Consider the following 72,089-nt stretch of genomic DNA (forward strand, 5'->3'; position numbering starts at 1 on the left):
GCTTGTGTCACTACACACAGGGCAGAGTTATGATCAGAAAATGCTTTAAATGGCAATAATTCCCAGAAAAAAAGACTTCTTGTTTCTTCATAGCTTCCTCAAACAATAGCTCCTCTTATGCATTATGGCAATGAAACGCTTCAGGAACACTGCCAGCATATTATGAGCTCAGGCTGGGAACAGGAAGCAAAATAAATAGAATACCAGAGGTTTTCATAGTTCTTGCAAATGTTTTAGCCATGTTCTGTAATTACAGAAAAAAATAGCTCTAATAAAAAAAGACGATGGAGACAGAATTTCAGCTTTGCAAGTGCTCTCTTGTAGCAATGTGGGATAATGGGTTGTGTTGGGTGCACGAGGCTGCTGGGTTAGAGTTCGGTAGTACGACTCCTTCTTTTACTGTAGGTGTTTAAGGGGTTTGGCATGAGTTGAGTAGCGGCTGAGGCCAAAAAGAGGACCTGAACGTTTATATCCACACAGCAGACTTTGGGCCTCATCAGGGGTTGGGCAGAGCAGTAGAAATGTGCTGGTAACGCTATTAATGCCGCATTACCACTCCGCCCAATCCAGAGTTTGGGTGAACCTCATAGCATTCACCAAATGCACCAACTTTCTGCCCATTTTCGGCGCAATTACCTCAGCACAATTACTGGCACAGTAATTGCGCCAAAAATGCCCCATTGAGTCCCATGGACTCAAAATAAATGATGATTTACTGCGGTACTGCAACTTGTGATCCGGCGCCAATAGCGCTGGACCAAGTTGCGGTAACACTAATTGCATTGGGCGGCATCCTGGTGGATTTACCACCCACTTGTGTGGAGGCCCCTTATGAGAGATTGGAGCCTGATGAATTTCCATTTGAAACTGCAGAAACATAAACGTTTTTACTCTGGTGATAATTATCTGGGGTGCAGGCTGTATCATCTGATAATGGCCTTACATCCCAAGGTGACAGCCCACGCTTAGCTGATTTCCAAAACAAATCTACAAAACAAGATGGCCACCATGGAAAGAGAACAGGGAGATCTTAAAAAGAGCAATTTTCTCTCTCTATGGTGGCAGAAAAAAGGGTGGATAAATCATGCGCGACAGCAAGGAGCCCAACAACAGAGCCGACAAGTACATTTTCTTTAAGTAAATATTTTGGGAGGTGGGCAGAAACTCTCAGCAAGCTCAGAACAAGACTTCTACTGGCTGGCCATGTTCTGAACATTCTGATTGGTCCGCTACCTGCCTCTGGCACTAATAGCCTTAAGGTTGCTTGTGTATAATTTTATCAGATGTATTTTGCAAGGTTGGTGGTTTATTAACTTGTCACAGGTTTCTGTTTTTTCCTCCACAGGATTATGATGTGTTTGTGTAAGGTATTACTAATTCATGTGTAGCTTGGTAACTTTGTGGCGATGGGAGTACAAGAATTGGGTAACACATGCAATGTTTTTTTTCTCATAAAGGTGGCATACAGTTGTGTAAGAGAGTTATCTGCAAGTTTCTTTAATGGGTGATAGCTTTGTATGTGACAACAGTGGGTTTTGAAAGTATTAAGCCAATACAAACTTATTTAGCCAAATAATTAATCACCTGAATATTGGGTGTTTCGGTAGAATAACCCAATAGCCATCCCAAACTTTATCCGGGATTCGGACAAGGAGTTTCAGCAAGTTTGGACAAACATGCTGAAAGTAGGGCAGGCATGGTTTGATTTCGGAACATTCTTGTAGGCAGAGGCAGGAAGTTGCTAGAGCATTTGAGGGAATAGGCTTTAGTTGAGTTACTGTAAAAAATTAGAACGATTTAGTTCAGGGAGAGGTAGAAAATGTATCAATGATTTAGGTGATGGAGAGGTCGAACATTTTTTTAAGGTACACCACCTTTTTGTGAGTAGTTTACTTTTAGGGGAAGAAAAAGCCCTAGTGACCACCTAGCAATCTTACATTCATGAGACATTTCTTGTCAGTGAATGGAGAGTGAAGAGACATTCCCCTAATGGTTTGGAGGCAGGCAGTATATTTGGTTCATTGTGTCACCTTTATGTGATGAGACATAATGCTACTCACACAGAACTCTTTTATTTGGAGCCAAGAGAGTAATATAAGTGAGTGACTGTATTGGCTGTGACAACTATTTCTGATGGATGAGAGAAAATTCAGAAAGAAAAGAAATAGCCCTAGGATTCTCTGGATGCAGGAGGAGATGATATACAGAAGATTTTACTAGCTGTGCCATCTTTTTGTGGTTGACAAGAGAAAATACTAGCTCTGAAGAAGGAGTCTTAGAATTAATTACGAGAATGGGGAGATTATGTACATGGGCTATAACTGAGTGTGCCATCATTTACTGACTGAGAAAATACTAGTTGCACAGAAGAAGACTTAAAACTATTGGGAGGAAGGAGGTGGTTATATAAAGTGTCTGTAACTGATTGTGCAAAACAGGTCCCAGCTTTTTGTGGTTAGGGAGGGAAAGGGACATTATGAATTCAAAGATGTACAAAAAAACTAACCGTGCCAGGAGGAAGGAGATATGCATCAAGAGGGTGTTTTACATCAGTCAAGGCAGTTGGTGTGTGCATCGTGCATGCCCATATGTGTGCCTGGTAAAAGGAAGGCACCATTTGCATATTCAGCAGTAGCACCTTCGACCACACATCACTCTGGTGTGCCAAATAATCCGTTCATGCAGAAGAATTACAGATGAAGAAGGAGGAGGTTCAGCCCACTATCTCAAGGGCAGAAGCGGAAGAGGAGGTGCGGATTATATCTATTAACAAACTGGAAGAAACACCACACACTGGACATGAGCGGTGTATGGGGAGTGCCTTAGCTTCCTCTCCACCACCACCCTCATCCACTGATGAGTTTGAAAATAATAATGGTGATGGCAATTGATCTGAGTTTAAGCTGCAACACATGATTCTGGAAACCAATTTTTTTATTTATTTATTGAGCATTTGTTCGGTGCCTATGCAACGGAATAGTGTTTCCAGGCGCCACAAGACACAGTGGGGAAGGAACAGGGGATTAAATAACAGTGGCAAAACAGAAAATATACAGTCATAGTCCTATTAAGCCTTGTGACATTCGAACATGCAAGTGGAGTGAAGAGAAGTGTAGTAGGGAAGTGAGGGGAGAGCAAGCTATGAATAAGTGCAGGTGGGAGCCCGGAAAGGAAGTGCAGGGGGAGCAGGGAGGTGGCCACTGGCTAAGTGCAAGGGCGAAGGTATCCAACGGTGGGATGCACAGCCTCCTGGGAGGGGGCCTGCAAAAGGCAGTGCTGAGGGGGTGGTGGGAGGGTGCTGGTGTTGACTGGGTAGAGGGCGGGGTAACCTGTGAGATTCATGAAGGACCAGGCCACCAGTCTCGGCGGCAGTGGGGTCATACACAGGGAAGGGAAGGAGGGAAAGATGTAGAGAAAAGCAGGGTTCTGAGAAGTTTCCGGAACTTAAGGTGGTCCGGCTCAAGTCTGAGAGGGGCAGGGAAGCTGTTCCAAAGGGAGGCACCAGCTGAAGAGAGAGATCTGCCCCCCCCCCATTCTCTACTTGGAGAAGCGTTTGACAAGCAGAAAGTTGGAGTTAGAGGAGCGGAGGGTTCTAGCAGGGACGTATTTAGGGAGGGAAAGTTGGCGATAGCGTCGTTCCAGGCCCCAGAAAGCCTTGTGGATGATGAAGAGGGTTTTGAATTTCGCAGCCACTGGGGGTCAGTGGAGAGATACAGTCCCTAGGCTTGAGGCCAAGGATAAGTTGTGCAACCCGATTCTGAATTAGCTGAAGGGGGCGTAGGGAGGAAAAGGGGAGATTGAGGAAGAGGCTGTTGGAGTAGTCCAGCCTAGAGAGGACCAGCGCTCTGAAGATGTTGAGCTTCTGGGTAAATGTGAGGTAAGGGGAAAATGCCTCTATGGAGGCAAAGCTGGAAGTGGGCCTTCTTGGCATGGTCCAAGATGTTAAGGGTGAAGGAGAGGGCAGAGTCGAAGAAGACCCCAAGGTTTTTGGCCTCACAGGATGGTGAGGGTACGGGGCCCAATGAGGGTGGTCAGAAGGTAGGAGGGAAACAGTGCACAGGTGTCCCAATGAGAAGGATCTCTGTATTATTGGCATTAAGACCGAGATCATTAGCTGCGCACCATACCTGTATGGCGGTCAGACAATCAGGGATGAGAGAGGAGGAAGAGGAGGAAGTAGAGGGAAGGTTGAAGTAAAGCTGAGTGTCATCAACATAACACTGGAAATGAGGAGAGAAGGAAGAGATCAGGTGAGCAAGAGGAACAAGATGGATATTGAAGAGCCATGCTGAAAGGATAGAGCCCTGGGGGACACCACAGGTAGAGAGTAAGGTGGAGGAAGAGAAAGGGCCTAGTTGCAGCTAGGAAGGGCGGTTAGTGAGGAAAGAAGTCAGCCAATCCAATGCCCAGTCTGTGTTGCCGAGGGCATCACTGTGCCGTTTTATGAGGATAGAATGGTTGACCGTGTCAAAGGTGGAGGAGAGGTCAAGGAGAATGAGAACAGCAGGAGAGTTAAATGCACATCTAAAAACAACTTCCCAACAAAGCACTTAAAATGCAGCCAAAAACAGTGGGAGGAGCAGAGTGCATTCCATCTAGTGCGATTTCCCTACAGCATATTAGAATGTATGGCCAAGGTTGTAGTTAGAAGGCACGGATTATCAGACACCCATAGAAATTGCAGCAATCTTCAGGGCAGAAAGGTTACACAATGCCCAATATGGTGGTCCCAGACAGAAGTAGGGAGATGCAACAATTCAACATTGAACAGATGAATTAAAAACCACCTTGATTTGAAAATCAACACACATGGAAAAAGGCAGCATTCTACAGGGCAAAAGTTTAGAATGCCTAAGAGCAGGGTTTAAACAATGGCAGCAGATTGCAAAACACACCTAGATTTGAAATTCACAAATATCAACTTTTTAACAGAGCAGTAAATGTAAAACGCACCCAGATATGAGGTTCACAGGTGGGACGCAATCAGCAATTTAGGCGAGTGTGCGGCAAAGAGCCAGCAAGAGGGTTAGGGCAACACAATTTGAAAAAGGGATACTGTAGAGACCACAATTTGGGTTACACACGCAGATTTCCAGATGCCCAGCTTAGACTTTTGAGTGTAAAAGCAAAGCAACCCACAATTGAAAAAAGAGGCAGAAGTAGAACTTCCTAGGTTCATATTGCACAGAATAGACTATGTAGGCAGACCTGCTTGACTAACTGTGTGACTAACCAGTGAAGCATTTATACGCTTTGTAGATAACATGATTTAAGAAATTACTGGATCAAAGATTATGCAGAGGAATAGATGGAGGAGGAAGGAAATACACTGCTACCCTCACTTCATTTTATTTGGTCTTTCAAACCGATCCTGGCAGATCTGAAGTTCAAAACATTAAAATGTGGCAGCGATACCACCAACTACACCACCATTACCTTTGTGATGAGATAAAGTATGACATGTATTTCACTGGCCCCTTGCTTTGGAAGTTGATTTCTTGACGTCCACATGTCCATCCGCTGTACGGACAGAAATCTTTTCAGGGCCGCAGGTCTTCTGGTATTCCTGAATTATTTCTCAGGATTCGTGGCCAGCTGTTATGCCTCACATCTTCTCAGGAACTCAGCAGTTCAGAATTCAGGTAATCTTGCAACACTTCACAAGCAATGTCCCATGGCAGTATTCGTCCGGAGGACATTCCTCTATTTATCAATTGCATTAGAGCGCCTCTCGTAAGCTTGCGAAGGCTCCCAATCACAAGAAGCTGCTCAATGTTGGTGATGGTGTTGGTGATCTGTGCCTCAGAGAGAAGTCCTCTTGCTCATTCGATCGGCCTAAACAGCCATCTAACGTTTGCCCATTATGTACACCCCAAAATGCAAGGGCAGTATTGGCCCATCCCAAATTTGACAGGTTACTTCTCTTTTCTTTCTTACTCTGTGCAATTCCTCAAACTGCTGCTGCAGGTGAATAGCGGCACCCTCAGTACAGTTGGGAACGTTGTGGTGACCTGAAATGCAGTGAAAGGGAGGGTAAAAATCATGATTGCTAGACTGGCATAGCTCTCATTCTTTAAAACACTAGCCCATCATTTGTGTTCTTGCCATGCGATAGCAGGTGGTGTGACAGTTCCGCTTAATCATGGCTGCTCCCATGCACTTTAGTTCTCGTCCTCTCCAGGCTTGTAGCGTAGGCCTCCAGACATATGACGACTTCCGTCACTGATGGGAAGCCATTGAATCTGCCTTTCTGAGGCAGCACGATCTATTGGCTTTAGTTCAAAGTCATTATCTGCTAACCTTGGGTAGGCCATAAAGTACCCAGGTATCAGTTTAGTTGCACATGTGCAGTCCAGTTCATGGTAGATAAGCATTGACTCAGGCAAAATAGGGGGCAAAGGGGCGCCCTAACCAAAGTGAGCTAGGAGTTAAAAGAAAAATAAGGAACACTAGAGTGATGAGATGCTGTGATGTGGTGATGGCAGTGTACATATTTTCTTCTCTCAAAAAGGGAAACCTAGTTCCCATTCACTCCCATCATATTTTTCTGCATTTCAATTTTTATTAACTCAGGGTCTGCGTGTTTCTCTTTCTCCCATATCTTTACTGTGGCATGTGATGTAAGACAATGCACAGGATGAGATTTGACCCATAGCTAGTCACCAAAACACCCAAAGAGTTTCCTGTCACTATTGTTCCTGCTATGCCATAACTCTGCTAACTGACCTCATGGGCGATTGTTTTTAATTGTATGAGATGTCATTAGGGTGTATGTTACTATTGCTCTGTTCTTGAGTCCAGCTCCTGCTATTTTGCAAAAATAGTAACACTTATGCATCCACCTTCCAGCAGAGCCGGACAGTACCCGTAGCATTTTGTGGATTCTCCCTGTTGAACAAGACCTGCAAACATGAGCATTTATTGGGTTCTCCAGTCCACGTAAGCATGTGAGTTTGAGCACCACCCCATGAAGTGTGCATAGCGCTGTAGCATACCAGATTTTGAAGTGGAGTGTCTTTCATCCCTGTTATCACAACACGAGTCAGTCATATATTTTCAGGCAACATTACCTAATTTTAGCGAGTTTTAACTGCGTCAATGGTTGTGCATCTTCCTGTTCTACTCCATTAACTGCTTTCTTGTACACTACCCAACTGGTGAAAAGTTGCTCCAGAAAACACACCATCAGCCATAGGCCATCAATGGCAAAATGACAATTTCACAGAACTAACAAAATATAAGATTCAAGCAGTCATACAACTCTATCTGGTGTTGTATAAAATTACTTCAAAACCTCTTCAAAGCGTTACATTTCTGTCTTCTTTTTTATTTAGCCCACTTAATATCATCATTGGATTCAGTGCTGGCTTGATGTATTTTCCATAAGACTTCACCATTTGTGCTTTCTTCCATCCATGACAAGAATGATGCAAGCACCCCACTTCTAGTAGGCACTGTTTTACATGCTGCGGATGAAAACTGCAAATATGTATGATCAGATGTAAAATAATACATCGGATTTCTTCCTTCATAGGATACTATAAGTCATAGGTTTGCACCCATGTGCTATCAAGGGCAAACAATAGGGTCAGTGAAACTCGGTCCATTAAATTGATTCCCGTTTAGCTCTTTTATCTCAGATTAACTCCTTTCTTGAGGAGGGAGAACCAGTACACACAAAGTCTATGTTCCATTAATTTCAGAGCTTTATTATGATGCTAAATGTAGGGATGTTAAGAAATAGGATATGTACATCCAGCTTTGTCATAATGTATTTACAAGAAAATTATTTCTCACACACTGATTCTACTGCCAACAAAAGGGAATGGCTACTATCTGATACAATCTTTCTATGGATGAGGAAAAGGTTTGTCCTAATAACAAGAGTTCAGTCTCTATACTAGAATCCAATATTCCTAACTGCTGCCCAGAACAGTGGGCCTCATTCCGAGGTTGGAGGTAAGTACCGGTCGTTTCCGGCATGACGTAAAGTACGACTCCGCCAAGGTTACAGACCGCTAATTGCGTCCCATTCCGACCTCGCGGACACGCGCTTTTCGCCATGCCGGAAAAGTACCTAGCTGCATGCCGCAAAACCCCCCGAAAAACCCCTACCGGCCTGCTGCGACACGTACATTACAACACCACCATGGAAGCAGCAGCGACAGTAAATAACGGGGACCGTAATTTACGGATCCTGTAAATTACGGTCACCGCAAAACAATGGAACCGGAAATTACGTCATCGCACAGGAACGGGAAGGAGCGCGGCGGCCATCTATATAAACACAATCCATAGCCATCCTCATCAGGCAGCACCCTCGGGAGCAATCCGAAGTTGGGGAAAGCATCAGGAACCCAGGAACTATGCCTAAAGCACCTAAGAAGTCTGCGGACCGGCTCCGCAAGAAGCGATTCTGCCCTGATGAGCTCCAGGTCATGGTGGACCACCTGGCAGAACACGCTGACGTGGTGTTCAGCCCAGACATGCGGAGGGCCTCCACCATCCGCAAAAAGAACATCTGGGCAGAAACCGCCCAAAGGGTGAGCGCTGTAGGCTCCACCCCTCGCACCCCCAAGGACTGCCGCAAGCGGTGGGATGACTTGCGGGTGCGGGTGCGGGGACTCCTCACTGCCAACAGGAGTCAGGCCATGCAGACTGGAGGGGGCCCAAGTTCCCCTGTGCAACTTGAGGCATGGGAGGAGACATGCGCCGCAATGATTGGCACAGAATGCATAGAGGGCATCGGTGAAATGGACTGCGGGGCAACGTCGTCTACCGATGGAGGCGAGTGTCCAAAGTCAACACTGCCAATGGCAATTGCATGATGTAGACTCCCCCAAAGGCACCTTGTCATGTAGCCACCCCCCATCCAACTAATGCAGAGTCAACTGCAACGCAATCAAGGGCCAACTGCAAGTACATAACACACATCAGCCATAGTGCAGTAACTTGCACATTCCATCATGCACATTGTGCATCAGGTTCGGCAGTGTGTGTGCCAGACTGCACATTACTATGGCAGGATGAGTCACTCCGACACATGCGTACACATGCGTACATTCAATTCACATTCATATGTACTAGTACTGTTGCAACGCCCATAGGGCCACAAACCCCAAATTACAGAAATGTCAATGCAGCCATCTATGCAATTAGCGCATCTTACAATCACTCATGTTGTCCCTCTCCTCTACCCCCACAGGCACCGATCATGACAGCGGGGATACCCAGACGACCCGTCCATCCACCTCCACGTGCAGAGGCCGGTCCCGGAGCATTCCCGCACGGAATAAGAAAACCACCCAGGCACCACAAACGCCAGTGGAGGAGGCACCACCACAATCCCTCCCTGCCTCGGCACCTGCCACATTAGACACCCCAAGGTCGGCCGAATCAAGCATTGCTGGGGAGTTGGCAGCTACGGCCACCCAGGAGAATGTGGACAGCCCCTTATCGATCTGTGGTGCCACTGAGGAGGACTTTTACCCCACAGTCCACACCCAGGAGCCCACCAATGTCCCCCTGCCATCAAGCAGTGACTCTGTGGAGCAGGAAACACCTGGACGTAGTGCTCCGGCAGATCCTGGACCTATTCCACAAGTTGAGTCCATGCCAGGGCAGGTAGGCCCAAGACCCGCCAGGAATGTGCTACATACATTGATGAACCACGTGCACATCAGCTGACGGACCTCATCAATGCCTTCATGGAGGACACCCGCCAGGGCAGGGTGGAGTGGGTGGATGAGCTAAGGCAGATGCGTCAGGCGGTCACTGACAGCAGCAATAGGTTGTGTGCGGTCCTGGGACGCATCGCGAATGCCCTGGAGGCTGCACCTCCCACACGACAGCCCCAGCGGGAGGACACACCGTCACAGTGCTCCTCCACCCAGACCAGCCCGCTCCGACGCTCAATGCGTACATTGCGCCGGCCCAACATGGATCCCCCGGGCTCTGGGGGCACGCCTTGAACATGCTGGCACACACATGTGGCCTATGTTGGCCTTATGGCACTATTCTGGGGTTGTTGTGGGTGAGGGGGAGGGGAATGAGGGTGTGTTTGGGAGTTGGGGGGAGGGGAGGGGAGTGAGGGTGTGTTTGGGAGTTGGGGGGAGGGGGAGGGGAGTGACGGTGTGTTTGGGAGTTGGGGGGAGGGGGAGGGGAGTGAGGGTGTGTTTGGGAGTTGGGGGGAGGGGGAGGGGAGTGAGGGTGTGTTTGGGAGTTGGGGGGGAGGGTGGTGGAGGTTTTGTTGTACACGTTTCATGTCAATTATTCAATACACTGGTTGTTCATAATGTAAAACGGAGTGGACATTGATCATTGCGCAGGTGTCATTTGATGTCTCACAGTGCATGGAAGGCAACATTTGCTTCCTGGGGAGTCCGTGGTAGGTATATGTAGTCCCTTGTGTGCTTGAGGAGGGCATCCAGCTCTTGGTTCAGTATCCGGGTAAATAAGGGTTGAGATATACCATGCATGTGCCCCACTGTGTGCTGGTAGGTGCCTGTGGCAAAGAACTGGAGCACAGTCACTACCTTCAGTGGAGGGGGGATGGCAGAGCTTTATTCAATGAAACTCACTATGTCGTCATGTATCAGGTCCACTATGGTGGTGATGGTGTCATGGTCAAGCCGGTACAGGGTGTGGATCTGATGTGGTGTTAGGTTGTAGGAGGTGGCTCAGATGCGAGGGATTGGGGGCTGCCGGCGTGGTAACGGTGGATGCACTGGTGGTGCATGCTGGGCCTGTCTCACCCTCCGTCTCCTCCTGTGAGTCCTCTGTGGTTGGGGCTGTGGTTGTTGTTGTTACTGCCTTGCAAGCAAGGCCTCCTGCTCCAGTTGTGCCACTACTATTGGTATCATCTTGGTGTGGGAGAGGGTGTGGTGTGTGGGTATGCTCATTTTGTGCTTTTCCAGACTCCATTGGCTACACCTGTGCTGATTGTGTGCACCTGTGGCTGTGGAAACCACTGCTCTGTGTTCTTAACTCCTTCTCTGAGATGCCTGTATGTACTCCATGCCGGTAAGCTACTTTACGGCCTTAAGGAGACCGTTATTTACGTGTGCTCCTTACTTGCGATCAGCTCCGGTTTACGCCATGGCGTTAATTACGCCATGGTGGTGTGCGCGCGCGACCCAAGACCGTAAATTACGGCATTGTTGTTTACGGTGCAGTAATTTACGGTCTGAAGGGTCGGAATGGCATGGAGCGGAAATCCATGCCGGTAAATTATTACCGGCATGGTTTGTGCCTTACCTCCAACCTCGGAATGACCCCCAGTGTTTCCCAAGTCAGCCACAGTCACAGGGGGATTTGAGTATTCCAGGATACTTCTTCCATGATGTTCTCACCTTAGTCTTCGTCCAAGTTTATTTTACTTGACCTCTGTTTTGGCTTTAATCATGCATCAGCTGTGGTCAATGTCTTTCTCCTGGTTTGTAGGACCAGATTGAAACCTCACAACTGCTACTAGGGAATTCCCTCTATTGGACCCCTCTTGTCCTAGGAGGTTTTGCAAGGTTAATACTAAACAGTATACTCCCCAGCCCGCCCTTACTGGATACCTCCTGGTAGGATTTTCTCCTGCCCCTACATGAGATTGCAAGGGTTTGCAAGACTTCCTATTTGGACTGTGGATTCACAACTCCCCCCAGAGCCTAGGTTACGGCTACACGCTGGCTTCACTCTCAATGCCTCTTCTATTATTGTGACCTACCAGTCCATGGGCCCAGGTACATGTTGGGCCGCCTGGTCTGGACTGACCCTCTCACCTGGCCGCTCTCAATCCCTGGATGTAGTGGCCCAGCTGTCCAGTCTTAATTGACCCAGCCACCACTTTCTCAACGTTCCTCTTAATGCTTGGCCAATACAGGTTTTGCTCTTTCATCGCTTGTCTCAGATTCTTTGCTACTGTTTGGCCCCAAGGCTTGGCCAGCACAGGTTCTGCACTTCCGAATCGCCTTCTCTTTCTCTCTCTACTCACTTTAATACCACTCTTTCTCTGAAATGCTGTTCTAACACTCACCATGTCCAGAGACGTGTGCCTTATTTATATACTGCTTAGGAAGTGATGGGACAATGAGTAATCTGATTTATGAGTTTGTTTCCCCCATAAGCTTGTTTCTCCATGATTGCTTCTTACCTAATGGTCACACCTCCTCCCCAATTATGTGGCTGGTGAGTTTGTTTGTTTGTTTCCTAGTGTTGTGTTTCCTTTAATAACCTGAATTGACCTGTGCCCTGGTTCCTGCTGACCGAGGTTATAAAAGTCACATCTGCTATGTTAGGATCACGGGACGCCATCATTGGTGCCTGTTGATCCAGCTTTCTGGCCTACGGTGTGCAATATGGGCATATGTTGTCCCAATGCTGATGGTATTTGCTCTGTCTTTCTCCTGTTGAATGATTTCTCTTTCTTAACTCTACTACAAACAGAATGTAATTTGGGAGGTCCTGTTAGATCTGGCCGATTATAGAAGAAGACACACATTGACCTATACTATTATACTACACAGGGTCATATTCTTCAAGTGTCTAATACTCCCTGCTGAATAGATAATGAGAACAACTTGTTATAATAGTCACAAAAAGTAGTATAGATGTTATGATATATTCTAGAGGGTGATGTTATCTAGAATCTGGACTACTCTGGTAGAATGCATTTCATGAATTGTACCCCAGGTTCTAAGCACAGCAGTTTGAGTTGTTGAGCAGAAGGGAGAGAGCTGTGCTGGGTGTCATTGTATTTATTTGAATATAAAAGCCTGTTTGAAGCTTACCTGCGTTGCATCCTACTTCACATCAATAGCAAATGCTGTGTGAACCATACATTGCATCCAGTAATAATGACATATCAATAAAACACTCAATGATAATATAAATAGGATCCATGTGATCATTTCGAAAATAAAATACTGAATCCCAAAATATTGATTGTTTTTTTTTTTCTTTCGACCCATTGCATTGAATATATATGTGGGGGAGACCCCCGCAGCCCCTCACACCCTTCCACATTTTTTATTAACTTTACCACCCCCCACACATATACGCGATGAAATGGGGCATCCGAAATTCAGCATTTTGGGATTCCGCATTTTTTGCTGCAAAATGTTATGGGGCGATACCATATAAATGTATGGGGCCATTACGAGTTGGGCGGTATTGTGCCAGTAAATCCGCCGGAATACCACCCAACCCAATTACGATTACTGCCACTTGGTCCGGCAGTATCACTGCCCGATTACAAGTGATGGTGTAAATCCCCATTTCTTTTGAGTCCTTAGGACTCAATGGGGCATTTTCAGTGGAATTACTGCGCTGGTAATGCCACTGCTGTTATTCTGACGAAAAGGAGAAGAAAGTAGGCGGATTTACCTCCAGCTCAGAGCTGGAGGTGAATCTTCCAACTTTCTGCCCAGCTCATAGGAGGGTGGTGCAGTAATGCGGCCCATAATAGTACTGATACAAAGAGCTGACAGTGCAAAGAACACATTTCTGTGATAACATACATCGATAGAAAGGTTACATTGTGGAAAGTGTACAAAAAGATAGTATATACAAAACAGTCCTGGATTTCACCCCCTTGGGGTGTTGCTGAAGGCTTTCATCTCATTGTAACCTCCTAAGAAGCAGATTGCCTCCTGCCTCACATGTTGGGGTTTTACTTCATTTGTTCAGGATTGTACTTCAAGAGCATCCAAAGAAGAACTGGGGGAGCTCTGGGATACCCTGTCCTTGTACCATCTCTAGTTGGGGCATCACAGAGCAAGTGGCACCCAGACCCTCTGTATAATTGTCAAACAAGTGACTTTGTCACACTCCTTCAATGTTTATTCAACTTTTTCTGAACTCCCTTTCAACTCCACACACAGAAGTGCAACTTCAAATGTTGAATATAGTTGGATTATTTCCATAAACCAATAGGATGGGAAAGAGGCTTTGGCAACTGTTTCACATTATGACCCTGTTTCATAACATTTTCTTCCCTTGGCATCACAGACCGGGCACTGGACTGGTTGACCTCTTTCCTTTCAAACCGACCTTCCGAAGTACAATTGGGCCCTTTCCTCTCTGCCATCTCACTCTCTACCTGCGGTGTTCCTCTGGGCTGGATCCTATCGCTCTTCAATATCTACCTTGCCCCTCTGGCCCACCTGATCTCCCTGTCTCTCCTCATTTCCAGTGTTTTGCTGATGACACTCAGCTCTCCTTTAAGCTTCCCTCCTCTACCTCCTCTTCTCCCTCCCTCACACCAGACAGCCTGACTGCCATCCAGGCATGGTGTTCTGCTAATGTTCTCTGCCTTAATGCCAGTAAGACTGAGACCGTTTTCCTTGGGCGCCCTCCCCTCACACTCTTGTGAGGCAAAAACCCTTGGGGTCATCTTTGACTCCTCGCTCTCCTTCTCCCTTTAAAAAACACAGACCTTACCAAGAAGTCCAACTTTCAGGTCCACCTCCTCAGAGGCATTCTCCATTTCCTCACCATTCCCTAGAGGCTCAATGTCTCCAGAGCTTTGGTTCTCTCTAAGCTTGACTACTGTAACAGCCTCTTCCTCAATCTGCCTCTTTCCTCCCTATGCCCTCTTCAAGTAATCCAGAACAGAGCTGCAAGATTTAATCTTGGCCTCAAGCCTAGGGATCGCATACCTCCAGCCCTAAAATCTCTTCACTGGCTCCCGTTGACTGCAAGGATCAAATTCAAGACCCTCTGCATCATCCACAAGGCTTTCTGGGGCCTGGGACAATGCTAAATCCAACTTTCTCTCCCGAAATACCTCCCTGCTAGAGTCCTTTGGTCCTCTAGTTACAACTCTCTGCTGATCAGATGTTTCTCCAAGCAGAGAGTGGGGGTAGATCTCTTTCTTCGGCAGGAGCCTCACTCTGGAATGGCCGTCCAGCTGTTAGGCCCAAGGGCTAAACTCAGAAGTGGTGGCTTGACACGTCGTGAAGCAATTGAGTCTTTCTGACAATATACCCCTCAAGAGTACAAAAGGACAGATTGAGGTGAGTATTGCCTGAAAATATTTGGTACACCCTGGTACCTACACAGCTGGCTGCAAAAAGAAAAACCAAGTATTAATGTATTGTTCAGAGCACCAAGAAAACTAAACAGTAATTGAAATTGTAACTCATAATCAAGGAAGGAGTGGTTTGACTACTGTATTCCAAGCTAGTGTGATAAGTAAACCTGAGAAAATAGAAGCAGCAATTACTGAAGGAAAACAAAGTAAGAAAGAACTAACACTGATGCAGTAGTCTGCTTACCAATAGAAGAATGTTATGCGCCTTGGGGTGTTCTTGTAGGAAAATTGCAGCAGTATGAATGTTAGTTCCGGAAATTACAATATTGATCTATTTCCGCTGGCACTAGGATGCCTAAACACAAGTACTTGATCCTTGCGCCAATGTCCCCAGAGTTCTTTGAAGGAAATCCGTGACAATTCAATAAACGTTCCGAGTTGGCAACAGGTAGGAGGAGCGTGTCAGGGGTAAGTGTTCACAGTCCAGTAAGTGTTCCGAGTCGGCAACAGGTAAGGGCAGAGCAACAGGGAGAACCGTGAAAATCCAGTAGGCGTTCCGAGTCGGCAACAGGTAGGTGAAGCGTAATGGGGGTAAGCGTTTACAGTCCAATAAGCGTTCTGAGTCGGCAATAGGTAAGGGTAGTGCAAGAGGGAGAACCGTGGCAATCCAGTAAGCGTTCTGTGTCAACCAGGTAGACAATGCAGAGCAGAATCAGGAGACGAAGCAAGGGTAGCCGAAATACAGACCAAGAGTTCAAGACCAGGAATCAAGGTAATTAAAGATGTAACAAAGCTTTCAGAACAAATTCAGAAGCAGCGCCGTGCAAAGTGGGCGGAGTTCATATTAGGAACAACTGACTGCATGCACAACGTACTGCCGTAATCCAGGAGGCAAACATCTATGCAGTGAAAGCCAGCGTTTCCACAGCAACCCATAGCATTCTCTGAAGGAACGCAAAATTCTAGATGAACGTGTTTTCTGAGGGCTTAGGAATGGATGTTTGAGTCCCCAATTATCACGAATAGAGGCAGATGTACTGGAGGCATGGGGAGGTTTCTTTTTGTGTGTACCTAATCCAAGACGTGATGAGGAAGAGCGGAATGGAACCCTGATACCTGCCCCCTCAGACTTGAGCCCGATCTCCTTAAGTTCCGGACAACTTCTCAAGACCTTTCTTTTCTCCTCCTCCTTCCCTCTCCCCTCCCTTGCTAATGTCCCCCTGCCACTGCAACGGGTGCCTGGTCCCTCATGTGACTTACAGTGACCCCCCTTGTCCAGTCTTCCACAGCACCCTTAACCAGCACCTGCCCCAGTAACTCTCCCTGACTAGCCTAAATCTGGTCCCCCCATCCTCACACTATTTGACCCCTACACCTGGCTCCTCTGCACTTGCCCTTTGGGCTCCCCTCAGCACTTGCCCTGCCCCTGGGGCCCCATCCCACCTGCACTTCTCCCCTCCCCCTACCCTTATCCCAGCCCCTCTGACCCTGTCCTGCCCCCTCCCTCTGCACTTATTGCCACTGCACTTGTGTCTGAATGTCACAAGGCCTAGTAGGACCATTTATTGTTGTTTCTCCCCTGTAACCTCCCCACAATTTGGTCTTGTGGAGCCTTGAAATACTTGTGTATAGGTGCCATTCAAATGTCCAATAAATAAAACAGAAGGAGCACTTCCTCAATATTTGAGGTCAGACTCTTTGAGTCCAAGGGTAGTCACTCCACCACATCTGGCCCTTTCGTTTAGTGTGTTCCAGTCCCTTACAAGAGAGTAGGCTATGGCTTGAGAATGTGGCATTCTGAAGCATCATCAACTACCTTCGGGGGACCCCCCTGCTTGATGGTCATTTGGCGATACAGGCAGTACATGCCTACATGATGCAGCAGTCTTCATTCTGCTACTGCTCAAATAGCTCACCACACCAAGCCTTTCATGATCACCATCACTACTGGCAAGTTGCTGTGGTACTGCTTGTGACATTAAGATCCTACCAGTGGATAGTGCCATTGGCAGAGAATGCATAAGGTGCACAGGTGCTTGGGCAGTCTCCGCGGGCAAAGGAAATTATGGCTTTTGCAGTAAAACACGTGCAACATGTGTTACGTCTGTGCGCTGCGGTCTCCTGAAGTAGATCTCCATTTTACATTTGTGCAGGAGAAGACCTGTGTGTGAATAACACATTGTATGCTGTGCTGCTATTTAAGCAAGCGCAGGAGATACGGTGCTTCTGGCGGGGGGGCCAGGATCACCAGAATCGTAATTTTCCCCAGGCACGGACCCCACCCAGCACATGGCGCTCTCAATGTGCAGATGTATGCATGTACAAAAACGGCTCTGCTGTATCGCTGAAGCACATGAGACAAGCGAATGCCCAAGAAGAGTGGTGTCCACTCTCTTTGTGGTAAGTGTTCTCAAAATCGCTGGCAGCCACTTGATCAGGATCAGCTGAGACTAAGCTCAGCTTGTCTCCCCTGTCATGAGTGTCCTCTCCACAGCTGTGGCGAGTGCCAGTCGGGTTGGGTAGTCTAGGTCCTGGTCCTGTTCAGACCCTGAGTAGCCCCTGGTGCTGGTGACAGTGTACAAACATTGCCACCTTCCCTCACAACATGGGTAAGTATCCCGGCCTCATAGCAGGATTTTAAGTGAGCACAGTGCCAGTGAAACTTAAAAGAGCTTTTCTCTCAGCACTTCACCAGTCTCTACCGACTGGATGCACTTGGTCCCCTGGCCCTCCCTTGCTCTTCCCGCACTGCACGATCTGTATACAGCCCGTTCTGTCTGTTCTCCCTTGTCTTCACCCCTTAATGTGCACTTGAAAAAACTGCAGAGTCGCCATCAGGCCCATTTGCTATATCTAAGCTGTTAATTGTACCATATTCACTTAATCTGCCTGTGCAGACCGTTATCGTCTCAGAAATTCAAGGGCTCTGAGTGACTGTTGTTTTTTCCTTGTGTTCCCACCCCCCTTGAGCGCTTTGAAACACTTGCCTCTGTATAAGCGCTATATAAATAAACATTACCATACCATACCAAAGAAATATGCAGGCCTAGTAGCTGTTTGCCACTAGAGCAGTACACAACCAACTTGACTACCGAAGGTGCAAGCTGTGTAAATTAATTTACATGACCCTCTTTTTGCAGTCAGTTTACTATTACAGTGTTATTATTTTATCGTAAATGAGGAAGGCCAGTGTACTTTACATGTTTAGCAAGGTTGCAATGCAGACTTAAATCACTGTCAGGGATTTTCCATATTAAAAAATGATTGTTCGTTCTTATGTTCCCAAAATGCTCTTTATTTTTATGCAAAAGCAAGTAGCTTCCATTGTTCCTATTTCTCCTACTCTCTTTTCTCAAGGGTGATTTCAAGGCCAGCTGAAGATTGGTGGGGGCTCTACCCATTTCAAAATCATGTTTGGGTGCCTGCTAACTCCCGCCTTTTAAAGCTGCATTGTGGTGCATAGATTATAATGGAAATGTTTCCTAATGCAAACGATAATGGGTTATTTCCTTGAGTTTATCACAATGGGTGCATAACATGAGCCCCTCCTTGAATTTCATTGTTTCCCAAGCACATGCCTACCTTACACCTAAGAGTTAGTGATAAGTGAACAACTTTGCAAGAGGTCTGGCTTTGGCAAGCAAAATCACATTAAACGTGAAAAGGCCTTTACTTTAAAAGTTTATGAAGACTGGTCCCTTGTTAGTGAATATTTGCATTACTATCAGCCCTTTCTTGCCGCTATATGCTGTAGTGATGGTGGCTGCGGGGTAATAGATTCATATTATCATGTATTAGGCAGAGTGGAAACCCTGAATGAGCACTTATGAGAAGCTATTGATTACACTAGGCCAGAATCACTAATTTACAGAATGTACTCACTGAATGAATTGCTTATTAGTAACCCGGCGAGAGACAATCTGAATGCAACAAGCATTCTGATTGTCTCTCGCCAGGTCCCTACCCGGCCAGGAATCCCTCCTTTGGGATTCCACGGCCTTTGTCCGCGGCGGGGGCTGTGGCAACCCCTCAGCCAATGAGGAGGCTCGATGCAGGGCCATCTCCGCTCCGAGCCTCCCCGCGTCTGAGAGGCTGCCTTAGCCCCCCGCCTGGGCTTCGGGTAAGTCTGTTTTTTTTGTTGAAATTCCCTTCTCTCCCTCCCACCTGCCCCCCCCCCCCCCAACTTACCTTCTTGGTCCTGCGTCCCCGGCGGGGGACGAGGGAAGCCTCCAGCCGTGCGGAGACTCAGAGCGGGGCCATCCCCGCTCTGCGCCTCCACACAGCTTGGGGCTTCCCTCGTCCCCCACCGGGGACGCAGGTGCGTATTTTCTTTTTTCCCCTCTTCCCCCCATCCCACTCCCGCCCTCCCAACCCCACTTACCTTCTTTTTGATCCTTTTTCGGGAGCGGACGCGCTGGGAACACCTGCGTTCCCAGCACGTCCACTCCTGATGGCCACCATGAAAAGGGAAAATGGACTCACTTTTCCCTTTCCATGGCGGTGGCCATTTTCTTTTTTTTCTTTTTTTTCTCCCGAAACGCTGCAGCGCACGAAACGCTGCAGCGTTTTGGGACACAAAAAAAGCTTTTAGTGCCCCGGTCATGCAATTTTTGCGGGCCGGGGTACTAATAGCAATAGAGCCCTTGCGTCGGGGGCATTACCGACTCTGGTAATGCCCCGGGGCCCATAGGTAAGGACCCGAGCGAATGCCCCCCCCAACGCTTGGGTTCTATTGCTTAATTAATTTTCTTATTTCCAGAGAAATAGCAATAATGTGTTCTCTTTCTATGGGATTCTGGATACCAGATCTCCAGATTTAAAGTGCTGCAATCGTACTGCCTGATTAGTACTTTGGGGGATTTTAGGCAGGTCTGTAAATCTTCTCTTGTAAATGCTCCTAAGAATAAAATAACTGCCAGATACATGTGCTCTCTCTTCACTTGTTCACTGCTGAGTTTGGCAGCATTTTATTGGCAACCAGCCACAACGACAGACATGTATTATTTTGGTACCAGATGTGCCATGGATAAATTGTGGACGCAACTTAATGTAAGTGGTTTACACTGACCATTACTGGCATGGATAGATTACGGCTGCAGATTCATTAAAGGCATTTACACTGACTATTAATAGCATAGGTAGAATGCAGCAGCTTCGTGAAGTGATTTACAGTGACCATTACTGGCATAAATACAATATGGTTGCAACTTCCTGAAAGAGTTTTACATTGCTGGTATATGTTGTGGCCTTCTACAGTTTCAGTGTTGGCGTTTATTTAGGTTACAATACAGGAGTTTCATATTTCCCCAGCCTCACGCTTTAAATGTGGGAGGTGGGGGTGTAGCGAGCATTTTTGTATTTTGATGACTAGGCTTCAGGGCCAGCCCAAGCCTCATAAACAGACTGGAAGACAAAGTACCCTCAATTATTTTTCTGACAGCGATCTGAGGGAGTCAAGCCTCTTGTAAAAAGGTTATGTTGGCGATCCGAATCGAGATTCTCTGTGCGAAAAAACGCTCTATAGAGCTGAGAGAGAATGTGGAGCTTGCCTGCCTCTGACGTGTGCATCACCCCTTCTTCATCTCTGAGTGACCGAATTGTGTTACGAGTTTGTTCGGCCTTCAACATATAGACTAGGTGATGTGAAGCCCTATTGGAAGTACTAAAGTAATGATTTTTAGTTTGGGGCAGTTGATAGGAGATTGTAGAAGCCCAACGCACCTTCAGTTCCACTCTGGCTGCCTGTAGCAGAAAATTGGGATATCCGGGTCGAGACAGTGGCATGAAAGCTCAGATCTCAAAAAAGGGAGTTATTCGTCTGCCACCTGTATGGTTCATGCAGTTGTTTGGCATGCCAGGAGATGCGCACACAGACTGGAGAATGGTCTGAGACCGACGCTAACTCGATCGTTGACTCCAGGGCTTGTGACAAGAGGGAATGTGAGATTAAGAAATGATCTAATCTAGAATACGTAAGGTATACGTGCAAACAAAATGAATAATCCCTCTCTGTGGGGTGAATGTGTTGCCATGTATCTACTAGCTGAGAGGGGGAACAGCCAGATCCAACCGATTACCCTAGGGTCTTTCGAGATCATCATCAAGGGCAGCATTCTAGTCCCCTCCCATAACCAAATCGCCCATCTGAAAGTGGACCATTTTAGGGAACAAATCAGTAAACAACTGGTGTTGGTTCGGCCTATATATTGAAAACAGTGATAAGGTCCTCCCATCTATTTATAGAATAATGCCAATATAACAACCCCCAGGGTCACAGAGTATCCCCAACTTTGATAAGATAACTGACCTTGCTATCAAAATCGCAAGCCCCACTTTCTTGTCATGGAAGCAAATAATTGGTGGAAGAACCAAGCAGATCTCGACCTTGGACAATCCTGTCTAAGATGGTGCATTTCTTGTAATAAAGCAATATCTGCGCTGAGTTAAGTCAGTGTGGTCAATATAATACACCTTTTCATGGGGGTGTTGAGTCCCTGGATATTCAGGGAAATAAATATAAGTGCCATCATATTTAGTCATGGTTTCCCCAAGAGGCTCAAACTTGATTGGCATCCTTACCACAGCCCTGGGAGAGGTACCACATAAAGTGAATACAGGTGGGCTCCATTGAGCATGTAGAACTCCCCAGGAAATCTGATCAAGCAACCCAAACCTCCAGAATCTGAACCTCAAAGTATAGTGAACTTGATCTGCCCCGTGACTGTCGGGCCAAAATAGAGCCCTATTAATAGTCCAAAAAAAATACATAAAACCTCAAACAAGATAGCGTAGTCCCAAAAATGGGGACCATCAGGTACAGCACTTGTAAAGGGATGCATGCGCCTAGTGCACCCATGGACTAACAGGCTGAACATTGATAATAACATTCAATAAACTGTAAACCTGCCTAAACCAGATTGGCTGAACCCAGTGGACCCGTAGAATATTCAGAATGACAGGAGTGGAGACGGTTCTGCAGAGTCTATGCTCCTGCCACAGTGATCAAGCGAACCCCCCAGCAACTGCCTACATCTATTTCGTCTGCATTGAACTACAGTCCAGTCCTGGAGCCGATCTGGATCCTCTGCCGCTTCCCAGAGCAGAATCCTAGTGTCAGCGATTTTCACAGTGGTCACTGCTGCCCTTAATGGGGAAAATTGATGCCTCATGCTGCCAATTGAAAAAATATTTTGAAGGCGAACCCCTATCTGTATTGGATCCCTTTATCCTGCAACCAGCCTGTCAAAGGTTTCAGTTGTCGCCGTTTGAAGAAGATTGAAGGGGACAGATATTGAAATAACTGAACTGCAGATCCCAAGAAGCTGAAATGTTGCTGACCCCTTGTAATGAGCTCTTTTGACTTGATGTAATGGATCCTAGCCAAGACATCTGGAGCCAGCCCTTTACTCTGCTGGAAGTTGGAAAAGACTCTGTAGGTCCTGTCCAGCATAATGTCTACCTCCTCCGAGTCTCCCAGAAAAACACCAAACAGAGACTTGACATATTCTTGTAGAACCGGATTGGCTACTGCAGTGGGGACCCATCTAATCCTCACATTGTTCCTCCAGAATCTATTTTCTGTGCCCTCCAACTTGTTCTCCATAGAATGAAATTTAATTTCCAGCTGTTCCAGTTCCCCATGACTGTGTGATTGCTCGTAAAAGGAAGTCTCCAGCTCTGATATACACTGCTCATTGGCCTGGGATGCTTGGCCCATGTCTGTGATGTATTTCTTAATTTCTTGCATGCAAGCCCGCATATCTTGATGAAGGGAAAGCAATAGACATTGGCTGTTCCATTTCCCGGCAGGAGCCTCGTCATCTACACGTCACAGTCTAAACTCAGGGTGAAACGGTCAACCAATAGTGGTCCCTTTCGAAGCCTGGAGAATAGCCTTAATGGAGGAGGCTCCTGCACTGCTCTTAACTTTGGCTGGACTCATCATCGTCCCTTGTGCCAAGAGGGGTCAATCAGGAGTGTCCCTTAGGGGACAACTAAGGTGATAGATTGTACTGTATTGTATTGTTTATTCATTTATAGAGCGCAATATATTTACCAAGCCCCTTTTCGATATACTTGACAATCTGGGTGTCTCTTACACCAACTATGCCGACGACACCCAGATTCTCAACCCTATCCAAGGAGACTATGACAAAGATGTAGCCTTGATCAATAAAATGTACTTAATCATACAAACCTGGAGGGCCACCCATGGATTGTGCCTGAATGACAAAAAGATTGAGCTCGTAATGATTGGGTCAACCAACAGACTGAATAAACTCCCTCCTCAATATAACTCCTTCATCATTGATGTAATTTAGATCAAAGTTTCCAAGGAAGTAAAGACCTTGGGTTTCTATCTGGACTCTGCACTTAACCTCAAAAACAAGTCAACGTTACAGCCTCTGCCACCAGTTACACTTGTAAATTGATCCACGCATTTAAACAATTTCTGTTCACTGAAAGTTGCACTACGATTGCACATGCAATAATCCTATCCAAGTTGGATTATTGCAATGCCCTATATTTGGGCACCAGCAAACACAACACTAAAAGACAAGTCGATGTGGGAAACCGCAAACCTCAACCCACTCTCTCAAGCAAGAGCACATGATGGGATTCGCAGCTGGAAGGTTGTAGGGAGAGTTTGGGGGGAGCGGTCTCAGCCTGCACCTAAAGCCTGCCCAGCGGAGGAGATGGATCAGCAGGGGCTCACCTCACCTCACCAAAAACAATCTTGCAAGTAATGACGATCTTTAGAAAACATTCAATCTCATGGCCTGGCATGGGGCCCAACAGAAGAGGTGGGGGAGGACACAGAAGGTCTGAAGAGATGAATCAAGAATCTCGCCACAGTGCCTTGCCTTTGAAAATACTGCATGGTCGGGGGGTGGGAGTGCCAGCCACCCAGCAGCACTTCCGTGCAGCAAAAGCCCACCCCGCGCCTACCTGGGGCAAATTTGTGGCTTACTCGCGCCTCAGCTGGCTTCAAAAGTTCTGGTCACAGTCAGCTGCAGCGGACAGTTGCTGTCTGCTAGGATTAGATCCAGGACCCCAGAGCTGAAGAGGGATAAATCAGCCTCAAGGGGGCCCACAACAGAGTCACCAGTAGTAATAAACCCACACCGGCAGGAGCTCATTGGAGCGAACCACAGCTGTCCACAGTGGCAGGCATCTCAGCAGGTGAGGAGAGAGCGGAACCGAAAAAGTCCACTTCAATGTTTTTTCCTCAAAAAGCAGGAACAGCAGGATGCTCAGACCACAGAAATGGGCCATGAGCCAGACCAACCCCCTATAAAGCACAATTTATACCAAAAACATCATCAAAAAAGAAAAACACAATTATTTACACATTAGTTTATTTATTTATTTATTGGTAATTTGTATTGCACCTTTAAACAAGTATCTTGAGGTGCAGCAAGACAGGCGGGGGAAACAGGAAGGAGAAAGTAGTAATCCTAATAGGCCTTGCGACATTCAGATCATGCAACTGCTGTAACGGGAAGTGCAAGATGTAAGGAAGTGCAGGACCGGGAGGAAGGGCCCATGGAAAACAGAGTGCCAGGGGAGGCCAGGTGGTCAGGGCCTGGGGGAAACAGAAGTGAAGGTGGTCCACAGCTAAGTGTACATTTAAAATGGCTGGAATAGCTCCAAGGGGTGCAAGCTAGCCAGACAAATGAAGGAGGGGGAGCCGGAGGGCAAGTGCAGATTAAGTGAGAGATGAGATTCTGGGGGACAGGTGAGGACAAGTGCAGAGGTAGACTGGGCAAGAGGGGGCCTGGTGCCCTATATGTCTCTGAGGGAACCAGGCTGACAGTCACAGGCAGAGGGAGCTTTAGCATGGAAGGTGGAGGGGAAGGAAGAAGATTAAAGGAATGTCTTGAGGATTTTCCTGAACTTTAGGAGATCTGGCTTAGGTCTGAGAGGGGCAGGGAGGCCATTCCAGAGGGATGCACCTGCAGAGGAGAGAGCTCCACCCCCACCCCCACTCCTACTCGGAAAAGCATCTGATTTTCAGAGTGTTCGAGGCGGACGAGCGAAGGGCTCTAGTTGGGAGGTATTTAGGGAGCGAGAGTTAGATGTAGTGGGGTCCCAGCACCCAGAAGGCCTTGTGGATGATGCAGAGGGTCTTGAACTTGATCCTTGCAGCAGCCAGGAGCCAGTGGAGATGGTTTCAACCCATTCCTGTCTCCTTAATTCAAGACAAAGGAATTTCCCCTCCTCACGCCCCCTTATGCCGGGCTGAGGGATCCCTGGCCCTCTATATAATGGACCACTACTCTCTGTGAAGGCAGCGCTGCAAGTAGAGTCTGGAATCATGTTGTTGTCACTAATTTCATAGGGTGAATGACCCAAAACCCACATGCAAAAGTATCTGACGGTCCTGTAAAACCGAACTAATACAGAGCTTGCCCCACCCAAAGAAGTTACATCTTTTATAGCGGAAAAATGCAAATTAACAGAACTATGCATAATAAAGATTACAACATGATCCCGCACTACCCAATGGCTATCACTTTTACACAATTCTAATGATCCCCTATTGTCCATTACCCTATTGGTCACGCATTATCTAGTACACATTCCCCTAAACATCTCACCTACTACATCATCAGTATGAAACTTAGAAGTTGATAAACTTTCAGGTACATTGTTAGCATAATACCTTTCTTAAATGAGTAAAATATTCTTGACTATCACGTGATGTGAACCCCTCCATCAGATCCTTATCAAAGTGTGGATAGCGAGGTCAACTCTGCTTTGATAATACAATGGCCCTCCTCATTATACCAGACACTGTGGCAAGCACAAACAGCTCCCTAACCTTGCAGATACATGTATTGGCATCACCTCTGCTCCTTCTGTCCCAAATCATGGTACAGCCCTAGAACGTCTCCCCTGAGAACCCAGGTGCTGATGAATGATGAGATCGGGGAACCCCTCTTATGTCTGAATTTCACGTATTTATTTGTCCCTTTAGTGCGGTGCCTGCAGTTCAAATAGGATGACAGCTCTTTGGGTGAGGGCAGTAGTGCTCTAAATCTTCACCAGGCCTCTTGGCATCACAGAACTCCATGCCCTACTCGCATGAATTCAACCTTCAAAAGGCACATTCCTACCCTTCCTCCCTCGACCCAACATTCCTTTCCCAGAACCTCTGAGCTCTGCAGCTGAACTCAATTAACTTATCAACACAGCACAGCTACCTGTGACCTTGACAGCATAACCTCTCTTTGGGGAAAGGAAGGGGACTTATTTCAGGATCAACTGAACAGACCCGCAGTTCCATGGTGGGCCAGTTTCTCATACATTCCAAAACGCATCCTGTAACATGCCATGCCTGCAATCCAACATTGCGGATCTCCTGCTACCTTAGCCCCCGGACCTTGCCTTTTCCACAACTCTTCTCTGACTCTATCTCAAACGCCTACCTACGTCAGCTACCTATTCGCACATCCCTTAAAACATAACACTGTACCTATCCCTAAATGCAAGATACATCACCCTATCTTTAGCCTCTGCAACCGCAATGTAATACATTTTTGCTCTTTCTGTTTGGCTATATGGTGTTTCTAATATGTGTCAAAGATAACTACAAATGGATACATGTGCATTCTGCCACACCTAACGAGAACTGCTAAAACGCCTGCTAATATATTTTTCACAATCTAAATCTCTTTGCCTGACGAGGACGTTGCACCTGAATCCCAACACTGATGGGAACTAAAAGAATGTTAGTCTTAGATGGTTTAAAATGAAGAGAGTGGACAAGCATCCAGAACTTAATAGCAGAGGGACAGTCAGAAATAGAGGTGTTACGTTGATCAGTAAGTAAGAAAAGACACATTTTAGAATCGTCAGTGTAAAAGTGACAGTTTAATCAAAAGACAGAACAACGGCCAAGAGAGGAATACTGTAAGACTGGGTTGAGCGGTAAACCGAGAGTGTGTCTGGCCCAGTAATTTATTTCTTATTTATAGTTTCTTATATAGTGCCTTTTTCCATAGTGCTTACCAGTTGTAAAACAAACAGTAAAGATATTATGAGTAAACAATGGTGTCACCATAAATGTATTCCTAATCACACTGGAAGGAGGACCATAAGTAAATTCCTAAGTCGTAGCTTAGGAAACATAATTATACACTTTGCTGAATAATAACTAATCTTTAAGACTCTTCTTAAACAAGGATAAAGTAATGGAGTAAAGAACCTCAAGAGGAAAAGCATTTCACATTTTAGGAGCTAAATTAAAAATAACAAAAATGAGAGGAAGCATAGGGAGATCATTCAGAAGAAAGAAGAAACTGGGAAGCCGAGCAAAGTTGCAAAGGAGGGTCATGAAGAGAAACAAGCTCAAAAAGATAGACAGGAGTCAATGCAGGAGTCAACATTTGTTCCTTCAAAGTCCTCTCCTGCCACTTCTTGCTTGCCCCAATGGACACAGTCATCTTCCATCTCATCTACAGACCACCCAAACACAACACCACCTTTATCAGAGACTTCACCGGCCTGGTCACCACCATGTCCCTTACACAGGTCAACAACATCTTCCTAGGCTACTTCAACCTCGCAGGCATTAACACCACCAAACCGATGAAGGAAGCTCTCCTCGGCCTTCTCAACACCATCATCCTCACACAGAACACGAAAGACCCAGCGCACGAGAAAGGTAACATCCTCAAACCTAATGATCACTGCACTGACTTCCCTCCACTAGAATTCTCCTCTCCCACTGGACTGGTGTGACCACCTATCCGTGCCTTTCAACATCCTGCACACCATCCCAGACAAGCACTCCCAGCAGACAACATCAGACAAACCTTCAGGTCCTTTAAGAACATCCCGGTGGAAGCCCTCAGGGAAGACCTTGCCAACCTCCACCTTACATAGACTGAACACCCCCAACCAAACTGCGACTCTCTACTGGAAGCACTCAATGCCACCCTCTCAGCCTCCATCGGCTGACACACACCTCTGAAACAACGCACCTGCAAACTGAAATCGTCAGCACCCTGGTACACCCAGGAGCTCAACCTTAGCAAAAGAGTCATCAGGAAAAAAGAGAAACCTTGCGCTGCTCCAGGACCTCATCTGACCTGGCGCTCCTCAAGACACTCCGAGCAACGTGCCAACTACTAATCAACTCAGCTAATGCCTCCTATTATCAGAATACCATAGCAGAAGCCAACTGCAAATGCAGAGCTCTCTTCAAAGCAGTCAAGCAATATGTCAACTTGCTACCCGACCCTGCCATACCACACTCCATTGAAAAATCCACTGCCATCAACACCTTCATCAACAAAATCAGCAAGATTTGCCAGCACATAGACACCAGCTCTGCATCCACAGACCCATCTAATGTCCCTCCTTGCAAAATCTCTACACCCTGGACAACATTCAAGGCACTCTCGACAGAGGACATGGTAGAAACCCTGACTGCCCTCAAAGCCACATTGTATACAGATGACATCCTCCCAGCATCCATCCTCAAGACCCTCCCTGCATAAGCTCTCCTTCCCCACCTGGAGATCATCAACAGCTCCCTAACTCAAGGCACCTTCCCATCAACCCTAAAAGTAGGACAAATCCTCCCTCTACTAAAGAAACCAACTCTGGATCCTGACAACCTAGTTAACTATCGTCCGAGGTAAGATCATCGAGAAAGCGGTAGCCACACAACTGTAGCAACACATTGACACCATCAATCTCCTCCAAACCTACCAATCCAGGTTCAGCTGCAGCATGGAGATAGCAACCATACAAGTGGTTGACGACGCCCTCAACATCTTTGACGACGGCCACCACTGTCTCCTGCTTCTACTCGATCTCTCGGCCGCTTCGACACAGTAGACAACCAGGTGCTTACAGAAACCCTAAATCAGTGCATTGGGATGAGCAACCTTTTCCTACACTGGTTCAATTCCTACCTCGCCAACTGCCAGCAGTTTGTTCAAACGGACTCCTCTAGATTTCCAATGCTACCCGTCACCTGTGGAGCCCTGCAGGGCTCCATCCTCTCCATAGTAATCTACTATCTATAGATGGAGCTGCTGGGAGTCCTCCTAGCCACAGACAGCATCCAAATCCACCAATATGGAGATGACACACATCTATACCTCAAAATTGACTACATCAAAGACATCCATAGGTTCAAAACCTGCCTCCTGCTGATCCAGTCTTGGATGTTGTGATGCTGGAAATGTATTGGAAGGACAGGGCATCATTATCCTTGTCCTTTATGATATGATATGGCATTTGTAACGCGCCTATACACAAGTGTTTCAAGGCGCAATGAGGCAAGGTAGGGGGAACAGAGGGACGACAGAGACAACAATCTTACTAGGCCAAGTGACAATGAGATTGTGCAAGTGTGGGAGGGGTTCCAGGGGGAAGGGGAGGGGGCAGTGCTGTACATGGTATCAAAACAATAACAAGAAGTGCGGCCGGCAGGTGCAAGGGTAAGTGGAGACAGCAGGTGTTGAAAAGTGCAGTTAGGGGGACTGTAGGGTTACAGATACAGACCCAAGTGCAAGGGTTGCCGGGAGGCAGTGCGGGTGTGCAACTGAGCGGGCAGGGTCCTGTGCCCCAATCAGAGGGTAGCCAGGTAACCAGTGCAGTATCAGACAGGAAATCAGCAGGGTAGAGGAAGAGAGAATTCAGAAGCAAAGAGGAAGGTCTTGAGGTGCTTGCTTCCGGAACCGGAGATGGTTCTCCGTAAGTTTCAGAGAGGCAGGGAGGCCTCAGCCGAAGAAAGAGATCTACCACCAACGTGTTGCTTGCAGAAGCAACTGGCCCTGAGGGAGTTGGAGGAGCGAAGAGCTTGAGTAGGAAGGTATACTTCCTTAAAATAAGGAGCTAAAGCAGGCTACAGTGATTCCGCTCCTGAAAAAACCGTTGCTGGATGTGTCGGTGTTGGCTAGCTTCCATCCTATCTCACAGCTTCCTTTCTCTATGAAGCTACTGGAGTCTCAAATAGCCCCTCTGATTTCTTCTTTTCTTGAGTCCTCTTCTTTCTTTGACCCCTTACAGTCAGGATTTCGCCCAGGTCGAGGTAACAAGACTGTCCTAGTGTCTGTGGTCGATGATAGCTGTGTTAGCTGATCAGGATGGTTTGGGAGCCTTGACATTATTAGATCTGTCAGCGGCATTTGACACAGTTGACCATGCCATGCTGTTATCTCACCTACAGACAGCGGGCATCTCGGGGCTCATCCTGAGCTGGTTTTCCTCCTTTATAACTGATCGGGCCAATCTATTTCTTTACCTCCTTTTCTTTGTTCTTCTCAGGCTCTATCCTGCAGGGTTCCTCTGGGATCGGTCTTGTCCCCTATGCTGTTAAACATCTATACTTAGCCACTGATTCTCCTCACCCTTTCCTACAGTTTCTGTTGCTATTCCTAGGCCGATGACACTCAGATCCTGGTCCATCTGGATCAGGATCCAGGCACAGTGTCCTTGGAGTTTCTGGACTGTCTTTCGGCAGTAGGAAATTGGATGAGTGTGAATTGGCTGAAGCTGAATGGGGACAAGACCAACGTCTTGGTGGTGGGTTCTTCTTTGGTCATTGCTGAATGGTCGGTTTCTTTCTGGCCTCCTACTTTGGGTGATTGTCCTTCCTCTGTGAAGGTGGTTAAGAATCTAGGGGTCCTATTATCATCTGATCTATCCGTCTGTAAAACGGGTCATTTCCTTCTTAGGGTTCTGCGCTGTGTCTTGCCTTTTTTGCCGGAACATTTGCAGCCTTTAGTGGGGTCCTTCCTGATCACTAGCCAGCTTGACTATTGCAATGCACTTTATTTGGCACAACCTCTTGGGCTGGTGTACTGCCTGCAGTTGTTGAAAAACTTGGCAGCTGGGGTGGCTACTGTGTCTCCGTATGGAGCTCACATAAGCCCGGTACTCCAGTCACTTCACTGGCTTCCAGTAGCACCACAGAGGTTTCTATTTAAAGCTCTGTGCTTAGTACATCGTGCCTTTTTCAAACAGGGACCTGAATTCCTGCAGGACAAATTTCTTCTTTATGTCCCTGGTAGAACATTGCACTCAGGAGAAGCCAAATTAGTGGCTGTCCCAAAGATGTGCATGGTTAATGTAGGAGGGCAGGCTTTTTCATATGCTGCCCATAGACTTTGGAATGGGCTGCCCGTTGGCCTTAGAGCCATGGCAAATCATTTCTAATTTAGGAAAGCCCTGAAAACATTGTTGTTCTAGGGTCACCGTTGTGGCCTGTATCGTCCCCAGTCCTCGCGCCAAGATGCATCTGGGTGGTAGTGTGCGTTACAAATTGCTTAAATAAACTGTGTGTTCTGCTTATTATCTGCACAGTAGTCCAGTTTGGACCCCTGACAGTGTAGCTCTTCATTTTCTTCTTGGTGAACTGTACCGATGGGATACACTGAGGGCACCCAAGGTTAGGGGTACAACTCTGTACTCCTCGTGTATGTTTTTGAGCACATGTGTGTTGCCCACAGACCAGGGTATGGGCTGGTGGCAGCTGCATGATGATGTGACAGTGACTCTAGGTATCCTCCATTTTCGGGATATCCAGGCCCTGCCATAGAAGAAAACAATGGAGTTCTGCACAAAGCAAAAATGGCCACTGGTAGCCGCTGTTATGCTCACCTGGCTCCCACAGAGGCGTCGATCTGAACTGGACAGCTGCGGTCTCCACCAATGTGACGCGTAGGGCCAAGATGACGGACTGGACTGCCCCACCTAGCTTTGTTTGCTTGGCCCGTAGGAATATCCTTCTGCAAATGTAGAAAGGGAATTAACCACCCGTGGAGTTGAGTGTAAATCCCCCCACCCCCACTGTTCTCCCCACGAATCACCTTTGATGTCCCCTCTTATAGTCTCACCTGATGGTGTGAAAAGATGAGCTCTCCATCCTGCATTGAGCGCAGGGGCGCGTTGATAACCAGTTACTTCACTGGCTCGAAGGAATTGGTGAGTTCCAGAACAATATTGACTCCGAAAAGTATGTAGTTAGTAAGAGTTCAAATGCCTGACTTTCACTCTTGTCCGATTCCTTGCAGATTGCAGCTTGACCCTAGTGAAGAGTTCCTCATGGCAACCGGTAATATTCTGGTAAGGAGTTGTATTTCCAACACAGTTCGATAAGTAATGTCAATATGTAACCTATTGCTTTCTCCCTTATTCAGGCACTGAGAGAAAGTATGAAGTCTCGGGGAATAATACCTCCGGTGGTAAAATCAGGTAAGTCTAATGTGGTGAGGAGGGTTCCCCTTGATAGTCCCTTTGTTTCACCTCGCTGTCCTTTTGTTTCCCCTTAGGGGCCGGGGTTCGGCGAAGATGCAGTGGAAGCTGCGCCGACCCGTGAAGAGGAATAGTACCCCCGGTGATAAAATCAGGTAAGTCTATGTGGGGGGTTACTAATATTCCTCTGTGTATTCCGTTGGCTCACCTTGCTGTTCTTGTCTACTCCTTAGGTGCTGGAATGCGGCGGGAACATGCAGGAGGATGCAGTGGAATGTGAAGATGCTGCAAAGGCCGGTGAGTTCAGCGTGGCGCTGCAGCAGGCGAGGCGACGCGCATAAAATAACTTCTTTCTTCCAGCTCGAAGGCGCGATGGATCGGGAATTCAGGTAAGGATCAAAGGTCTTGCTCTTGTTCTAACCTTTTCTCCTTCTTTCTCCCTTTTTCTAGGAGCTCCAAACTCGAGGCGGGTGTGGCAGAAGACTGGATGCAGACTTGCAGGCATGGTGAGCGTTACGCTGCTGGATGCAGAATAACACGAAGCGTGTGCTGCTCTTCGGGCATGGTTTAAATAGCCTCCAAAGTAGTCCCAGGTAAGTATTCCTCTCCAGCCCCGCCCGAGTAAAAAAATAGTCCCTAGGTAAAATAGTCCCTTCCAAGCCTCATTTGGCTTGGAGCTCTTGCAGCATGGTCTGCATCAGGTAAGCTTGCAGCATGGTCTGCATCAGGTAAGTTCTACTCTATGAGCCTGGTGCCTATGGCGCCAGGACTGACTCTCCATATGAGCCTGGCGCCATGGGCGCCAGGACCGCACCCAAACAGCCCCTAGCAGGGGTTTTTGGGCTTGCCCAAAATAACTTGATGCCTGCTTCCAGGGTTGCTGGACCTGGTCTGGGTCCCCGGGGGTAGGCATCATGACAGCACTCCCCCCAAAGGCCCCTCCTAAAGTCGTTCTTCCCCGTGGTTTTGGTTTGTCTGGGAAATTTCGGTGGAATCTTTTCACCAATCGAGGTGCATGCACGTGGTCACTAGGTTCCCAAGACCTTTCCTGTGGTCTGTAACCTTTCCAGTCGATTAAATAAAAATGTTTTGACTTCACCATCTTGGAGTCCAGGATGTTTTTAACCTCAAATTCGGGTTACCAGTCTATAAGGATGGGGTCTGGTGGCTTGGTTAGTCTTGTCCCTGGTTGCACTGGCTTCAAAAGTGACACATGAAAGACGGGGTGAATTTGCATATTAGCAGGTAAGTCCAACTTGATGGCCACCGGGTTGATAATGGCCTTAATAGAGTAAGGTCCCAAATATCTAGGATTAAAAGGTCCGCGTTCCCTTGAGAGGTATGTGTTTTGTGGCCAACCATACTTGATCCCCTATCGGGGTCTGTGGAGTATCACTTCTATGCCGATCAGCATCTTTCTTATATTTCTCCTTCGCTTGTTTTAAATGTGCAGTTGCCTCCTAAAAGGCTTGTGTAATCATAGCGTGTAGATGGTCCACTGCAGGCACTTCTAAGTGTTGGGGTGAGTCAAGGTCTGAGGTTCGAGGATGGTGCCCATATAGGGTATAAAAGGGGCTTTGTCCAGTTCCAGAATGTGCTGACTTATTGTATGCATATTCTGCGATCCGAAGAATGTCCTTCCAATTACTCTCAGTTTGATTTAACATAGAACACAGGTATTGTTCAAGAGTCTGGTTGGTCCTCTCCGTTTGACCATCGGTCTGGGGGTGGTGACTGGTCAATAATCTCACGTCGATTTGCGCCAATTGACAACATTTCTTCCAAAAATGTGAAATGAATTGACTGCCCCGGTCAGAGACCAACACGGACGGAAATCCATGTGTGCGAACAATGTTTTCGAGGAATTCTTTGGCCAGGATTGAGGCTGAAGGTAATCCTTTTAAAGGAATAAAGTGGGCCATCTTGGAAAAAAGATCCAAAATAACTGGAATGGTGTCAAATCCATTACAAGGAGGTAGATCAGTAATAAAGTCTAACGATAAGGTGTGCCATGGTGTAGGCGGAATGTCTAAAGGTTGTAAGAGTCCAGCTGGTTTTTTCTTTTGACTTTTGTTTTGGGCACAAATGCCACAAGACATCACAAATGATTTAATATCCTTTCACCAGGTGGGCCACCATAATTGTCTTTCAATTTTAGCTTCAGTTTTTGCAATACCTGGGTGCCCCTCCATTAGGGCATCATGATAACGGGAAATGACTAGCTTTTGTAGTTCCTTGTGTGGCAGAAATAGCCGCCCTTGGTAATAAGGCAGATCATTGGTGACAGAGTAGTCCGGGCCTTTCCTTACCCAGTCCTGCAGGGCTGTAGGATCAAAGAGTTGCTGGATCTTTACCTGAATGTCCTCTAGTGTCTGTAGAGTAGTCATGCCAAGAATCCTTTGTTCGGAAATTATAGGTACTGGTTCTGGGTTCACTTCTGCCTCTCCCATCCCTATTCGGGATAAGGCGTCTGCTTTACCATTCTTACAACCTGGTCGATAGGTTATCACGAAATCGAACTCGGCAAAGAACAATGCCCATCGGAGTTGACGTGACAATTGGGCCTTGGCTGTTTTTAAATACTGTAAGTTCCGGTGATCGGTGATCACAGTAATGGTATGCCTGGCACCGAGAAGATAGTGCCGCCAAGCCTTGAAGGCGGATTTAATGGCTAATAACTCCTTGTCGGTAACCGCATAGTTTAACTCGGGTGCCGAGAACTTTCTGGACCAAAATGCTACTGGGTGAAGCTGGCCAGTTTCAGGGTCCTTTTGAGACAAGACAGCTCCTATGGCTAGACTGGATGCATCAGTTTCCACTATGTATGGAAGGTCAGGGCGCGGGTGCTTTAATACAGGTGCAGATGTGAATATCGCTTTCAGCTCTTGGAAGGCTGATGGGATGTACGACATGTGAAAAATCTGGGATGAATTTGCGGTAGAAATTGGCAAAGCCGAGCATGCTTTGTACTCCTTTAACTGAACTTGGTGATGGCCACTTAAGGATTGCGTCCACATTTTGTGAGTCCATTCGGACTCCCTTTGGGGTCAGGATAAACCCAAGGAATTCAACTTCTGTGGCATGAAAAACACATTTTTCTAGTTTTGCATATAGTTTGTGCTGGCGCAATTTCTCAAGGACTGCTCGGACGTGCTTCACATGGTCAGATTCTGAAGAGGAGTATACTAGAATATCATCGATATATATGACAACACAAATGTAAATGAGTTCACGAAGGACATCGTTCATGAAGTATTGGAAGGCTGCTGGTGCATTGCACAACCCGAAAGGCATCACCTGGTATTCGAATAACCCATACTTAGTGCGAAAAGCAGTCTTCCATTCGTCGCCCTCTTTTACACGTACCAGATGGTATGCCCCCCGGAGATCTAATTTTGGGTATATACAAGCGTCCTTCACTTGGTCTAGTAGTTCAGGGAACCAGAGGCAATGGGTATCGGTTCTTAACAGTTATCTGGTTCAATGCACGGTAGTCTATGCACGTTCTGAGGTCACCTTCCTTTTTGGGCACGAAGAACAAAGCTGAAGATACAGGGGACTTGGATGGACGAATAAAGCCATTGGCAAGGTACTGGTCTAAGTATTGTCGTAGGTGAAAGTTCTCAGGTTCCGTAAGGGCATAAATCCTGCTACAAGGGGGTTGTGAACCGGGTATGAGATCGATTTGACAATCGTACGATCTGTGAGGAGGTAAGGTGTTTGCCTGTTCTTTTTGGAAGACATCCTGGAATTCTTGGTATTCTGGAGGTAGTTGCATGACTGCTGTGGTTACTGTGGCCAGGCCTGCGTTCTGATTTTTCTTTGGGTAACAGGTTTGTGCACAATCCGGGAAGGTTATTCTCTTCTCTTGCCAATCAATACAAGGATTATGTGTTTCCAATCAAGATATCCCCAGTATTATTTGGAACTGTGGAGCTTTGATTAGATCAAACACAATAGTCTCTCGATGCCCATTCTGACCCAATAGTGTCATCTCTGCGGTGGAATGAGTTACAGGCCCAGAGGCAATTTCAGTTCCATCGACTGTGGTGATGACATCTGAGGTGGTTTTTCGGCAGAGAGGTAGATTCATTCTGGAAGCCAATTCATAGTCCACATAGTTTCCTATGTCCCCGCTATCAATGTATGCCCTTACTGCGTGCATATGCGATGGCTGCACTGGATCTACGAGGACCATTGGTATGATGAAATGCGAGGTCTGAGTATCCTTCTTCAAGCTCGGCAAGCGGACCTCTACGCTTGTCGGGTGTGGTCGTTTCCCGAGTCTGACTCCATATAGCTTTTATCAGCAGCTCCTACCACCTTCTTGGGGTATCAGGTAATAATATCGCCACATATATGGTCGCCGTAAATAATATCGCTGGGAAAATGTCGTGGCGATATTATTTGGGTGACCATATATATGGCGACAGGGGCAAAAAAATAAAAGAATTTTTTTGTTCCATGCAATAATGTCACCACAAAAAACGACCATTTTTCGGCGATATTTTTGCATGGCGATATTTTTGTGGCGACATTATTGCATGGAACCCTTCTTGGGTGGTTTTACAGGGCAATCCTGTAGAAAATGTCCAGAAGTTCCACAATATAGACACAATTGCATTTGACGTCTCCTTTCTCTTTCCTTCTGGGTTAAGGGTCCTTTAACCCCTCCGATTTGCATGGGTTCTGAAGCATCTGCTCCTTTGGGGTTAGCGTGGGTTTTGACCAACACCCGATTCTCAAACTTGGCTCAATCAGCCTTTCTGTTCTGAAGTCTGTGATCTAACTGGACCACTAAGTCAATATATTCAGCGGAGTCTTGAGGTGGGTTCACAACTTGAGCCAAGACATCCTTGAGTTCTCCTCGAAGCCCTCGATGAAATAACGTGATTCGTTTTACCTCCGGCCATCCAGTTTCCACTATGAACCTATTAAAGTTCGCGATGTAGGATAGAAGGTCCTGGTTACCCTGTCGTAGGGACAAAAGTTCGTTATCCAGGGCCTGTCCTTAGGAGTGCCAGGCAAATAGTCTTTCCATGCTTGTTTGAAAGCCCTGAAAATCCCGAAGAATTGGGTCATCCTGAGTAACTAGTGGAATTGACCAATCAGCTGCACTGCCGCTGAGATATGGCAATACAAAGGCTACCTTGGCTTGATCGTTTGGGAAGGCTCCAGGTCTGCATAAAAAGTACAAGCGGCATTGGTTCATAAACACGGCAAACCTTTTGGAATCTCCGGCAAAGCGTTCGGGTGGAGCTAATGGAATATTTCCTGGTAGGTTTATTTGCACAGGGTTACCCGATAACACAGGAGCTGGATTTCCCCCGGAACCAGGTAGGGGTGCTTGTCCAGCCTGGCTTTGCAATAGTTGCCTAGCAAGGTCACCAGTTCGCTCCTTTGACAAAATCAGTTCTCTCCTAAGAGCATTGGTTTCTTGACGGACGGAATGCACTTCAGCCCTCAATTCCCCTAGTAATTGGGCCAATTGGTCAGTCTCTGAGGTATCCATAACGCCTGGGTGGGAATTTGTGGGTAGGCTTCGTGTTCTGTTACGGTCACCTGGCTCCCACAGAGGCGTCGATCTGAACTGGACAGCTGCGGTCTCCACCAATGTGACGCGTAGGGCCAAGATGATGGACTGGACTGGCCCACCTAGCTTCATTTGCTTGGCCCGTAGGAATATTCTTCTGCAAATGGAGAAAGGGAATTAACCACCCGTGGAGTTGAGTGTAAATCCCCCCCCACCCCCACTGTTCTCCCCACGGATCACCTTTGATGTCCCCTCTTATAGTCTCACCTGAAGGTTTGAAAAGATGAGCTCTCCTGCATTGAGCGCAGAGACGCGTTGATAACCAGTTACTTCACTGACTCGAAGGAATTGGTGAGTTCCAGAACAATATTGACACCGAAAAGTATGTAGTTCCTAAGAGTTCAAATGCCTGACTTTCACTCTTGTCCAATTCCTTGCAGATTGCAGCTTGACCCTAGTGAAGGGTTCCTCATGGCAACCGGTAATATTCTGGTAAGGATTTGTATTTCCAACACAGTTCGATAAATAATGTCAATATGTAACCTGTTGCTTTCTCCCTTATTTAGGCACTGAGAGAAAGTATGAAGTCTCGGGGAACAATACCTCCGGCGGTAAAATCAGTTAAGTCTAATGTGGTGAGGAGGGTTCCCCTTGATAGTCCCTTTGTTTCACCTTGCTGTCCTTTTGTTTCCCCTTAGGGGCCGGGGTTCGGCGAAGATGCAGTGGAAGCTGCGCCGACCCGTGAAGAGGAATAGTACCCCCGGTGGTAAAATCAGGTAAGTCTATGGGGGGGTTACTAATATTCCTCTGTGTATTCCCTTGGCTCACCTTGCTGTTCTTGTCTACTCCTTAGGTGCCGGAATGCGGCGGGATCATGCAGGAGGATGCAGTGGAATGTGAAGATGCTGCGAAGGCCGGTGAGTTCAGCGCGGCGCTGCAGCAGGCGAGGCGACGCGCATAAAATAACTTCTTTCTTCCAGCTCGAAGGCGCGGTGGATCGGGAATTCAGGTAAGGATCAAAGGTATTGCTCTTGTTCTAACCTTTTCTCCTTCTTTCCCCCTTTTTCTAGGAGCTCCAAACTCGAGGCGGGCGTGGCAGAAGACTGGATGCAGACTTGCAGGCACGGTGAGCGTTACGCTGCTGGATGCAGAATAACACGAAGCGTGTGCTGCTCTTCGGGCGTGGTTTAAATAGCCTCCAAAGTAGTCCCAGGTAAGTATTCCTCCCCAGCCCCGCCCGAATAAAAAAATAGTCCCTAGGTAAAATAGTCTCTTCCAAGCCTCATTTGGCTTGGGGCTCTTGCAGCATGGTCTGCATCAGGTAAGCTTGCAGCATGGTCTGTATCAGGTAAGTTCTACTCTATGAGCCTGGCGCCTATGGCGCCAGGACTGACTCTCCATATGAGCCTGGCACCATTGGCGCCAGGACTGCACCCAAACAGCCCCTAGCAGGGGTTTTTGGGCTTGCCCAAAATAACTTGATGCCTGCTTCCAGGGTTGCTGGACCTGGTCTGGGTCCCCGGGGGTAGGCATCATGACAGCCGCTTGGTTTCCTTTGCCTTACCTCTTTGTTTCTCAAAGTCCTGAGAAGCTTGAGCCTTCCCAGAGGCTGCTTGTTTTGTGGGTACACTCTTGGGGTGGAGCCTAGATGAATGGAGTGAGTAGTCGCTATGCATTTCTTGTTGTGAGTGTCTGGTTTTAGTTGTGTGACAATGCCTAAGCCAGCCCTGACTGAAACCGGAATTAATGCAGTGTGTTGCACTGAAAGGCTGGGGAGTACCCCCAATCCACATCCTGTGTTGTGGGTGTCTGGTTTCTGGTGAATAGCCTGTATGCCTGAAAGCCTAAGCCTAATTAGGTGCTGCCTGCATGAATGCACTTGTGCAAGATTGGCTGGCTCAGCCTGAGTGAATTGGAAGTGTTTTGTATAACAGGATGCCTAACATGCACCCTGTTAGAAGCTGAAACAAGAAACATGAAGCTGGAGTAATCTTAAACTTGCATCCTTGAGTCCAGTCGGAGGAAGAAGTCTGCGGCTGCCTCTCTTCACCGAATCCGAAAACTGCTATGCTGACTCATGCACTAAACCAGTGAGGATCTGGATAGGTGATCTTTTCCGAAGCTACGAGGGAATTTTGTGCAACTGCTGCTCTTCACCTGAAGTGTCCTGGTCGCCAGTCCTGAGTGCCTGCTGTCTGGAGAAGGGATCTTCTGTCAAGACTGTGGGAATATTCCTGTTTGTCACTAAATGCAGATTAAGTCCCCCTCCTCCTCAGCTGTTTCTTCTGACGAGGAGAGCTGCTTCTTGCCCTTTTTTCTCCGGTCTGTCTGCTTTTTTTACAGAAGAGATACGGCCTCCCTCAGGTGGAAGCCACTATGCTGCCTTACGGAATCAGGCCAGAAAAGGACTCCCTCCCAAGGACACCTGAGAAGAGGAAAAAGCCAGCAGCTGAAAAAACCTCTTGTGAAGCTGTTTCTTGAAAGACGTACCTGTAGATGTTGAATGAGGTGGTTAGAGCGACGTTGTGCAGGTGATCCTTTATGGAGTATGTAGCAAAGAGAAGACAAATCCAAAGATGTCGGCCCCCGAAAAACAGAGGTGCTGGAGGGCAGCCAACCCCTGCGGTCAGGCGGGACCGGCAGCATAAACATTCCTGCTGTGGTAGGGAAGCGGGAAGAAGCTTTGTGGAGCAGGAAGAAGGAGCGGATAATGTCACTGTAGGACAACAAGAGAGAGGAATTAAACCCACAGGGGACGGGGATAGAACAGGAAAGTCCGGGGGCCAAGATAAGAATATAGGAAGGCAAAGTCTGGAGCAGAAAGAAAATAAAGCACGAAATGAAGCAAGGGGCTCAAAAGCGGGCAGAGCGAAAGGACGCCGCCAAGGGTGGAAAAAGAAATGGAACCAGCTCGTTGGAACGGGGCGAGACCCGCGAGGGAGCAAAAAGCCGGTTCCGAATACCAGAGGGAAAAAACAGGATCGACAACCAACAACACAACAACAAAGCACAACAAAGGGTCGGACCTGGAAGCAAAAGTGCGTTAAGGGTTACAACGCTCAGAAGAGAAAAAGAGGAGTGGTTAAGAGAGGGGAAGGCGGCCAAGGTGGCAAAAGACTAGAATGTTGCAGAGAGCAACGTGAACAGCGTGAAGGCACAATTCAATGGCAATGATATCTCCAAGAGTCCCACAAGCACCAGGATGGGAGGCGTGTGACATCTTAATGGGTCCAGAAGAGGAGTGCCTGAAACTCTTGAAGCTAAGAAGTTAATCTGTGTTGCCCAGGGTCCAGAGGAGTGTTTGTGACCGTTGGAAGTCAGGTCGCTGAGTATCGCCCGAAAGAGGGGATATACTGCATAGTGCTGCATGACACCCAGAGCTGTGAAAATTCCAAATCTCTGAAGTATACTTCAAGGGGCATCCCTGCCATGACATCTGTCCACTTGTACATGCCAGAGAAGGTCTAGGGTCGCTGCCTGCAGTGGAGTGTCCACCGGTGGGTTTGCCACCACCAAAATCTGAAGATGTCCCGAGTGTCCAGACTTAGTGAGGGTCCACCGTCCAGTACAGTGCTCATGTCTAGGTTGCCAGAAGCCATCCATGCTGTGGCTGCAGCTCTGAAGAACGAAAGGCGGTAAACTATGAAATCCCCAAACCTGATACCTACTTCTGCCACTGCACTCGTCTGCACCGAAAGGCATCCTAGGCCACCAAGTGTCTTATCTTCTTCAGTCATTCCTTGTCGAGGTCCACGGCAACTTTCACCTTCATGGGACACCAACAGCCGCACTAATGACCCACCAACAGAGACCACTGCAAAGACCAAAAGTGCCACCTTTCTGACACTGCTTGGTTACTTCTTTCTTCTCGCCATCGACATTCTAGTGACTCCTTCTTCCAAAGGGGGTCCATCCTCGAGGGGTCTCGTAGAGAAAGGCCAAGAAATTCCACCACCTCGCCTGCCAATGCACCTAAGGAACTGTGACAAGGAAGAGCATCTTCCACCCTCATGAATCATCCAGGGGTGCCAAATTCATCTTGGATCCTGTTCTACTGTGGCTTTCCAGGTACTGTGGTGTAGTGGGTCTGGTAGAAAAGAAGCAGGGCATTATTGAACATATTCGGACTGGGTTGTTATATACAGGATAAAGTACACCTTAACTTTTCGTTTACAGGTTGCCCAGGTGGGGGTATCTTCACACAGTATTGGCTATCTGCTTTAAAGAAAGCTTTTTGCCAATGTTCCTAATCTAACCTTGCTTTCTACAGTAATATCTATGCCATTATCCAATGCTTAATGATGTCTATGATTTTTAATAACTGTTAGCAGTTGTTGCATTCTAAATTCAATATATATAAGCATACTGTGGTACCACATAGATGCGCATATATTAATCATTATTAGGATAGGGTTACCAGAGTACAAAGTGTGTTATTTATTTATTGATGTACACATTTACTTGAACCTTATTTTATATAAAAGAAATGTGTTATCACATTACAAAGTGTATTGACATTCCTTTGTGGGGGCTTGCGGATTCACTGTACTTAAGAACCAGCCTGCATCACCTCCCTTGAGTCTCAGCTTTGGTTGCTCATCCATTGTTACCACATAGAGAACCTTGGCTGGGGTGCTCTGTGCTTGTACCCTAACTGTATAGGGGCAGAAATACAGATACCCCACTCCAGTTTTTACAGGTGTCCAGTGAATACTTGAAGCTCAACCCCTCCAAGACCGAATTCCTACTCCTCACCAACAAAACCGAACACCCAGACATACAGACCTGGCTATCAACCATGAACTCTGAGGGCTTCACACCCGAGCTCACCTCCTGCGCCAAGTCTCTTGGGTTCCACATCAACAAGCACATCTCCTTCAAGACACAAATATCTCAGAAAACTCAGACAGCATGGTATCAGCTCTCCCTCCTGCGAAAAGTCAAGCCCTTCCTCCCTCCGGACAGCTTTAGGTCCACTGTTCAAGCACTGGTCCTTTCCCACCTAGATGGGGACAATGCACTCCTCGAAGGCCTCCTGTTGTCCTTCCTTATGCCCATGAGAATTGTCCTACAATACACTGCAGCAGCCTCATCAAGGGTCTTCGAACATATGACCACATCATCCTGGCCTTCAGCGACCTTCACTGGCTCCCAATGCATGCACAGATCATCTTCAAGTCTTACTGCATCATCTATAAGGCAGTCACCCTCAAGTCACCCAGCTACCTCGCGGAGAAACTCAGCATCTCCGGTGGACAGCGCACCATCAGAAGTCAGGACACATGCAGACTTGGCATCCGCCTCTGAAAAAAGGAAAAGCCCAGAAAGCAAACCTTCTCTGCTTACGCCCCAAGACTATGGAGCCTCATCCACATCAGCATCAGACTTGCCCTGATGCTCCTACAATCCAGAAAAGAACTCAAGAACCACCTCTTCAAGGAGTCTCTCTTCTTCAACGCCTAGGCCATCACATCACCACTCACGCCACCTGACTCCCTAGATGCTGCCCGCCCTCTACTCTCGCCACCAGGTACAGATGTACCCCTCCGATATGCCCCTCTGTATCATACCTCCTTGCTGCATATCTGTTCTGTTGTTATCTCTAAAAAGCATTCTGTTATGCATCTGTACTGTTGTATACCTCTGTAAGCCCGCCCTTATGTAGTGGTATTGTTTTATACACTCAGTAAAGCGCCCCATTGCTTCTCAAAGCTATGTCTGCACTCAATAAATACCGTAATAATAATAATATTAATGCAGGAACGCATTTTAAAACAATGCATAACAAATGAAAATCAAATTGAGCAGAAACTGGAGGCAAATTAAGCTGGAGCAAGTAAGAAGAAACAGAAGAAACAAACAAAAAAGGGATACAAACACGGTTTGACATGATTGTTAGCAGGTTACTGTGGGTGATTGCATCGAAAGTGCCGGACAAGTCAAGGTGGATAACTAATGAGCAGAAATCCTTGCATTGGGGTGAAGTGGCAAGGTTAATAGGCAGAGCAGTAGCAAAGACATATATGGGGCTCATTACAAGTCCCCCAGTATCTCGCCAGTAATTCTGGTGGGATACCGGGGGACTCCCGTACCGTCTCCACCGCCCGATGTCCTGGTATTACCGGCATATTACAGGTGGTGGGGACGCCAGTAAATCCCCATTCCCACATAGTGCCATAGGATGGAGATACCGCAATCACCGGCACTGGTATTACTGGTAGAGTGATTGCAGCAATTGTCTGCCAGTAGGGGCCTGACCGGCAGGCTTGGAGTTTGCCAGTCCGGAAAGGTGCCGGTACGCGTTGTTACTGGCACCTAATTTCCGGACCGGCAAACTCATAATGAGCCTCTTCGTCTATGGTTCAACCGCTGGACATGAGGGAAACAGAAGCACGAAAGGGTGCAGAAACGACTTGACTTGATGACTAATCAGCAGAGGCGCTCTTCAGTTGAACATTGCCCATTTCCCTACTCTTACGTGGGTAACCTTGTTCTCAGGTGCGTACAATCAGCTCAATCAGGAATATACAAGTACACATAACTGTGCTGTGTCTGTATTATGATCAGCAAGGGTGATGCACGCACATGTTAACTTGAACGTTATTTTCTTTCTTTACCCCCATCATCCGCATATGCTTTCTTAAACGTCTGAATATTTATAGTTAGTGCAATGCTTCCTCCAATGTTTCATCTTGGGGAAAACAGAACAGAAAACTAGGAAAAATAAACAGATATGTTGAGACTCTTCGTGAACACAGAACACCACAAGCACTTTCCATTTCGAGCTTTTGGGTACTATGGGCCTCATTACACGGTAGGCTGAGAACCATGGCGCTATTAGCACCATGGTTCATGCCGGTAAAATACCGGCACCGCCTTGGTGGAAAGGGGAATTACCGCCCCATTCCAAGGTTGGCGGGGCAGTAATTCCCCCTTCCACCATTGCCCTTCCCCATTCCCATTTTTGCCCCATAGGGCATAATGGGAATGGGGAAGGCGCTAATTACGGCACCGCAAATTGCGGTACCGTAATTAGCTCCCTGGGTCCCTTTGCGGGTTGGTTTTTAACGCCTGCAAAAAGCAGGCGTTAAATTCCCCAACCCGCAAAGGGACCTCGTAGTAAGGCGGTAAGCATTTCCCGGTACCGGTAAAATACCGGTACCGGTAAACCCTTACCGCCTACCGTGTAATGAGGCCCTATGTCTTTAAATTTCTGTAACAGCTGGAGCTTTGACCTATAAATATATGGCCTTTCGGTGCATATTATTTTGATAGCAAGCAGGGCTTTTAGTGGGATTCTGTGAAATCGCTATCCATGTATGATGAATCCATGAGAAAGCCAGAAGTGCTGAACACACCCAATGGGAAAAGTGGAAACTCTGAATCCCTGAGCAGGGAAAGTCTGACTTGCACCTCAGAAGCAAACCCGTTCCCACAGTTGGAATGGATAGATCAGGGCTCTGCAACATTTGGCTTAAAACTCGCAGAAGCCTGCTCTGGCATAGCTAATGGCCAAGGAGCTCCACTGATGTCATGCAGCAAGAGACCCTCTCATAAATCACACATCCATCTGTTTTTGGAGCGTGGGAGTCCATTTGCAGGCCACACACTTTGTGAACTTTGGATGTTAACTTTCCAGAGCTTTCAGGCAAGGGTTTTGGCCGCTATTCTTCTTAATTGGGCATCAGAACACTTGGCATAAATGGAACCACCTTTTAATATCATGGCTGGGGCACCAGAAGTCTCGAGCCGCCATGCTCTTTCACTCAGAAATGAATGGGAGTCCCAAATACTTCTTCCCTAGAACTCAGAAGCATATTTCCGCTTGGACTATTTACTGGCAGCTATTGTCATTGTCACTTCCTCTGAGTTTCTACAGAGCCAGATAGATGTGTCCAGGATTTTTCGGAGTCCATGAAAGCAATTTCTTATTCTGAGCAGGATTTCATGAGCAATGCGGAGGGATCAACCACATCAAAGGGCTTTTTAGGGCTCTGACCCCTGCCGAGCAAAGCGCAGAGAGCTGAGCTACTAACCCCTAGGAAGGTGCCAGCCTTGGGTTGTAGTCTTTCCCATGCTCCTGCTGTGGCACCCCCAGACTTTTTTCATAGGGGTGGCCAGATGAGGTCACTGGGATGTACACCAAAACAAACACATAACCGGCAGGCGGGTCGGTGAGGGGCCCAGCGTTTTTAAAAGGGTGGCCATGGCCCCACTTGGTCACTCATTGGTGGGGACTTTGTGCTCCTGGCCCCACCAATGAGTGTTTCTTCTCTGCTTCGCACTTTCCACCTCTCCCCCCTCCCATGCACTTTTCCCCTCCCCTTCTCCCATGCACTTGCGCGTTCTCAATGTCACTGGGCCTAGTAAGATCGCTGTTTTCTTCTCCCCTGTTCTCCTCCCTTACCTTGTCGCGCTCTGAAACACTTGTGTACGAGCGCGATAGAAATAAAATATCAATCAATCAATCAATCAATCAATCAATCAAACTCTCAGGAATCTGTTTGAATGAATGGTCTAGTCCATCAGCATTACCTGCATCAGTGCCTCATAGGGTTGTTCAGCCCTTGACAGCTTCCTGCGACTCACTGGCAATTTACAATATAATGCCGGTCTCCGGCTGTCAAGCCAACCCGCACTCACTCACTGACAGAGTCGTATACCTCTGTAAACACACACTCTGTGATAGACACCAGACCAAATGTCACCCTCTATTCTAGTGGTCTGTGTTAAGACGGATTTCTGAACTCTGTCCTGGTGGCGCAGAAGTTTAGAAGGCCAACCTAATTACTTGGAACAGGGTAACCTCTGGACGAGCCAGACCAATCAAGGTAGCGATCGCGGCGGTCAAGACTAGGTCTCAAGAGGGGTGAGGGTGACTGAAAGCCTGCAATGAGCACACAAAGCAAGAACACTTACAAACTACTCCAAACAGGTGTTATATTAAAAATATATACACAATTATTCCAAGGCCTTTAAAACAATGACCGTAGCGAGAAAATCACAATATAACAATAGTAAACCAACACATACAATACCAATACAATATATATACAAATACAACAAGTCTCAAGCGTTAGATGCACGAAATGTGTAGTCCACCTAAAAGGGAAGGAAAACAGGCAGTGTGAAATAATGCTTAGACCCAGTCCGCCTTCAGAGGCACCTAACTAGATGGAAGTACGAGCCCTGCGAAGAGTGGAGCCTTGTGCTCAAAAGTACCTGCACACGCTGGTGCCAACGGGCAAAAGGAGAAGCTCTTCGAGGGAAATCAGGCAGTTCAGTTTAGTGCACAAAAGAAGAAGAACAAGTTCCGTGACTCAAGCGCAGCCTCCACAGTGGGCAGAAGCAGAGCGTGAGTACGGAAAAGGGTGCTGTTTTGACACAGCAGGGAAAAGCAATGGGCTCCTGCAGGAGGGCGACCAGATCCTAGCTATGCTACTCACCGGTCCCCGATGCAAGCAGACCCAGGCTTCTCCGCGTCAGTTTCAGTAGCTGGCAGGTTCAGAAGAGCAGGGAACGCCTCGTCGTCGTGTTGAGTAAAAAGACGTCCCAATCGAAGAAACCCGCACAGTTTGTTACCACAGCAGGGCAACGGAGCGGCCGTGTGTATCTGAGCCAAATGTACACTACTCACTTCAGACCTGAGAATGCCAAGTGTACGAAGTGTGTGAGAGTGACAAGGACTCGAAATACTACACAACCTGGCGGCGGTTACAGAGCAAGACTCCCGTGTAAGCTGGTCAGTCTACTGGATGGCCCAGAGGCGCTTCCGAAGGCTTACTGGCAGGAGATGGTGAAGATGCCGAGAATAGCTGTTCCCGCTATTCCAAGGGTCGAAGTACCAGTACAGGCCTTCTGGTTCGATCAAAGGTGAAAAGGGTTTCACAAGGCGACAGCAGTGCAGAGGAGAAGTCCTTCAGCGGGTCACCAGCGATTCCTCGGTCGAGCCTCGTGGTTGCAGGATACTTGGCTCCTGTATTCCTTCATTCGTGAGAACTCAGGAGATCGACATGGTAGTGGTGTTTCTAGCCCCCTCTTATCCACGGTTATTTTCGCGCCAAAACGGAGGGGACCCAATGGGAGATCCGTTCATCAACACTCACACCATTCGTGGACCAATCACGGACCACGCTGGTCCCAGGCATTCACACCACCCTAGACTCTCTGGCACCCAGGATGTGTATTGGGACCAGACATCCCAGCCCACATCCTGGAGGCACACAAAAGACATGTAGAAGCCCGCGAAAGCAACCGTGTTTCGTGGGAAAGTACATGCCCAAATAAGGAAGGCCCCGGGTCGGCTCGACCTGGGGAAGGTGAAGGGAGCAAGACGGTCAGCAGACAGGACAAAGGAGCCTCGTGGTCTGGCCATTTTGGGAGCCAGGCCACCATTTTGGGTTAAGCGCGAGAAATGCGCTTAGAACGCCAAAAGGAGCTCAAAACACAAGAAACGATCGCTGCCACCATTCCCGTCCCTGAATCACTTGCACCGATCAGATACAATCCTAAACAAGCATCTAGGGCCTGTAGAAGGCTAGAGACCCAAGAGAGCTGTAACTTAGCTTACAGTGCCCTCTTGTGTCATGTTGCACGAAAGCCGCAACATGATAAAAGAAACTACGCGAAACAGCGTTCCCCGGTACTGACTGTCTTAAGGGCATGTCAGTTTCCCCGTAAGAAAGGAGCGAAAGCCCAGAGGAGTGCGGCAGAAGGCTGCACTTCTCTGGCAAAGTCAAGAACAAGGTGAAAAACAACAGCAAAAAGTTTAGGGGTTGCCACATGGAAAGAAAATTACCTACAATTACGAAATCTTTCCTAACACTCGCCCCTCCCAGACTATGGACAGGGGGAACTAATCCACCCCTGGATGAGTCTCTTGTTCAGGTCGGGTAAACATTCTGGACAACCCATCAGCATTGCTATGTTGGACACCTGGCCTATGCTCAATAGTGAAGTCGAAGCCTTGTAGACTTATGGACCACCTAAGCAACTTTGGATTCTCCCCCTTCATGTTCATTAGCCACTTTAAGGGCTTATGGTCAGTTTGCACAGTGAAGTGGGTCCCATAGAGGTAGGGCCTCAGCTTCCTTAGGGCCCACACAACAGAGAAACATTCTTTCTCTACCGTGGACCATCTGAGCTCTCTGTCCTTAAGCTGGCGGCTAATAAAACCAATAGGGTGTTCCTTACCCTTCTCATCTACTTGTGATAGTACAGTTCCTATCCCAGTGTCAGAGGCGTCCGTCTGCACGATAAAAGGTCTTTGATAATCAGGGGCCCTGAGGACAGGGGCCTGGCACAAGGAGTCTTTTAAGCCATTGAAGGCCTTCTCACACTCATCGGTCCAAGTTACCTTCTTGGGTTTTTTCGGAGTTGTGAGGGCAGTCAGAGGGGCAGCTATGGTGCCATAGTCTGCCACAAAATTGCGGTAATACCCCGTGAGTCCTAAGAAGGTTCTCACTTGGGTTTGCGTAATGGGGGTAGGCCAGTCTTGTACTGCTTGTACTTTACTGGGAAGAGGCTGTATCCTCCCTCCACCTACTTCATGTCCAAGGTAAACCACTGAGCCTTGTCCAATCTGGCATTTACTAGCCTTTATGGTCAGGTGTGCTTTCTGAAGAGCCTAGAGCACAATCCCGAGGTGTTTCACATGGTCTTCCCAGGTGGCACTGAAAACTGCTATATCGTCCAGATATGCAAGACAGAATTCCTCCAACCCATTCAGCACATGATTCACAAGCCTCTGGAAAGTGCCAGGTGCATTCTTCAACCCGAACGGCATTACCCGGAATTGGTAAAGGCCGTCTGGAGTAGAAAATGCTGTCTTCTCCTTGGCATGTTCTGCTAAAGCTATTTGCCAATAGCCAGCAGTGAGGTCAAACGTGCTGAGGTACTTGGAGGAACCCAAAGTATCCACCAGCTCATCTGTTCGAGGCAAGGGGTGTGCATCTGTCTTGGTGACAGCATTCAGAGCCCTGTAATCCACGCAGAACCTCAATTCAGAAGTGCCTGCCTTTGGAACCAAAACCACAGGGCTGGACCAAGGACTACTAGAGGGTTCAATCACCCCAAGGTCTAACATCTTGTTGACCTCGGTCTTAATATAAGACCGTACTTTGTCTGACATCCTGTATCCCCTACTTTTGGTAGGTACACTGTCTCCTGTGTCAATGTTATGTTTGAACCAAGGTGTCAAACCAGGCGACTGTGAAAACAGGGGGGAAAACTGCTTAAGCAAACTTTTCACCTCAGCCTGCTGATCAGAAGTCAGGTGAGGGGCCACTCGGACACCCTCAAAGGAGCTATCTGAAGGACCGCTTTCGAACAGGTCGGGGAGAGGTTCAGACTCCTCTTCCTCAACATCTGAAGCCAGTAGCAGTGCTGCTATTTCGACTCTTGGGACGAAAGCCTTCAGCCTATTCACGTGAAACACTTTTGGAGCCTGTCCAGGCCTTCCAAGGTCCACTAAATAGTTAAACTCACCCAGGGGCTCCACCACTGTGTAAGGGCCTGACCATTTGTCCTGTAAAGCTCGAGGCCTTATGGGATTCATGATCAGGACTTGCTGACCAGGTGTAAAGTTGATGAGGGAAGCTTTCTGGTCGTACCAATGTTTCACCAGCGCTTGTCCTGCCTTCAATTTATCACTAGCCAAGCCCATCAGAAGTACCATCCGTTTTCTGAACCCTAGCACATAATCAACTACGTTGGTAGTAACAGGGGGAGTGGGCATCTCCCATCCCTCTTTGACGATGGCTAAGGGTCCCCATACGGGATGACCGAACAGAAGTTCGAAGGGGCTGAAGCCAACACCCTCCTGTGGTACCTCTCGGTAGGCAAACAGTAAGCATGGTAAAAGAAGATCCCATTTTCTTCTCTGAGGTTCCTCCAGAGCCCCAATCATGCTCTTTAACGTTCTGTTGAAACGTTCCACCAGACCATTGGTCTGGGGGTGGTATGCAGAAGAGAACTTGTAGGTGACCCCACATTCTTTCCACATAGCCTGCATATACTTCGACATAAAGTTGCTGCCACGATCCAACACAACTTCTTTAGGGAAGCCAACCCTAGTAAATATGCCAAGTAAAGCTTTTGCAACTGACTTGGCAGTTACAGTTTTCAATGGGATGGCCTCAGGATATCTGGTTGCATGGTCGACCAGCACCAGGATAAACCTATTGCCCGAGGATGTTTGCGGGTCAAGGGGACCAACGATGTCGATCCCTACCCTTTCAAATGGTACCCCCACAACTGGGAGCGGTACCAACGGAGCTTGGATTGTCGCGCCAACCTTACCAGACAACTGGCAGGAGGCACAACTCCTGCAGTGACTTTCTACTTGCACCCCCATCTTGGGCCAGTAGAAGTGCATGGATAACCTTTGCTTGGTCCTCTTCATACCAAGGTGACCAGCAAGGGGAACTTCATGCGCCAACTGCAGGAGGAAGGCCCTAACAGCAAGGGGAACCACTAACCTCCTATGGTCTCCTTCTGTAGACTCTGTGGGCTCACTATACAGGAGTCCACCTTCCCAATAAATCCTATGCGTCCCAGGAGGTTCACCCTCAAGCTGGGAGCAGGCCTGTCTCCTTAGGCCTTCCAGAGATGGGCACTCACGTTGGCCTTTACTGAATTCGTCCCTATCAGGACCTCCTTCAACTAACAAGTCTTTTAGTTCAGGATGATCGTTGGGGTCAAATACTTCAGGCATCACCACCTCCTCGTCAGGCCCGGGCGATTGACCAACCTCCTCCACCGCGGTGGTAGGCGAGCTCGGGGGAATATTCTCTTTCCCTCGTCTTGACTTGTCGACTCCTTTCGCCTTGGGTTTCCCCTTCGGCTGGGGCAGCGTATTGGTCTTGGCCAATGCTGCCCGTGCTTGAGACCGTGTGTAGGGTCTTTTGGCAGTGTCTCCTACGAGCCCTAAAGCTCTGAGATCATTACCTAACAAGACCTTTCCCGGGACGTTTCTCTGAATGCTCACTGGAATCCTGACTGCTGTACCATTTAAAGTAAGATTTACAGGTATTACTGGGAACATACGGAGTGGGCCGTCAGCCAACGCAACTTAGTGGGCATCAGAGTAGCTCTGGCAACTTCCTCTGAGTCTACCAAGGTAGAATCCACTACAGTGCGACTGCACCCACTATCCCTAAGAGATGGAGTATCTACTCCATTGATCAGCACACTGTCTTTAAAGTAGTGCTTGGTATTATCCGGAATTCTAGCATAAGCCTCTGCGACTTTAGGCTCCCAGGAACCCAGGGAAACTAAAACTACCTCAGCCTCTATCCCGCTGGGAAATGAGTCTGAGGAGAAGGATGCTCCTGTAATCTCTTCTTCCTCGTAGGAGGAGAAGGCCAGATTAGCGGAGTGGACCCTCAAAGGTCTAACCTTACACCGGGGATCCCCCTTCACGTGGTCAGTTGCTCCACAAGCAAAACAAGATCCATTGGGTCTGTTTACATAGGGAGGCTTATTGTAACCAGAGTTCTGTTTCGGAGGCTGACCTCCACTACCCTGTGAGTTCTCTTGTGTCTTACCCTTATTTTTCTTTTTGTGGCCCTTATGAGAAGAAGATTTATCAGATTCTCCACCCTCCTTATCTTTGGACTTTTTCCCTTCCTCCTGCTTACCAGGATGAGTTTTGTCCTTATGGGACACTCGATGTGACACCCATAAGTCGGCTGCAATGGCCAGCTTCTTAGGATCTATCTCCTTCGAATCGGCCAAATGCTGCTTAAGCTCCGGGGAAGGAGATGCAAAAATGTGTTCCAGCATGACAAGATTTATCATGCCTTCGAAGGTAGAAACCTTATAACCTTCGACCCAGCCAGTTAAGTTTTTCAAGGACTCAGTGACATAAGATACCCAAGTACCACCTTCCTTTTTCTTATACTCTCTGAAACGTTTCAAATATTGGGCCGGAGTCTTCCCAAACTTTAGAATGAGAGTTTGCTTTAACATTGCAAAATCAGCTCGCTCAGCCTTCGACATTTCCATAATGGCACTACAGCCAGAATAGGGCAGTCTACTGAGGAACCAGGCAATCTTATCAGCATTGTCAGCTTGTTGAACTTCGCATGCATACTCAAACGCATTCAGCCAGTCCATAATGTCATTCCTTTCCTCATACACACTGAGCAGATCTTTCGGAAACCGTGGATGAGAGGAGGCCCCAGACCCATGTCCAGGACCCTTGGACCCATTTGCAACCTGAAGCTTAGCCAGTTCCAACTGGTGATCCCTGTCTTTTTGTTTTTCTGCCTGTTCGATTTTTAGTTTGGCTATGCTGAATTCAAGCTCCTGCTGCCTAAACCGCAGCTCTTGCTTCTTGAATTCAAGCATAGCCTCCCCATCAGCACTGGCAGAGGAAACATTAGACATCTCGTCCTCCCTGTCCTTGTGGTCGCGATGGATCAGTGCAGCGGCAGAACCGTCGGTTCTACCAGTGAGAGCAGCCCCACCTCCTTCCGCACTGTCCTCAGAAGTTATAGCGTCAAGCTGCGCTTCTTGCCACGCAACGATTCTTTGGATCATTTCCAATTTCGTGCCTTGAGAGGAAACACCTCTCTCCGCACACATCTTTTTCAATGTTTCTGATTTGGAAGCATTTAAAGTTAACAAGGTATTTGTTTCCATACTGTTAGATAGGACTATGGCCTTTTTAAAGTTATACTACAACAATTCACTACGTGTCCTGGTTGGAATAACCTGAAATGCCTTAGTTTGTGCGCAACACTGGATACCTTCAGTCGTATCCCACCGCTGTACACCAATTTGTTAAGACGGATTTCTGAACTCTGTCCTGGTGGCGCAGAAGTTCAGAAGGCCAACGTAATTACATGGAACAGGGTAACCTCTGGACGAGCCAGACCAATCAAGGTAGCGATTGCGGCGGTCAAGACTAGGTCTCAAGAGGGGTGAGGGTGACTGAAAGCCTGCAATGAGCACACAAAGCAAGAACACTTACAAACTACTCCAAACAGGTGTTATATTAAAAATATATACACATTTATTCCAAGGCCTTTAAAACAATGACCGTAGCGAGAAAATCACAATATAACAATAGTAAACCAACACATACCATACCAATACAATATATATACAAATACAACAAGTCTCAAGCGTTAGATGCACGAAATGTGTAGTCCACCTAAAAGGGAAGGAAAACAGGCAGTGCGAAATAATGCTTAGACCCAGTCCGCCTTCAGAGGCACCTAACTAGATGGAAGTCCGAGCCCTGCGGAGAGTGGAGCCTTGTGCTCAAAAGTACCTGCACACGCTGGTGCCAACGGGCAAAAGGAGAAGCTCTTCGAGGGAAATCAGGCAGTTCAGATTAGTGCACAAAAGAAGAAGAACAAGTTCCTTGACTCAAGCGCAGCCTCCACAGTGGGCAGAAGCAGAGCCCGAGTACGGAAAAGGGTGCTGTTTTGACACAGCGGGGAAAAGCAATGGGCTCCTGCAGGAGGGCGACCAGATCCTAGCTATGCTACTCACCGGTCCCCGATGCAAGCAGACCCAGGCTTCTCCGCGTCAGTTTCAGTAGCTGGCAGGTTCAGAAGAGCAGGGAACGCCTCGTCGTCGTGTTGAGTAAAAAGACGTCCCAATCGAAGAAACCTGCACAGTTTGTTACCACAGCAGGGCAACGGAGCGGCCGTGTGTATCTGAGCCAAATGTACACTACTCACTTCAGACCTGGGAATGCCAAGTGTACGAAGCGTGTGAGAGTGACAAGGACTCGAAATACTACACAACCTGGCGGCGGTTACAGAGCAAGACTCCCGTGTAAGCTGGTCAGTCTACTGGATGGCCCAGAGACGCTTCCGAAGGCTTACTGGCAGGAGATGGTGAAGATGCCGAGAATAGCTGTTCCCGCTATTCCAAGGGTCGAAGTACCAGTACAGGCCTTCTGGTTCGATCAAAGGTGAAAAGGGTTTCACAAGGCGACAGCAGTGCAGAGGAGAAGTCCTTCAGCGGGTCACCAGCGATTCCTCGGTCCAGCCTCGTGGTTGCAGGATACTTGGCTCCTGTATTCCTTCGTTTGTGAGAACTCAGGAGATCGACATGGTAGTGGTGTTTCCAGCCCCCTCTTATCCACGGTTCCCTTTGCGCCAAAACGGAGGGGACCCAATGGGAGATCCGCTCATCAACACTCACACCATTCGTGGACCAATCACGGACCACGCTGGTCCCAGGCATTCACACCACCCTAGACTCTCTGGCACCCAGGATGTGTATTGGGACCAGACATCCCAGCCCATATCCTGGAGGCACACACAAGACATGTAGAAGCCCGCGAAAGCATCCGTGTTTCGCGGGAATGTACATGCCCAAATAAGGAAGGCCCCGGGTCGGCTCGACCTGGGGATGGTGAAGGGAGCAAGACGGTAAGCGGACAGGACAAAGGAGCCTTGTGGTCTGGCCATTCTGGGAGCCAGGCCACCATTTTGGGTAAAGCGCGAGAAACGCGCTTAGAACGCCAAAAGGAGCTCAAAACACAAGAAACGATCTCTGCCACCATTCCCGTCCCTGAATCACTTGCACCGATCAGATACAATCCTAAACGAGTATCTAGGGCCTGTAGAAGGCTAGAGACCCAAGAGAGCTGTAACTTAGCTTACAGTGCCCTCTTGTGTCATGTTGCACGAAAGCCGCAACATGATAAAAGAAACTACGGGAAACAGCGTTCCCCGGTACTGACTGTCTTAAGGGCATGTCAGTTTCCCCGTAAGAAAGGAGCGAAAGCCCAGAGGAGTGCGGCAGAAGGCTGCACTTCTCTGGCAAAGTCAAGAACAAGGTGAAAAACAACAGCAAAAAGTTTAGGGGTTGCCACATGGAAGGAAAATTACCTACAATTACGAAATCTTTCCTAACAGTCTGCAACTTCTATGCTCCCTTGCCATTGGCTATACCATATCCAGTTTCTGGGAAATGTATGCCAAAAACATATGGAGAGCCAATTGTTGCATATCCCTGATCTATTCATTCCAACTGTGGGAACGTGTTTGTTTCTTAGGTGCATGTCAGTAATCCCACTCACTTTCCCCACATTAGACCTGTGTCACCGGGCCTATATTTGTGGGGTGCTGGTGGTGTGTTCATCAATGCCCAGTGTCATGAATTAGGGCGAGTCATAGATTGCTTTCTGGGGTGAGGACGCCACCACAGACTGATTCTTCTGGTGTTTATCCTGTTCCGGGAGTTTCTGCTTGAGATGCCACCACTTCCGGAACTTGCTGTTGCATTAATCAACACACATTGAGGTAGAAAGAGACTGTCAGCTGTAGGAACCTCAGACTGCATGGGCAGCCAGAACTGACTTCTGCCGGTTGTGTAGATTGCCTCAGCGTGCCATTGGAAGCTAGACTGGTGGCTCCCTTTAGGCACAGGGTCTGATTTACAACGTGTTTTCAATGGGACTTTGCCATGTAAACAAGCTTTGGTAAATGAAGCCCAAAGACTTTATAGGGTAGCTGGAACATGCCGGAAGGAAAGCTACAAATAACACTCATCTTTTTAGGGTCACAGCATGGGTGACATACCTAGAGTACACCTGCATAGGCTCTTCCAGGGCCAGGATATAGCTCGTTGTTAGGCTGCAGCAGGAACTCTCTTCAGATGTGCACCGACAGGTTGGCCGTGTGGCAGGGTTTCCACATAGATGGATGTGATTGAGTGCAGACGCTGAGGAAGGGAAGGATTATGGGTTCTCAGAATCTTTTCCGAGCTTTGGAGCTCCAGAGTTGGGTAATTCCAGCAGAGGAACATAGCAGGTGCGCGCATAGGACACCGTGTGAGGATTGAGCAGGAACCATTTTGATTTTAGACATACTGGCACGTGAGTCGTCGAAAAGTGTAAACATGTATCTGGACGTTCCCCCATTAAAAATATGTTGTTTATTTCCTTATATTGTTGTTTCTAATTAACTTGGTGGAGCTGATGTTATAAAGTGTCCGTTATGCTGTATGGCAGTCATTAACGTGTAAATGTCATACCCCAATTAAATTAATCATGTCACCAGAGAAACGGGAGACAGGTAGGAAGGGGGCTCTCCGGTTAGGCATCCAGAAATTCTCAACATGCATTTAATATGTTTCTAAGAGGGGTGGGGGAAAAGGCTACTATAACCCCCAGTAACTTGGAGTATATTGATTTTCAACTATGTCTTGCACCTGAGAATCGAAAAGTTGTCTCGGTAAGATAGCTCAGGGCAACGAGCTCGCCTTGGAAGCAAGACAACAGGGAGCACCACAGGTTCAATCCGCAGGTCCTCACTTAGTTAGAAACCTCTGGGTATTAAGCGCGTTATAAATAACCTATCATATCATAATCCCTGCAGAGTATGGCTACAGAGCACATCATCATCACAGTTCACTAAGGCCAGAAGTGCAGACCTACCGCTCATGCACATTAAGTCTACAGTTCCCTAACTTAAGGAAGATAATAGGCAACTACACCTTTAGATCACATGACAGTGGCCTCTCTCTTAATTAAGCTGCGTAACCACTGACCAGCAACAAAGTAGTAAACCTGTGCAGAAAGATAGAACCTTTCCTTGCATATTTAGGGACTCATTACAAGTTCGGCGGTTTTAGATGTGTGAATATCGGCAAACTGAATTACATTTACCGCCTGTAGTGACAATAATTTACTGTCTTATTAGGGCCTCATTCCGAGTATGGCGGTCTGGAAATAAGGGTGCCGGTCAGTGGTAGAAGTGTACGAAAAGAAGTAGTGGAACTATGTTCCCTACTGGCCTGTACCGCTCCCCACAAACCCCATCGCTGTGCCCCCTCCCATGCACAATACAAACCCCAAAACACATGTACCTGCTGTTTAAGGGCACGTCCAGTGGAGTGCACTAAAAGTGCAAGTTTCACCTTCTTCCTACACTTTTATTTTAAAACTAAACCGTTCTGCTCTGGCTCACTTCGACCACTGGACTGCCATACTACAACAATGCTGGTAGGGGCCACAGATCCCCCATCAGGCCTGAACTGATGGGTTTTTCAGGCCCCTACCGGCATGGTTGTCACGGAAGCACTCCATGGAATGGGGAGTAACCGGTTGTCACAGGGTTGCCAGAAACCCGGCTGCAGGTTTTTCAGCAACCCCGTAATGGATACCTACTCTAATAGCAAAGGACTCCACTGTGGTGCAATGCAGTACAACAGGCTGCATTCTGCTGGTTTTAAAGTCACGCGAGGCCCTGAGAAAATCGCTACATAAACATGCTCGAATCCTAAACAATGAACACAATCCTAACCTTGGGCTCACGCGCATGAACATCACAATGCACTGGTGCCAGAACCCCCCCCCCCTCCAAACTCACACACACACACACAACAAACCTGAGGTTCAAGCACCTGGAGCCCCGAGTCCATCTGCCAAGCCAGAAAAGCACCCAGAGGGGCAGAGCGCAATCAGGATCCCACCGCCCCCGACCGCAGATCACTGATACCAAGAAAAGAAGTTGCGCAGATCAGGTTCTGACGAAAAGGGAACAGAAAGAGGAAGTGGTCTGCCGAAAATAATGCCCGGCACGCCATTCCCCAAAGATTAACTGCTATGGGTTATTAGTTCAGAACTTTAAGTTTGAACTGCCAACGTTTGGATGCATACCATTGAAAGTAGAAATGTGAAATACTGTCATTTTAGTCGAAATTTAGTTTGAAAATGTAAGTTTGAAAGCATTCTTTTTCGGTTGGTTATGATTGGTTGTGTTTAAACTGAATTGTCCTTTGCTGGTCTCCTGACATAGCATGTGCCACGGCCCTATTCGCCTCATGTACACATGCCTCACGCTTTAGTCATTCATTTTCTTTGAAACATTGTAATGGGGCGACAACACTGGCTCCGTCCCATGCCACTCTTCTGACCCATGCATCTCTACCCATAAGCCCCACCCCCTTTAAGCCTCTGTTTTACGGTGTTAATGGAGGGAACTGTTACTCCCCAGCAACCACCTGGCTCGTTCCTATTTATTTTTGTAAGTTGCTTCTTTTTTTAATTTTGACAAACTTTTTTTGAAATTAATTTCGAACTTTAATTTTTTAACGTTTTGTTTTTATCAAACAATTATTTTCGAACTTAAATCTTTCAAACCTTTGTCTTGAATTTAGCACCAGATACGAGACAGTGTGAGCTGTAGAGCTGTAGCAATGAAATCCACAAATACAGGTAGCCAAGTAACACTTATACTCAAGGTTTTTGTTATAAACAATCATTTATTTATTTAACATCAGTTTTAAATAAGCATTTTATAAAAAGGGCAATATATGTAACAATCAAATATACTTTAAAATACTTTTCAAGAATCAACACGAAGCTAGTAGATACTCTTTAGAGATGCTTCTTACACACTTCCTTCACATGAGGGACTTCACTAAGAAAGTAATGGCATTTATATGTCACTAGTAAACTTTGTAGATTCTGAGGTTTGTATAAAGGAAAGGTTAAGGGAAGGAAAAAGGTTAAACAGGTTCTCAGAGCATGTGAACACTGAAATCTTCCAATGAAGTCTAGATAACAACCTTTTCCAGCAATAATAGTTAAAAACCAAGTTGTCACCTATGAGGGCAGTAAGTATCAAAGTCAAATGGACTGGAAGAGTCTGCAGGGAGCCAGGACAGCCAAAGTCAATTGGAGCACAGTCTATGGAGCTGAGGCACTTCTTAGATGACAAAGTCTTGAACAAAGTCACTGTAGGGTCACAAGCTGTTACACTTGTGGAGGGTGGAGCGGAGATCAACTCTAGAAAAGTAGCTAGTGCAAGTCTCAACTGAGAAGAGCAAAGCTAAAGACACTCAGGTGAGTACCCCAAGTCAGAACAGTACCTTTGGTTAGAAGAAGAGTGGTCCGGCTGGCTTCTGTCTGGTTGCAGCAATGCAGATCCCGGGTTCCTGGGCTTCAGTCATGGGGTCAAGAGGGAGGACGTCTGGAGGACTCCTGTCGCAGCAATTCAGAGGTCGGCAGTAGCTACGGGCTCTTTTTCAGGTCAGCAGCACTTTGCGGTTTCAGCACTTGGTAAACAGCACCACCGCGGATCCTGGCCACCGGTTAGGCTTCCTTCACTCCTTGAGTCCTGAACTCTGGTGCGGGGTCTCAAGCTCTGCTCGTCCTGCTTCTGGAGAGTGCTGGGTAGAGTACTGGAGCTTCTGGCCGGATCACAGATGTTGTACTCGACTACGGATTTCTCGAACCCTGGCACTTGGTTCCTGCGGCAGCAAAGAAGTACAGCCAGTCAGGGAAGATGGTCCAGTGAAGTTTGTCTCAGGGTTAGTTGGTTCCATTGACCCAAGGGAAGAAGTTGTCCCTTCCGAAGCTTCTCTTGTCGATTAGAAAAAGGAGTTTCAGCACAGCAGCAGGGCTTCACCGGCCAATTCAAAGGTCCAGGAGTATGCAGCAAGCTTTGTTCATGGTTTCTCCATTGGGTTATTGTTCCCAGTGGTTGACTGTCTTCAGTCCCAAAACCCTCACCTTTTAAGCAGGTTTCTCCCATTCATGCACAGCCTAGCTGTCAATCAAACAGCAGGCTGGCTGTCCTACAATGACAGCCAACTAGCCAATCAGGACTGGATGCATTCAGGCATTCCTAAAGACAACGGACAGGGGAGTTTTGGGGAACCTCCCTCACTTCCTGCCCTTCCAGACACACTGGAGCCTGAGGTGGTTTTCAGTACTGAAGCCCGCCAAAGGCAAAATAAACAAAGGGCTCAAACCTGGCTTTTTTTTGGTGCTGAGTAAAACCCAAGAAAGACCCCACAAACAGAAAATGGTGAAAAAAGAACGCCAGGACAATTTTGACAAAATGGTCACCCATGGGCGCTATACTGCAGCTGAGGGTTCAGCCTGCGGTAGAAAAGCACAATGGTAGGAAAACGAAACCACTGCCACCAGCCATTTAAAGTAGTGAGGGTAACATATACAATGTTACATGTAAGGGAGAGGAATTAAACACTGAAATGAAAAGTCTCCCTAACACTGCCACAAGCCACATAAGGGAGAGTGCATGGTCTGACAGGCCCCAGCAGCCAGACGATGGAAGATGCAGGTGCAGACAACAGGTGTATGTAAAGGGCTCAAGTCGAGGGTCCAGGCGGGTGGACGGAGTGCCCACACTTTTTTCAGAGTGCACCTTGATTTGCTCATTTCTGGTGACTCCACATTCAATTAGTATGTTAATTAGACCCCCCCCCACTTTTTGTTTAGGACTTGACCCCTATGTATGTATGTATATGTGTGTGTGTTTGTGTATGTGGTAGCATGGAGTGTGTTATGTGTGTGGTAGGGAAGGGGAGCGGGAGGGAGGGTGAGTGAAAGAAGGTTTGGGTTGAAACACCCCAATTAAAAGTAAATCCTGTTTTCCTGGAGAAGATGGGGACAGGTAGCCGGTGGGTGTGGACTCCCAAAATAACAATTTTCCTGCCTGTTTCCACTGCATTGTCATCGCCTTACCGCACTGACATACTACAGATTTGGCAGTGAGGTGGAGATTTTTTCTCCAGCAAAAAGCTGGAGGTCAATCCACCGTCTTACTACAAAAAATCAGGACAATTGGTGGAATTACTGCCGGTGGTAATTCCATCAAAATCCACATGGATTTCTTAACACTCCAAAAAATGGGCACTTTCCCCACCTACCGCCACTTGTAATCCGGCGGCGGAAAATACACCGGACCAACTGTTGGGAACAGTTATTCCGTTTGGAAGTATTCCTGCAGATTTACCAGCAGAATACTGCCAAACTTGAAGTTAGGCCCAAGTCTAAATGTGACCCTGCGTAACCTTGGGACATTTTACAAATCAGAAAACAAAAACCAAAATTAAAAACCAATACCTCAATTCAAATCCACCACACAAAGAAAAAAATCCAGAATACCAAATGAACAATTTAACTGCCGTTACAGCAATGATTTCCTCTGGGAATTCCAATCTCTGAGAGAAACTTCACAGTAAAGACTGGAAAGGAACAAAGCAGTGTATTCAAAAACATACACAAGTTGAGGAGCAAGCCACAAAAAGTTCAGAGGTGAGGATGGCAGTCGATGTGCAGGAACCTGTACCCTGTATACCCTTGATTACAGGTTACTGCTGAAGATCAGTTGTAAAGACAAATTACGCCTTAGCTTTCATTGCAGTTTAGCCTTTAGGTTTCCATCACTCATGAGCACATGAAATCTGTGCACTCCCTGGCAGATCATGGCACTCCTGCTAGATCATCTACTTCTGGACGATCATCGGTTTGGATTTAGTGTCTTCTGCATGCATCATGTTCATTTTTAAGATCCAGCAATTGCACCTTAAAATGAAGTGCCCTTTATTCCAGTTCCACTTCTTCGACCTTTAGAGGCAGGGCCATTCGTCCTGAGCCCCACCTTGACGGCTAAATGGGCTGCACTGTTGCACATGTGAATATGCATAGAATGCCCTCATGCTCATGAAGATGTTTTTCGACATGCCATTGGCCTCATTACAAGTCCGGCGGTAACCCTGCCGGTGGTGCCGGCGGGTTGCCAATGGACTTGCAATATTTACCAGCGCCTGGCTTGCCAGAATAACCACGGGATTACAAACCCGGCGCTCCGGGAATGCAGGTGCCGGTAAATGTTAATCCTCATTCCCATTTCAGTCCCATAGGACTCAATGGGAATCGGGACCACAGAAGCCATGGTGCCGGTGCGTCTGTGAAACTCTGCAGGCGGGTGCCGTTCCGCCTGCCAGGTCTGGGAGTGGCGGGCAGGACGGCACCCGTTCACAGACTCATATTGTGCCAGTCCGGTAACAACAGTGCCGGTAGGGTTACTGGCACCGTAGTTATCGGACCGGCCCACTTGTAATAAGGCCAATTATCTTATAACACTAGTGGGACAGAAGGAAGCACGATATGACCATTGGTAAAATTTGCAGTGGGAAGCACGATGCACAGGTACCTAAGGTGGAGATTGACCTAAGCATGGCTTACTTGCTGCAATTGGCTTTGGGAGTATGGATAGAGTATGGAGAGAGTGATGGGAGAAATTGGCGAAATCCAACCGTGCCAATGTCTTAAAAATAGATGACACCCATAACCCACCAAAGAATCAATGACATAAACACTGCAGTATGGTGCCTGTCCATAGGCTATCCCCATTCTCCACCAGGTCTCAATTATATAGATCACAGTGTACTGATGCCTAGAACATAAACCCATTCATCTAAGACTCTGAAGGCGCCGCCATGGCCCTACATGAGCAGCGCCATTAGGGGCTGCCTCATGGGCCATGGCGGGCCCCTTGATTGCTGTAACAAACTTCTCTGGGGACAATGGGAAGCGGCCCGGTGAGGTGAGGGTGTCCTTACCTACATCCGGTGGGCTACCCCCTAAAAAGGTGCTGAGCTGTGGCTGAATCCTCTTTCCCACCATCCGCACTGCAGTAGAAGATTGCCCACCCAAACCAACCCCAACTGCGTTTCTGAAAATTGGTGTGCGTAATTATACTATGGGTTATTTGCTTGTCGCATTTTTGGCGCTTTTGACAGGGACCTACCCAATGGATTATGGAAATGTTCAGACCATGATCAAAAAGCTGAACTTAATAAACTATGATTTTACTACCCGAGTTGTGGGTTGAGGGGTCCACTCGCATTCAATCGGCCAAGGAGGCGGGGACAGTGGCTCCCTCGGGTTGCCCATTGGGTAGAAATATAGTCCAGGCTCAGGCGTTGGACTATCCTGCTGGACATTGGATTCTAACCCTGGAACAGCTCAGACAGCTAGTAGACCAAACTGGCAGCTAGAGGGTCGGCAGGTCTACTAGGGTCAAGGTCATGGTAACCGATTATGGTTGATGTAAAAATATGTGGGTCCCCGTCGTCATCTCTGAGAATTTGTCTGTAATGAAGTGAGGCCTGTTTACCTTCAAATGATGTGGTACATTCTGTATAATACAATGTTTGTTTCATGAAGACATGGGCATTACGAGCGCGCCCCTATGGGCGGGAGCGCAAATCCTACATTTTACTGAGCATCTATTTAAAGAGCTGTACACCTCCAACACATGGGGTACTCCATGAATACTCCATATCCCATGTCTCTTTAACATCCCAATACATACGTGCCAATGCTTAAAGAAACCACATGCATAGCACACCTGAGGTTTAAGGCGGTAAACACCATCGTGAATACATCTTGAGTCTTCAACTTGCCAAATGAATGCACATTGGGCCTGGTAATTGACAGCAGCCTTAGACTGACCCCCTAAGTAAAACCAGTTGCCAATAATGTGTTTTAGTATTTACTGCATGATTACTGAATGCTAGCCTCAAGTCACACCGGTCAGAATATTTATCACACCAATCATTGCAGTGGACACATTTTGGCTGGACTAGTGAAGTGGTTCTTCACATAGATCCCACAGAAGGTATTGGTTATATTCCAAAGAGAGCAGAACCGTACCACTATCCTTATTTTTCACATCAGATGACAAGATCACAATCTCTACTACAATGCAGGCTGAATTGTACTCGTCCCAGAAAAGCAATACAAAATTGAAAATATGCATCAGAATGACACATTTAACCAAAAGGAGCATGTGATCAAGGGGGCATCAGCGCACAACCTCAAAATGTTGAGCGTCACACAGGCCCGAAATGGGGGGGTTGGAGGAGGTGTATACACCCACGAAAGCTGACAGCACACAGGTGTGTGAGGAGGAAGCAGGATGCAGGCCCGTGAAGGACTTGAAGATTATGGGCCTCTTTACGACCCTGGCGGACGCTGTTAGGTACCGGCACCGTTCATACCAGGCCGCCACATTACGAGTTTGCTCACGGGTGGCGGTATGCACGTCTGGTCTGGCCAGAAGTGCATACAGGCACCCGCGAGCAGACCCGGATGCTAACAACTGACCCGTCACTAACAGGTCCATTGTTAGCATCCTCCCCATTCTCAGTGAGCCCTATGCAGGCTCAAATAGGAATGGGGATGTACCGGGTCAGGGTCCCGAAAATGGGATTTACCGGGCCCGCAAATGTCAAAATGGGCCAGTAAATCCCATTTTTCGGGACCCGGACCCGAGTTTGGGGGTAGCCATGCCGCTAAAAACGGCATGGCTACCTCCAAACTCGTAATGAGGCCCAATGAGCACAAAGGGTCAGGGAGAGAGACAGTGTGCAGTCCTAGGGAGAGGGAGCAGCACAAAGGCTCAGAGGAGACAGCTGATAGTTACAAACACAGCAACAACATACTAGAGGCAAAACACAGGATCAGAGAGGTAACAATATTTCCCTGTGAGAACAGCAGTCCCACGATAAACAGGTGTCAATTCAAGGACAACAGACACTGAGTGCAGAGCGTTAAGAGAGAGGATTTTGTAAAGAATCTTTTGGAAGGCATCCAACATTTTTGAGGTTGCTCCTTTCTAACCCCAACCTATTGCACAATGCTCTGGATGGTATAACCTTGCACAGGATGCAGGTTGGTTCCTGTGTCAGTGGCCCCTCCCACTTAAAATGTTGCCAGGACTGATGGTAGGCGAGCAGCTTTATAAAACCCTGCAGTGATCACCATACCTCTCTAGTATCTGGCTCCTTGTTGAGCTGCCATTTGGTGGTGACTGAAAACACCAAAGGCTAGTGGTGGCATTGGTGATTAGGAGGTTCCAGGAACCCAGGGTATAACTTGGGCCAGGTTCGCTGATGCGTCTCCTTTGCTGTTTGGTGCTATGTGCCCTGCCCCCCTGCTGCCTTGATTGGTGCTGAAACTGTAAGTGAGAGCTGGGGTCATAAACCACTCTACTCCTGGCACCTGCTTCCAAACCTCCCCCATGCAGACAAGCACAGCGGGAACGGACCTTGTGCGCCGAAGTCACGCCAAATTCAAACCTGTCTAACTTTGTCCATGCTTCAGCCAGGTCTCAGGGGGCTGTTCCTTGGTCTAAACTTAAAAACTTCTCCAAGGTGGTCTATTTTCCGAGACACTGTATTGCAGCTTGCAACCCCGGCTACAATATTCCTGGCCTGCTTCTGGTTAATCGATTAACCTTTCCTAGCCCCCCCCCGCCTTCATTGTCTCATATTTTAAAATGCTTTTTACTCTATGTGCGCTCTTTGGCTGCACACAAAGCTCATTGTTATACTCTTTTAAATGATAATCTTCCAGATTTTGCTTGCATAACTGAAACTTGGTTCAGTGAGTCCTCTGGCCCTTATACGGCTCGGCTTCTTCCCTAGATTTTCAGTATCCTTCATCTGGGCCCTGCTGCTACGTTGCCCTATGTTGCATTTTAGTCATTAAAATTGAGGTACTTCTTTCTCGTTTTATTTTGTCCCCAACTTTATCCATTCATGTCCTGCTTGTTTATCATCCCCCTGATCCTGATAATGATTTCTGGCTCCTTCATAGAGTTAGTCATAGATCTCCAGGTTCGTTTTTCTAAACTTTAGGTACTTTGTGATTTTAATCTTAAACCGAATGACCCCTATGATCTACAAGCATGTCGATTAATTTCAGCTATGAATGACCTTGTTCTTCCTCAGTTGGTAATGGGTCCTATATCAAATGTATATTAAGTGTATGTTGAAGCACATGAAAAGGAGGCGGGATTAAGACCGGAAACAGGGGGCATGTCCACCTGTCAAAATTTAACAGGAGACAAAAGGGGGCTCCTCCTACTACTGACAAATACCCTGTTCTATGGAATTTCCTCCACTCCTGGAGGCAGGTCATTAACCACGTTTTAGCTCAATGCACCCTTCTCAGAGGAGAAATACCCATTTGCATATCAGCCTGGTCCCCCCCACAAGGGCAGTCCAGCACCAACATGCTAGGCAACTCTCTGCTGAACAAGAGTACCATCAGCATCCCCAGACACATGGTTAGGCCTTGTTGGGCCTCCTCAGTGAGGTCAAGCTGAGCCTCACTGAAGCACTGTAAGCAAGGGGTCCACGTCTAATTACCTTGGGGTACTAAGGATGAAACCCCAAGTTTTGCATAATTACAAAGGAGTGTGGAAGCCCCTCTGATAAGAACGAACATGGGATAAATACCCTGTTGTATGGAATGTCTTCCACTCAGGAGGGTCTACAACCAACCATGTATATGCTCACTGCACCCTTCACAGAGGAGAAATATCCATTTGTCTTTCAGTTTGGTCCCACCCACAAGGGCAGTCCAGCACTGAAATGCAAGGCAACTCTCCTCTGAACAAGAGAGCCATCAGCAACCACCAGACACGTGTTTCATCCTTGTTGGGCCTCCTCAGTGAGGTGAAGCTGAGCTCTCTAAAGCACAGTGAGCAAGGGGGAGAAATATCCATTTGATGGGTCATCTCAAAATATCATGCATGGAAAGTGTAAGAATATATGGACACACAGACTCTCAAATTGATAATCTATGACACAACCATGGCCATCCAAGGAAACCTATCACCTTATGTCTGCCACTGACATTTGGCTGAATTATCCATATGCCCAAGAATGTTTACCTGGCTCGGATTTGATTCCTGATTTACCTTTACCTTTAAAGTGCTGCGTGGAAGCAGTAACATGGTGTGTACCACTTTTGGTGAGATGATACAGAAAATGCCACTCTCATATTAAGTGGTACATATTGCTTTATTGTGACAGGAATCTTTATTTTAAACGCTGCCGTATTTCGTCGCATCTGGTAAGTTTAATATTGCTTTTAAGAATTATCACATGTAACTTTATTAGTGTGCTTAGCTGATTACGTGCTAGTACTTGTTTTATTTCTGCGCAGTTTGACTGCAACTTGACTGTTTCCCTACTCGTGCTGCCTGGGTAGTGGAACTACACTTCCCAGCAGCCTTGTAGCTTGCGGCTGCCTTATCAGTTTAAACCCGGCGCGAACGCGCCGGCGCGAAGGGGGCAAGCTGGTCTGTGCCGGTCTGGCCGGACTATAAAGTCCACTCTGAACTACCTCTATTTTCAAGAATCTTTATTTTAAACGCTGCCGTATTTCGTCACATTTGGTCATTTTAATATTGCTTTTAAGAATTATCACATGTAACTTTATTAGTGTGCTTAGCTGATTACGTGCTAGTACTTGTTTTATTTCTGCGCAGGTTGACTGCAACTTGACTGTTTCCCTACTCGTGCTGTCTGGGTAGTGGAACTACACTTCCCAGCAGCCTTGTAGTTTGCGGCTGCCTTATCAGTTTAAACCCGGTGCGAACGCGCTGGCGCGAAGGGGGCAAGCCGGTCTGTGCCGGTCTGGCCGGACTATAAAGTCCACTCTGAACTACCTCTATTTTCAAGAATCTTTATTTTAAACGCTGCCGCATTTCGTCGCATCTGGTAATTTTAATATTGCTTTTAAGAATTATCACATGTAACTTTATCAGTGTGCTTAGCTGATTACGTGCTAGTACTTGTTTTATTTCTGCACAGTTTGACTGCAACTTGACTGTTTCCCTACTCGTGCTGTCTGGGTAGTGGAACTACAGTTCCCAGCAGCCTTGTAGTTTGCAGCTGCCTTATCAGTTTAAACCCGGCACGAACGCGCCGGCGCGAAGGGGGCAAGTCGGTCTGTGCCGGTCCATGGCCGGACGTGTCGGCGTTCGGTGCAACTCCGAGGTGGCACCATTATCTTCCTCTACCCATCCCACGGGTGTCTTGAGATCACTCGGTGCCCTTGTGCTTTGGTAAGCGGGGGCGAGAGACATGCAGGCGCCAATTGTAGACACACAAGCGAGCCTGAGGGAGGGGGAGGAGGCCACTAGCCATGAGGGGGAGGGGAATTCGTCTGCTGACACCCTTAGGGATGGAATGGAGAAGTGGATGTGCTTGAATATTGGTCTTCTCAATGCACGCTCCCTAACCAAACACGCTATCAACATCAAAGACATGACATCCTCCAATAATTTCGATATACTCTGTATAACAGAAACCTGGCTCAAAGATCCAGTGGGGCCCACATGCGAGCAGGCCATTCCAGCAGATTACACTATTTATTACGACAACAGAGTACAGGGAAGGGGAGGTGGGGTAGCAATTATTGCCAAGAACAGCCTTAAACTTTTCAAGGTATCTGTAGGATTCAGCGGGTGCGAAGCCCTATACCTCAAATTGATTTTTTCATCCAACAATTGGCTTAACTTGATAGCTATCTATAGACCACCGTCGTTGGTCTCAGACTTCTCACTGGAACTTTGCTCTCACTTAAACACTTTGAGATCCGTCAACGTGTCTACGGTCGTTATGGGAGACTGGAACTTTTGGCGAGGCAATAAGAGGGACAAAGGGGCTATAGCGCTGGAAAAAGCTCTGAATAACCTTGACTTCATAGTCCTTAATAAAGATCCCACAACCCCTCAGGGAAACCAGTTAGACTGGCTGTGTGGTCACAACATTTCATTACAAAACTGTAGCACCACTCCCTGCATTTGGAGTGATCATTATTTGATATCGGCTAACCTAAAACTGCCCTGTTATGCCCATAAGCATAACCCTCACATTAAGGTAGTAATCAGAAACTTTAAAAATGTAAATGAACTTCAGCTCAAGCCCTGCTTGGACAAAATTCTGTGCTCCTTTCAGGATCACGACTCATGTGTTAGTAGAATCCGTGGCACCGCTTAACACTAAGCTCACTAGGAGAAACAGTAACAACCAAAAATGGTATACACCAGAGCTTCTTTCACTGAAGAAGGAAAAACGGACTTTGGAAAGAAAATGGATCACAGATAAATCGGCCGATAGTAAAGCGAGCTGGAAAAGGAAGGATATGGAATATAAAGAGAAAATTAAGTCAGCCAAGGCTAACTTCTTCAACGCGGAAATCGAGCTTGCTGACAACAATACAAACAAACTCTTCAATATCTTGAAGAGTATAGAAAAACCTGCATCTCTTACCCCCCCCATTCACGCCATCTGAGGAGGACTGTAATACGGTGCTTAATGCATTTCAAGCCAAAACGGAAAAGGCGAGACAAAACATTATTAAGGCCAGAACTTCTAATCAGGAGATCTGCCCCTTTGAAGTGAAGGTATCTGCCAGAGAACAACTTTTTAAATTCGACCCCATCTCAGAGGCAGATATGCTAGAGGTGCTGAATAGCATGAAACCTACCACTTGCGCAGAAAATATCCAGCCCCCTGGTATCATTCTCCAACACAAGGATATATTTGCTCCCATCCTCCGGAGAATAGTGAATGCTTCATTTCAAGAAGGCATGGTGCCTAAAGAAAGTCACCATTACCCCACTTGTTAAAAAAGCGGGACTAGATCCCTAGGATCCTGCAAATCTTCGTCCCATAACCAACTCGAATTTTGTTCTCAAACTGTTAGATAAGGACACAGCAACCCCAATACTTTGTAGAGAACCAGGAGATTCTGCACCAGCAACAATCTGGCTTCAGAGCATCGCACAGCACTGAAACAGCCATGCTGGACTTGCAGAATCAGATGCTGACTTTGTTGGACGATAACAAATTGGGGATGCTGATGCTCCTAGACCTTAGTGCCGCATTTGATTTCGTGGATCACCACCTTCTCATCAAGGCGCTTAGAGAGAATGTTGGTTGCTCGGAGGGTGCTATTGATTGGCACCTGTCCTTTCTTTCCAACCGCCAAGCGAGAGTACACTGGGGTAGCAGTTTCTCCGACCCATGTGACATCTTATTCGGAGTGCCTCAAGGGGCCAGCTTATCTCCAATGCTGTTCAACATATATATGCGCACTTTGTGTAGCCTACTGGTGAAAGCCGGAGTGTCGTTTACAAATTACGCAGACAACACCCAACTTATATTGGAGTTGGGGGGTAGGAATCATGCCATGGACAGTGAAGTGATCACTAGGGTTTACAAGATAATAGACTGGATGCAGGCAAACTGGATGTGCCTGAACGATTCAAAAACCGAACTGATGTTGTTTGGCTCCAGTCGTCAGCTGGAAAAACTGGGGGCAGAGTACAGCTCATTCCAAATTAAGAACGCCACTATTCAGGTGGTCCCCAAGGTGAAGACTCTGGGTATGATGGTCGATTCAGTGGTCGACTCTCACGCCCAGACCAGTTTCCTCCAAAAAAACACAGCGTACTATCTCAGGCTTATGAAAGCCATTAAGCCATTGCTTAATGAGGGAAACAGGGCAACGATAGCCAGAGCGATTATCCTCTCACGGCTCGACTACGGGAATGCCCTGCTGTTGGGGGCCTCATCCAAGGATCTATCCAGTTGTCAGGTGATCCAGAACAACGCGGTCAGGTTAGTGAAAAATCTGAAGAGCAAAGACCATGTTACTGAAGAGAGGCTTGCTCTGCACTGGCTCAGAGTAGAAGAACGCATTAAGTTCAAGGCTCTCTGCCTGGTACACAAGTGCCTTTTTGGCACAGCGCCTGCCTACTTGAAAACGTGTGTAGTGCCCTACAATCCCAGTAGAAATCTATGCTCGGGTGGAAAATGCCTCTTGATCGTGCCCAAGTTCAAGCTAAAAACCGGGCTGGGCAGATCTTTTCTTGTGTTGGCTCCTAAATTGTGGCACAGCGTCCCCGAATCCCTGAGGTCTGAAGTTAATCACTCCGCGTTTAGGAAGCTGCTGAAGACACACCTCTTTAGATGAGAATTCGGGCGAAGGCCATCTCTCAGGGACACTCTTTAGGCAGTAGCTATTTGTACTCATCGTCCGTCTCGTACTTGTCGTGCGTCTTGCAGTATCAGTGTTTTATGTACAAGCGCCCTGATGCCCGCGGGCTACCGGCGCTATACAAAAATTAAATACATACATACATACATACATACATACATACATACATACATACATGTCTAAGCTGAAAATACACTGATAGTCTGGCTCCATTGGAATGGTTTACAAACTACCCTCAATAACTTTTAACATAAATCATTGACTTTAACTCTGACTGGTCCCTTAATTCCTCCCACTGCAACACTCTAAACTTTGCAATCCAACTTTGAATAAAACACCCACCATTCCAATAAATTCCTTAAGGCATCTCACTCCCTCTTACTCCTACCACTTTACACTCACGCTATAGCCCCGGGCAGGGCTGTCCTTCGAAACAGAATTAACCAAGCCCCCTTAAAATGACCACAACAAAAAATGTCATCAGTCAAAGCACCCACACAAGTCCCACCTAGCGCTCCCGCAAAAGTAAAAACATACACTTCATTAACCCACCTACTACCTAGACCTGCCACAAAAAATCAACCCTGGCCCATCTTCATTGGGACTCATAATAATCATACCATAATGAGCAACACCAATCCCTCAAACCCCTTATTACAGGGTAGGAGGGCGAGACAATCTCCAGTGTTGATGACATTAAAGGCCGCAGAAACTTTTGCCCTCCT

At 47.4% G+C, this 72,089-nt stretch overlaps 1 long non-coding RNA gene across 1 annotated transcript; it reads right to left on the bottom strand.

Moving 5' to 3' along the window:
* Positions 1-5,333: 5,333 nt before the first annotated feature.
* On the bottom strand, positions 5,334-58,217 carry LOC138579393 (uncharacterized). Its single transcript, XR_011304008.1, has 2 exons — positions 58,131-58,217; positions 5,334-6,011 (listed from the first exon to the last, which is right to left on the bottom strand). It is a non-coding gene; the product is annotated as an uncharacterized lncRNA (long non-coding RNA).
* Between the last annotated feature and the right edge of the window lie 13,872 nt (positions 58,218-72,089).

Source organism: Ambystoma mexicanum, chromosome 1p (genome assembly GCF_040938575.1).
Source record: "Ambystoma mexicanum isolate Mex_15411 chromosome 1p, UKY_AmexF1_1, whole genome shotgun sequence".
NCBI lineage: Eukaryota > Metazoa > Chordata > Amphibia > Caudata > Ambystomatidae > Ambystoma > Ambystoma mexicanum.